Genomic DNA, 71292 nt, shown 5'->3' with positions numbered 1-71292 from the left:
CATTATTGAATGGCCTTGGCACATTTTCCTTTCTGTTTATTTCACTCATTGATATGCTTTAAGATAAAAAGGGATTTAGATTAGTTGTAATTAATGTTCTCTGCTATATCCTGCTCTGTAAACACACTGCACACAAATCTGTACTTTGTACTGTATACACAATTATGATGATTATGATGTTTTATTTAGTCCTTATGATATTGTTGCCTTAAAAGATGAGATGATGGTAAAGGCATGACAAAAGAGGAGAGAGAAGAGGGGTGACCTGCAACAAAGGTGTCCTGTCCTTCACAAATAGATCCAGTGTCTCATTCCCCCCTTCATTCCACCAGAAGGCCCCTGATGGTGATAGTTTTAAAAATCAAAACCCCTTCATTGTACTGCACAGTACTTACAGCTTTGAATGCATTTTCAGGTTTGATGATCTTCGTCCATTCAGGAATTGTTACTTTACATAAATCTGTTGCAATGTTCCTTTAAAATCCAATGCAACTCTATTTTAGACAAACCAAGTTTATGCCTCCTCATAAACTTGAGGGTCCAACACATACAGTACTGATACATTATCTATTCTGTGAAAATGTCTCTTGCATTAAAGAATAAAACTTTAAATGATGCTCGACCTGCTGCCACTGCAACCCGACCCTGAATAAGCAGACGAAAATGGTTGGATGGATGGATGTTTTCCAAGATGTGCTCATGCTCAAAATATAGCAATTTATGTCCAACAAACATCAGTGATGGCATAAACTTTTAAATGACTACTGTGGAGTATAGTAAGAACTAGGCATTAAGATTCAGCCAGCTCCAACTGCATACATGAACATGAATGTGCACATACACACACGTGCTTGTTCAGGTGCAGCACTGCACTCTCACTGCAGGCTGCTCCTTTTTAAAGGGGCCTTGGTAATCACTGTGTTTGCTTTCCCATTAGGCCTCTCTTCAGATGTGAGGGCTACCTCCGCCCGTTCACTCCCTGAGGAGAGCTTTTCACTCGTCTCCAAAATGCATTATGAAGAATTAGCCACATAAACACTTGCAAATTAAGACGGAGACTCAGACACGCAGCAGGAGACACCCTTCAGAGGTCCATCTGTCGCTCACAGCATCTCTGGATCTCTGTGAAGTTGAACATCTCCCGATTACTTCCACCTTTAGGTGCAATAGAGCAAGCCACTGGAAATCGTATCGCTCCAGTACAGCTGCTGAGCAACAGTAATGTTTGTGCTGGAAAGCTTCCAGGTGTGAATGTGGGTAATTTTTCAAAATGTGAAGCAAGGTGCTGCTGAAAAAGAGCATGCATGGTCAGCAACTTTGGGTAGATAAATAAGTGTTAAAAAAGGAGGTGTTTGTCTGAGTCCAAATGGCTTTGGGCTGATTTTATGCAAGTCTGTGTTCAGTTTCAGCACGAAGAGATTTGTGCTGAAACTCATGCAGGTGTGTAGTGATATTTACTGTTGATAATCTTCTTGAGTTCACCTACAGCATCACTGAGGTGAGCACAGACACTTGTGGGAGGTGCAATACAGGTCCGTCCCTGCAGATGTTCACAAGAGGTGGATTAGGGAGATAGAGGCATAAAAGGAGGTGATGGAGCTTTCAGCAGTGAGGTCCCTGAGAATTCACGGCTCGGCTCGCCTCACCGTGAACAGAAGAATAGGCTGCTTCAGAGCAGAGAGCGAGCTTTATGCAATGACGGACGATGAGTCAAGAAGAACCCCGTCCTGAACCCAGCGCGGAATGTTTCATTTACAGTCACCCACATGGACACCGCGGCCTGTGCCTCGTCTGCCAAGACACAAGAGGGATGAGGATTTTAAACAATGTAGATAATTCCGAGAACAAACTTCCCCCTCTGCACAAAAGGTCTTCATGTACTCATATAGGCTGCAAGGCGCTACCCACTCTCTCACTTTGTCTTCCCTTCCCACACTCTCAGTACTACTCTGTTATCTCGCTGTCTGTGACTTGTCATTTTTAGATGATTTTACAAACAAAATACGCGGCACGACACAGTTTTGACTGAAATTATTAAAGCCAACATTTGCAGAGTAAACAAAATAGACTTTTTTTTACACACAAACCGTCACTTGTGAGTGCATGTTGTTTAGATCGTGCACCTCACCGTTTCTCAGCCATTGAGACAATATTTTGACTGTAGTAATTACAGTATATGAAATGTAATCATTGTAGTTGTCAATAAAATCAGGTGTGACACTCACAGTTGCCAGCTGGCACCTAAAGACAGAGTTATGAGGTTGCCACGCTGGGACTGAACCCAGCAGAATGAAGGCTTATCTTTATGAAAACATCATAACGAAGGTTATGTTGCAACTCTGCTGAATATCGGGCGAAAAGCGGCTGAAATCAAAACCATGAAAGAGGCATCAAACCAGGTATGTTTTTCCATGCTCAAGTTCAAACTCTCCACTTAATCCATCCGGTTGAAGATGTAAGGTTTATGTGTCCTTACAGATAGTGTGCTGGGTCGAATCGCACTGTATCAAGGTGTGTGCTTGTTTCGCTTTCAAGAAAATATCAACATTCAAGAAATATGGGGCTGCATTATGGCCATTTTCCCCATGATGTAAGCTGAGTAAAACCCCGCAGTGTTTCAGTGTTGGTCAGTGCTGGGAAGGCTCCTCACTGGGCTAGGTCATGTACCAGCCATGGTCATCAATCACAAACAGTGGGGACGGCGTAGCGACGAGCTGGCGAAAGGAGTTGATGGCTTGACACGACTTGGCCTTCGGTGCCTCCTCAAATTCCAAGCCGTCGCTGACTGAAAGGATTACTTGCATAATCTAATATTTGGTGGCACAAGAAAGCATTCATGCCTCATTTTGCTTAGTTTTTATTGGCTTTTTATATGTGATTTAGTTATGTGTGGCTCCCCATGCCGCTTCCAATCCTTATATTTGTCTTTGCATATCATTAATACTTTTTTTCATTTAACTCTTATAGAGACCAGCCCACTGGAGTCTCTTCATCCTGCAGGCTACACAAACCCCTATTTCCTTTTGCAAAGCCCGTATTGCATGCTCTCGATTGTTGTCGTGAATGTAAACTCATTTAATGTGATGTAACCATGCAGTGCTACATGGCACAGTGTGTGTGGCATGTTGGTTACTTGGACCAGTGAAACAAACCATATCTCAACAACTTAGTAAAAACACATAACTAGAGTTTAAATTGTGGAGCAAATAATTTGAGTTTTGTGACATTGACATTTGTTAGCATGAAATCTCACACAGCTGCAGTTTGTGCTCATTTTAACTTACACAAAAGAAGACAAGTTACAACAAGATAAAGACTTTCCAGTGTTTCTGTTTTGGCATTACCCTAATACTCTAATAATTTGACCTACATTTCACCCACTAAATATTCACCAACCTTTTGTGCATTTTCGTGTACCCTGGCACTCCGGCACTTTCCACTTTTTGTCATCACAGTGATGACACTATCTCTGAGTCATCCTGCAGTCCAGAACTGTGAGAGTAATCTGTCTTTACCTTTGCCATCATCTCCTCGTGTTGATCAGGGGGGCAATGAGTTGTTGCACTATGGCCCACAGCGGTGAGTTTACATAGCTCAGATACCCCGGGGAGATACCCGGGCCTTTCACTGTGCACATCTCCGTCACACAGAGAGCTGATAGGAACTAATCAGTAAATGGTGGTTTTAACTGATGGAGGGATCTGACGCGAGCTGGACCTCACAGGATCTCCACCATGTTGTCTGAACGTGAGACAGATTCTATCACAACAAAACCCGCTTTCTTCCACTGTGCAACAGCTGCCTTTAAAGGTTCAATATGGAGGATTTAAGTTGGTTCCAAAATGCCTCCATAGACTCCAATTCAACTTCTCTCATGAAATACGAAGTCATGATGATATCATTCAATAAAGTCACTCCTTCTTATTAGTTTTCTGGCAGTCTGAAAACAATCCAATCATTAATTAGATATTAGGCCTTAAAATGTTGTATGTCAGGAGGGCGGGTTTGTTTGATTGACAGGCCTGTGATTTAGGCCCAGGTTTCCACTATAGATGGGTGGGTGTAGTTTTCTTGGGTTCCCAATCAGATCCACTTCTGGCTCCTTCTCAGCTCGTCCAAATATGTTCACTTTTGGCTCCAAAATAACAAGATGGCAATGGCTGAAATGCTGCACTTGAGGCTTCAGAGCAGCAGTTCACAAACCAATGGATAATGTCACAGACGAATGCAGCCCAATCAGTTGTGATGAAGCTCTGACTTCCCAGGTAAAGCGAATACGTTACTTCTTCTATGTTGTACTCAGGGAAAATGGACGCAACAGCGACTTACAATCGCTTCTGTTGAGATGCGGTGTGGGATTTAGTGACTGTATGCAAGAATTGATGCTGTTTCTGGGTCTGAAAAGGGGAAGCCAAAGTGCTTTAATGTGTAATACCACTGAGGGCGACAAGTAGCTGGCTCCGAAAAAATCATCTGGTTCCAATGAACTCAACAAATTTATTTTCAGCAGATCACTAATCAATACATGTCGTGTTTGTATGCGAAAACTTGGTGTTTACTTGAACAGTGAATTCCTGTGTGTAACATGGTTTATCATTTTACCTTTTGGTGTTTGTACAGATTAAACATGTGAGATATAAAGCACCCTAACCCTTTATAAATGGTTGAGGTTAGAAAGTTTGATCACCAAGAACAACCCTTTACTTTTATATTCAAAAGGAATACTTAGAAATTTAGGAAATTATTCACTTTCTGAAGATTAACTAGTGAGCTTTAGAGGTACTGGTATATGGATTTTATAACTTTTTGACAGTCAAACCAGCTGTTTCCCTGTTCACAATTTTTAAGCCAAACAAAGCTAACCAGCGTCTGGCTATTACCAGACCAAGATGAAAATAGTATCATTTGAGCTCCCAGCATCTCAAATGAAGTAATCATGTGTCAAACTGTTCCTTTGATGATGTATTGAGATGAAATGATTGATATGCATGTGCTGTTTTGCTCATTTACAAGAAAACCTGTTTTACAGATTTGTTCATTAAATCACTTCTTTAATGACTTTGAGCTAACAGTTTCTTAAATCAGGACCATTTATAGTCTGTAAACATCTTTATGTGCGAAACAAAATGCAGGTGAAGCATCACAAATTAACAGAGTCAACATGTGGCTGTTGTGGGACGCTGTCGCCGACAGCACACAGGGGTTTCCATGCGGCACAGAGAGGTGACGGAGTTTCTGTGGTTGGCTCGCCACACAGACCCGCTCTGTCCCGACCTGCACAGCGTCGGGCTCCCTGCGTCAGACCTGGCCTTGGAGAGAAGGGCTATATTATGGGGCCTTGGCCCCTGCTTCTCCCCTGTAGTTCACAACTTTTTCACCACAAGAAAATGTCAGGGATGGAGTTTTTTCTTTCACCCCAAAGCTTTCCCCGTCTAATCATGTGTTTCAGCTTTTGGCTCAAGCAGCTGGGAAACTAAGCACCCGCTCGCGTCCAGAAACACGTCTGTGCTATCAGCCACTCCATCAAAATCTATTTACCATCCAAACACAGCGATAAATTAATTCAGAGCTGGAGCACTGATTTAAATAGTCGTTTGGCTGGACCTGTTTAAATACTTGCCCTGATATGTGATACCGGTAGTATTTACATAAATGCTTTGTGGGACTGGTCAGGAGAAACACATGACCAATAAAGGCAGTATGGACTTTTACCACTGCTGCACATGACATCTCCAGCATCTCTTCTGTCTCTCTTCCTGCCACACTGGAATGGCCTTGATTTCTTTTTTTGTCTGAAACTTCCATAAACATATTGTGAGCTGAAGCTTCAGAGCAGAGAGGACGAGCAGGGATCAAGGTTTTAAGCCGACCAACAGATAAAGCATTCCCACAGCCTCCACCAACCACTCTTTATAAATGGCTCCATGTGCTCCAAAGCTTGACCTCCAACCTCCTTCTATATAAGGTGTCAAGTCCTGGTCAAAGGAGGATATCATTCAGCATAAAAAGGACTTTAACCGTCTGCTAGTACAGTTCAGAGCCCTCATTCTTCAGATATGTGAGCAGTAATGCAGAGGAATTTGCAAACATTTGCTGCACATTATCTTGTTACAAACACTCCTAATCCTCACTCTTTTCTCTGATAGGAGGGAAAGATAATTGCTCCTCCTCGGGGAGCAGTTCATAGCCATTGTTTCTCTTATTTGGCCGAGCACTCTTTGCCAGATCCATCGTACCTTAAATGACAGACAAACTTGTTGATTTGATGTTTGCACTTTGATAAAAAATACAATAAAATGAAAGTCTTGGGAAACAAAACGCTCCAGTCTTCCCCGTGCAGGCCTCCCGTAAATGTCTGCTCATAATTTTAATGACATGCTACTTGTGACGAAACACCTCAAAAACAAAACCAAAATTTTTCAGTGGACGTTTGCTCCACGATGGCTCTGGGAAAGCAGCGCTGATCCTTTGTTTGTGCAAAATCAAACTTTAATCTAGCGCTTTTGATAGATGTTGCCTTTTATTTCAAATGTTTATGGAAATAGCGAACAACAGTCTTGTGTGGTCCTGTGTCTAATGAAACACACTCACGTACGCCTCTTGTATAGCCATCAGATCACTGGCCTGCACACAATGTTCACTACAGAGTGTGGTTTCTAAAGGGGCGAGCACATGGCGAGCATGGGGCAGGAGCAGCGGGTTCTCCACCTCTTCGGGGATCGTCAGATGTGTGATTGAGTGCGCAAGGCGGGTCCCAATCTCAACAGGCCAGCTGTGTTGGTGCTGTCAGCCTCATCGGCCTCTGGTCCATCTCCTCCGGGCCGCATGGGCTCCCACGGAGGGCTCCGGGAGGATTAGCACACCAGAGGAGGGAACAAGGGGTTGGGGAGCAAGTGTTCAGGGGTCAGCCAGGGGTTTTACATTTGATCTCCTCAATTAATGTCCCCTGATCATGATTGAACCTGCTTGAGCCTCAGTTCGTCAAGCCATCAAGCGTAATTTACTCACATCCCGGCTCACACTGGGGTTCCTGCTTGTCCAAGGAGGCACGAGATCACCTGAGTCTGGTGTTTTCCTGTTGAGTATGACCGAGGAGAGAGCAGCGGGGTGTTTTGGTTAGAGCTGAGGGGTTGGGAGTTGGGGGTGGTGGTCACAAACCAGACAGCACATTGAATTGTCATTATGCTCGGCAGCGACGCTCTCACGTCTTGGAAGGAGACAGCTTAAGCAAGAACCCACCTTTTTAACATGAAATAGACATGCCAGTCCACTGGAGCAATGAGGTTCGAATCCAGGAGGTGACGACGTATTTGTTGAGTTGATTTGTGCTTATTTAGTGACCCCAACCAGGTGTTTTAGCTACAAGTTTCACTTTCCTGTAAATCACATGGCTCTACGCATGCAGTAGATGTCATTTTCATCCACTACAGGAAAACACGTAACTGTCACACCTAGACAGGCCAAAGCGTGGCTATTTCACATTTTTCTGTTGTGGACCAGCTTGTCTATTTCACGTTTTGTCGTCATACCTGGTTGTGTGCATTTGATGAATTTCCTGCTTCTGTGTGGATAGACGTATTGTAATGCCACCCCGAGGGCACGAGGGATTCTGTCGCACTCCACACAGGTGGAAAAGCTTCACGTGATCCTGCAAATAAAGAGGCCTCTTAAAACTGCACACCTGCATGAAGACACAGAGGCCGCAGCGTTTCAGAAGCTGTATAACCTGTGGTTATATTCTTAGGAACCCAACCACAGATCTCAGCACTTACTCATCTCATGAGGACTTGATGCCAGAATCAGATGCTGATCAGACATGAGGGAGGTTTAGACAAGGCAGGTTTGGTTCACCCTGAGTTTGTGTTGCAACCTCATTGTGATTGCTTAGCGAGTGTCTAAAGCCACGTCTGCTGTTGTTCCTGTGTACAAGAAGAAACTTGCTTCGTCAAAATAGCTGCCCCTCTAAAGAGGAGAGGAGATTTAGTTGTTGCAAGCTTCTTCTTTTTTGTCTCTGCCACCATCTTGATAAACATACATAAACAGTGCACAAAGGACACAACAACTGGCATTGTGTTGCAGGTCTCTGTGACAACAGAGCTTCCCTTCACTGCATGATGATCACAGAAGGTGGGTTGGACAACAGACCTCCTCTCTACATGAGCATCTGCTTGTGCGTTACAGAGAGTGGGTGGACAAGGGACTGTTTATTTTGAATTCCTGCCTTCGCACTTTTGCCTTTACACGATTCAGTTCAGCTCTTGAAATGTTGTTGAGGCTGACTAATAGCATATAATTTTGGTTTTCATTTGGCTTTTATTCCGTCATAATTAACACTATCTTGATTCCGCATGTTGCTCATACATTTAACTCAGAATCACAAATGTATGTAATGATGGTGTTACAGGAAAGTCAGGGGATAACCAACATCCTCCTCTGGGCACTATGAATATCTGCACCAAAGTTAATGTAATCCATCAAATTGTTGTTGAGTCTGAAAAAACAGTGGTGGACAGACCAACAGACCTATAATGCCAAAGCCACACCACTAAAGCACGGCTAATAAGAGAAGCGTAAGACATTACTCTGAGTTGCTCCATTGAACCATATTTGTGTTACTCAAAAATGTACTGATTCAACCACTGAAAAATGTCAGTGTCTGTCAGTATGTCCCACTTCGCTGCACATACTGAGACTGTTGCTAAACTCTGTCCAAGTTCCACCTTCAGAGCTGCTGTAATAATAATTAAATAAAAGAACTGCCTGATCTGTTTTGTTATTTGGGCAGAAAAAGAGCAGAGCTGACTGCTGGAAAACCACAAGGGCCTGTGATACTGTGGCCAGTCCAAAACTATTTCATCATTCAAATCTGATTAGCACTGGAGCAACAGTTTCCCTTTTATTAACAGATGTGGAAATCAGTTTATTCCCTTCTCTGCAGAGTCTGTGAAGTAGCGTGGGTACGATGTCCAAATCTTACACTGCTCAGACGCCCGTCTCCCTGCCTATGAAAAGATACGGGCCATTTGAGACGCGCCATGATAAGTCTCTTTTGTATGGACTTTGACGTTTTTACATCCACTGCCTGAAATGTAGCCGTCCCCAGGTAAATGATGTCTTTCAGACGTATGTCTAGTTAACTCTGTTTTTCTCCTTCTGAGCCCAAACAGACATGTGTACTGTACACACATAACTTATCTCAACCTTCTATAAAGTACGAGGGGGTGAAGCAGGTGTAAACATATAAATATGATAAAAACTTCACATCACATTCATGCCGATTGTGCGTGGCACACTGTGCCCCTTGACAAATCTTGTTGAGGTTATTTAGGGGAAAAAAATACATTTTCCAAACAGCTCTCCCAGCTTGTCACACAAGAGGTATGGACCATCGACTGGAACTTGGCTGAAAGGAGCACACTGCATTCATGGCTAAAGCAATACTAAATCAGTTAATTTAGACTGATGTCTTTATGATTTGCAGGAGTACAGCATGGAAGCCAGTCTCCCCCACTTGCTGAATAAACAAAAATTTGTTCGGCTCAAATAAAATTTGATGAGGAGATAATTTTGCGAGCATGCGGCATAAAGGTCCCTCTCATGTGCAGGGTTGCTGCTCTCCGAGGGCAAATCCAATGAGTTAGTTCAACACACGGTGGACAAGATGATGGAGACAGATATGGCTGATCGGGGCCAGCGCTGGGGACATGGTGTTCACAAAACAGTCTACCATCAAACATGTTTTTTGTATCTTTCAAATTTACCCACTGGGTCCTTTTAAAAATCTAGTTAAACTGCATATAATCTCATAATTTGATTAGTATACTCACAGGAACTCATTTTATGACTACTTAAATGAATATCTGCCTTTATAATTCAATCAAATTTTTTCATTGCATCAAGTAAAGCGACCTGAAAGAGAACTCTAACAACATTAGACAAGTCATTCAGTATTTTTTATCATGACCGACGCACAGAAACAAGCCTCTAATCTGGCATTTCATCAAGAGATAAATCCTGTTGCTGCTCCACTGACAATGAATTGGAAACTGATATGGTGGCTTGTGCACCGACTGTCTGGAGAAGGTTTGACAGTAACTTAATGCGCAACCGGTTATGAAGCAGAACATAACTATATATCAAATGCCTTGTAAAACCATGGGAAGTGTTATACGTGAGGTCGATATCAGTGAGCAGTGATGGGTTTGACTGAGGTTTTTCATAAAAGAAAATTGGAATAACAAATCTCAGTTCAGCTTTTTGTTTCTGAACTTTAAGACCCAGGAATTCCCGCACAGCCTGCTGGAATCCCTGACATGTCTCACGGGTGAGATCGAGTTGAATCTATTTAGATTCAATTAAGGCATTAAAAATAAGTCTCAAAACATCCAAAACCACAGAAGATGAATTCACTGCAAGCTTTTCTCTCAAAAGGAAATATCTCTGCCGGAAGTAGCAGATAAAGAACAGATAGATTTCAGTGCCTGTAAACCTCACTTGGAAATAAAATCTAATTCCCTCAGTAACTCATGACTGAAGGAAGACAAGTGGTTAGTGGCTGCATCAAAAAGTAGGTTTGTGTGAGAAGTTTAGAGGTTCTCTGTGCACCATTCATTCAGTGAAATGACGAACACTAATGCAGTGAGCAGAGGTGGCAGAGCGAGAGAGGCTCTGTTGTGAGACACAAGAGGCCACTTTGATCTCTGAAGTTCCCTTTATTCTTCGCCTTTGTTACCTGGAAATGGGATTTTCAATTAGTGATCCTACACGGGAATCCCCAGACAAGATCAGTACAGAAATGATGTGAAAATACACAAGCCGCCGGAAAAATCTGCGACACCCTTCACAGGAATGTTGCTTCTTTTTAAGCAAGCATCTGAGTGTCTCATGTATGATATCAGATTTTACTCCTTTGAAGTCCAAAGCTCAAAATGCCTACACGTCAAAGGCGTTTTTTGTTTTTTTCCATGTGCACAGAGCTGACAACAGATTCACTCTCCTGCTCTACCTCTCACACTCATTCAGTCCCACATATGACAACACCCCGTGTTTACCCCTCTGACTTCCCATCCCACACATCCTGTTTGTGGCAGCATCTTCCATTGTTCCCATCTGTATCTACCTGAGCAGGTATACAAACACACTTTCCTGAGGCTGTTTTCGAGATGTATCACGGAGGGATCCCTGCCCATGTGCTTTTGTTTGGTTATCAACATTTGTCTGGTTTATCATTTCTTTGGTGGATGGAAAAAAGGGGGGAGGATGGAACATAATCTGCTGATAAATGCAGGACACAAAGAAGAAACTGCACAAAGAGAAAGAGAAAACAAATATTTTTGGGTTTTATCCTGACAAAGTGGAAGGTAAAAAGGATTTTTGTTGTTTTTCAGAAGTCAGCTCAAGCAGACACTTGATTCCCTAAAATGAGTTCACGTTTTCCAGCAGCACCCCAGCTGATGTCACCCTGAAGGAAGTGCTTTGAAGGGGATGTGGGCAGAGGGACATCCAGGCATCACAATGCAGTGTTGTATGTCAGCACCCTCGCAAGGACATGACGCTATCCCTGTGAGGAATGGGCTTCACAATGCGCTGTATATTGGCTATAATGTGAGCATCTTGATGAGGGGCCTACCGGAGTGCACCATCAAAGTGATGCGGATGTGTTTGTGCAATCAGGGATACGTAAACAAATGATTTAGCTCTGTATCTCAAAATAAATCTTTATGATCAGCTGCATAGTAAAAGAGTTAAATGGATCTATTTTGCAGAATCACACATTTAGCTGAGACTATCAACTATACAGATGATTCACAAAATGTAAAACAAATCTCACAAGACTGAGAAGAAGTGTAACACTGCCCTCTAGTGGCTAATGGTTAATCATTTTAAATCAATTCTGTCATTGCAAATTCAGTGCTGAAAAGCCGCCCAGCACGTCATCCCCATATTAGTTACCAGGAAGATGATCACGCTCAGATTTACTTTAATCATCTTATCTCTGATCAGACTCTGTGTGTGATTGCATGTGTGAGAGATGCTCACACAGGTGTACATCTCTCCTGGTATTTGGACATTTCCTTTGAAATCTACAGCTTGAAGATAGCAGCAGATATGAGCATGAAAGGATCTCTCCACCTGTGGCACAGTGTGAACAGCAGCACTGTAATGTTGCCCTCCCAAGGTGATGAGGGCTCAGGCGTTCGCTCATTTATTTGTTATGAGATTATTTACAATGACAGCAAGTGCACGATCCGTCTCAGTTAGTTGAACAGCAGCTCAGGTGGAAAGGACACAAATACTTGTCCTGTGAGTCATGATGCTGAAGGGCTGCTAACATTTAGATTTAAACCAAGATAATCATGATTATAACGGGCACGTATTTAATGGCTGAATGAGAAAGTAAAGACCTCGAACAAATTAGTTTCACTGATTATAGTTTACTATAATACTCAGGCTTGTTTTTTGTGTTTGATCTTTTGTCTCAACTTGTGCTTTGGTAGTTTCAGGCCCTGCACACTAATAAATAACTTAATTGATTTTAAAGTAAGGGTACAACTTTTATTTTTTTACTTTGAACACAGGTAACAACTACTTTCCAAAAATAAATCACAGTCTTTTCATTCAGGCCCTTATCGTCGATACAATGTCACTGGACTTAGTCTTTGTAGAAAAGTCTCACGTGCAGTCGTGTTGTCTTATGTTTTCTGTTGTGTGGACTTGTTTCTGTCTTTCAGTCCATTCGGTTGGGTTTAGTGAGAGCACTTTCAAAAAGTTTATAGTTTCTAATTGACCATTAAAAGGAAGCATGCGTTGTGTCTTTAACACTATGAACTGGCCTAAGGTCAATTTGATTTCCTGTCATTCCATCTGCTGAAGAGCCATTATGCTGACACTTTTAACCTAATTTTCAAGTGTGTCAGTTCATTAAGAAATGGCTATTGATATATATTTTTGTTGCTGTATAAAATACTGGGACATTGTGCCTTCACCCCAACCGGTCGAGGCAGATGGCTGCCTACGTCTGAGTCTGTCGAAGGTTTGTTAAAAGTGAGTTTTCCTACTCTGCTGTCACTCGCTGTAATTGTTGAATTGTGGGGTCATAATGTTCTACGTTCTCGACCTTAAAGTGTCCTGAGGAGACTTACGTTGTGATTTGACATTAATATAAATAAAATCACATCACAGGCAAAATACATGTTTCACAAGTGCACAATCACATGTACGTATATGTGGTCACATGAGATTTTGTACATGTGAAATTCATGTAACTTTTAAGGGTGTTGTTTTAATACTCCAACAAAACTACTGTTAACTTCTGTTCTATTATATCATTTCAAAAGATTATAAGTAACTGTGTTTAAGTATCTATTTGGGTCTCTAGATTTTAGGGCAAGTCTATTTTTTCATCTGATGTAGACAGTCCTACATGTTGCTCAAACAAACTGTACTATTATTTACAGCCACAAGGAGGAGATATTTATCTATCATTGGTCCACAGTAACAGGACAGTATAGTTTGTGTGTTTTCACTTGCAAATCTCCATTTCCAAATTGGAAAACTGTTACTTAACGTAGTTATAACTTTGGTGCTTAAGTCAAACAGAAAATGAGTGACTCATATGCAAGAGATAATACCAATATATATGTTTTAAATCTGAATTGTACTCAGAACTGTAGCCACATTATCCAGTCCTTGTGCATAGTGTCTGGACTGTCCACATCAAATCCGACAACATTTATATTTATGAGGTGGTTAAATGCTTTTATTTTATTTGGGAGGAGGCTGTCTCGTGGTGATGAGGAGACATGAGAAGACATGCCCAGTTTAATACATTTACTTTACCTGAAATCACTTCCAGACGTTCCCAACGTTGATCCGAACACCCTGCTCCTGGAGAGAATAATACCAACAAAAGAACGATGGGAAATAGCATAATAATATGCTTATCATGCCATTAGGTATTATGCAGATGAACATAGCGCATGCCTGGGCAGCTTCAGTCAGAGGGCTTGAATGGGGAGGATTAGTACCAGATGTTTATTGGGACTCCGTCGCCAGCCAATAGGGAGGCGGGCCATTTGCTCTGTGGGCGGAGCTTGGTCTCTACTCTCCACTCAAAATGTATTCTAACAGGTAGTTTAAAAAGCAAAGAGGTCAACAACAGCCGCAGCAAGACAGTCGAAGGACCGAGGAGGACATTTCTCTCGTTTTGTTTCCTGGATATTCCCGGACGGCGCTTCGCAGCATGCTGAGCAGGAAGGGCTCCTGTGCGGGGATGATGAGCGCTGCGGCCGGAGCAGTGGACCGCAGCAGGGTCGGGGAGAGGCTGCAGGCTGCTCTGGCCGGGCTGCAGGAGCTGCATCTGCTCAAGGACAGACAGAGCGACATGGTGAGCTGGGCGCTGAGGGCGGACCGAGAGGAGCCAGTCACCTCGATGCACGCGGAGCAAGGGTCCGAGGGGCCGAGGATGATGGGGGCCGAGGAGCAGCGGCTGGAAGCGACGCTGACAGCACTGAAGCAACAGCTGGTAGGAAGAAATTGAAATCAAGAAAAATAATTGATTAACATCTTTCTCGTGACATTATGCGTATGCAGTTTGTAATAATATTTGTACGTTTGTTGTCGTTCTCATTTATTATGATGGAGCAACACTGGATTCACCTTCTTTTTTTTCTGTTTTTTTTCTTAATAAACAGCTTGTTTGTCCTTGTGGGGAAACACATGTCTGTTTGCTATTAGCTGATGCTCATGTGTATTCCGTCTTCAATTATTACCAGACGCACTTTTATGCTCTCAGCTGGGGGTAGGAAGTCGGATAGGTGTCATAAATCAAGGTTCACTGCGGGACCCACGGGGCTTTTAAGTTGTTGTGTGCGCTCGCGCTCTGTGCATGTGGACTGCAGGGGGGAAAACCTAAATCATTAACCACTAATGCCAGGAAATAGAGGGGGGAAAAAGAAGAGGAGATGTGAATTTAGCTGTGAATGAGAATCAGTGAGAGTCTCACTCCTGAGAGGCCCCCGGCTCTCTGGAGTTTTCCATTACAAGCTTTTTCCGCGCAGACTGCTGTTAGATTCATTCAGAGGAAGTGCAGGGATTCAGGTGCTCTGCTTGACATCTCGTCGAAGTTGGCAAATTCATCAGAGGGTACACAGTAAAAGTACTCAGACAGCATCAGGTTTAAATTCAGTTTTATATCAGTGTCAAATAGTGCCACTGCAGATTAAACACAGAAGTTGTTGTTTTTTGCTATTGTTTGAAATAGAAACCAGCTGATCCAACATGATCTTACAAGAAACTGAAGCATTAATTAAATGGTGCATCTTGGAGGAAACAACCCCCAGGTTTAATTTTAGGAACCACTGTGACAGTAAACACCCTGCTTGTGCTGTAAAGCCAGCAGTCTCTCATCCCAACCCCCCAAAGCTTTCTTCCTGTAGTCGTTTACACAATGGCCAGGCCTTCGCTGTGGGGGAGAAATGAGTTACCCACCACTGCTTCTTCCGTGCTCCCCCATGTCCTGCTGGGGTTAATTATCAGCCAGAGCTGAGTCGCTTTTGTTTTTCTGATGGCTGTACATTAGAGCTTCTTTTATCTAAATAACAGACCTGTCTCGATGAAATTAGCATTTCTTTCACGTATCTTCACACCGGCTCAGAGAATTTCTTTGTGCACATGTGTGTGCTTGGAGAGCTTTACTGCATAACTTTAAACTCTTTCACTCCCTCCTTTCTTAGAAAATCTGATAAAGCTTGCCCTGTGGTGTCTTTTGTTCTGCTCTTTATTTTTGTTGTCTGTTTTACAGTCTCGTCTTCGGAAACAGGATGTAGGCTTGAAGACTCACTTGCAGCAGCTGGACCAACAGATCAGTGAGCTAAAGCTGGATGTGAGCAAAGCCTCCACAGAGCAGCTGGAGAGTGACAGCAGACCAAGTTCGGGTAGGCACACACTTACACACAAAAAGCCCTGTGGTTGTTTACTTTATAGCAGGTGCTAAAGCATACAATCCACCCAACCTCCCTCACATGCTGTTAAATACTCGTGTGTACTCGTTGCTGCTCCCTCCAGGTTTCTATGAGCTCAGCGACGGTGGCACCTGCTCGCGTTCCAACTCCTGCACCTCCGTGTACAGCGAGTGTCTGTCATCCTCTCAGACGAGCCTTCTCCTCAGTCCCATGAGCCCTCCTAATTGTCACATCAGCCCTCAACCTCAAGGTGATATATGCCGCCGGCGCTCTGCTGATGAGAGCAGCAGCCAGCCCCACCCTCCGCGGGCCACCGGCCTCCATCTGGGCAGCAGCAGGATCCGTGCAAGCTCTACAGGCACCGAGCAGGCACGGCCCAGACCTGTGTCGACAGGTAATCACACCTCTCTATCTCTTATTTCAGAAAGTCTCATGGCAACCACCAATTGTTGTTACCAAGCAACTCAACGTGTATTTTGCTCCCTAATAACATGTAATTTTTCAGTGGATGAGTGATTTGAAAAGTTAATGACCGCGTTTGTGTTTAATAGGTGATCTTGATAGAATGATGGCTCAAGGACTCGGCTACTACAAATCTGTGGATGCAAAGAAACCCCCCATGTGCCCAAACCTGAAGACCTCCGCAGTGGATCCAAAGTTCCAGCGCAATCTGGAGTCCCGCAGTGGGACTGAGGTGTACCACTACCCCAGCCCCCTGCACGCTGTAGCTCTCCAGAGCCCCATCTTTTTCCATGGGGGAAAAACAGGCACATCTGGACTTCTGGAGGGCCAAAGACCCCTAGTAAACAGCTATGACTCCCTCCAGAGGACACAAATGGGATATGAGACCAAGACCATCGGTTACATTGACAAGGTCCTGCAGCGCAGCTTGAGGAGAATCCAGGATGAACCTGGCACAGAGACTCTGGAGGCACGCAGCGACTATTACAGGAAGCCCGCTGAAGTCGTAACTGGGCTTTCTGAAATGTGTCAAAAAGAGATGTCCGTGCTGCAGCTGGTTCCAGCCAAGACAACAAACATCATCCCACTAGATAGCAACAAGAGGGGGCTCTGCATGACATACTCCAGCCAAGAGCCAGCTGATAACCACAAACAGGCAGTGAGAGCCCCGGAGGTTTCATACCGGTACTCCTATCCTGCTGCTATGAAGGAGTACAGCTCCGATGAGGTCACCTATGCCTCCCTGAAGAAGAGCGATAAACACCAAGGAGAATATACAAGTGTAGTGAGGAGCCACTCTGAGAAAAGATGTGGAGATAATCCGGAGTCAAGGCCACAAGAGAGGAAAGGTCACAGGCATAGACCGGTAATGGCCCACAGCTCCAGCACAGAGGAAAGTCAAGGCTTCGAGCTTCACAGCAGTCATTCCGCTTCACCTGAGTTTGTACATGCCAAATTTGTCCCTGCCGGATCTCAGAGGGTCAAGGTCAGGCAGGCAGACCGCAAAACCAAAGCTGTTAAACTGAAGAGAAGAAGCGGCGAGAAGCCTCGAGCGGTGAAGCAACAGCACGGGTACTCCTCTGGTGAGAGGATCAGAGAGACCTGCGTCGGAGCGAAGGGGGAGCAGAGAAGATCAGGAAAAGGAAAAGTGGCCCAGAAAGTTAGCACCTTCCATACAGAGGAGCACAGACAGGGTTCAGGCTCAGACTCTAGTCTGTATGGACCCATGTGCACCCACAAGGTCCACTCGAAGCCACATGTCATTTCTTTAATTGCAAAGTCCAGCAAAAGCCGAAGACCGCAGTGCCTGAAGTACGAGCAGCCTGTAGACCAGAGGAAGAGGAGGCAGACGACTTCTAAGTGGACGTCCGATGTGGACATGTTCCAGGCCTCGTGTGCTCAGCATCAGAGGTCCAAAGAGCCCTATGCTCAGGCACCAGGGAGCATGCAGATGGTCCGCAGTATGAGTGCCAGGTTGGGCCAGTGGATGGGACCGGCACGCTCTTTCCAATCCTCCATGTCCTCTCATTCCTTCCTCCACAGTCTTAACGCCAGATACCCTCCTGCACCCTTTCATGTGTCCAGTCAATACCCGCCCAGGTGTGAGTCGGAGTACTCAGCTGAGTGCGCCTCACTGTTTCACTCCACCATTGCAGAGAGCAGCGAGGGGGAGATGAGTGACAACACCACCAACCGCTTCGGAGATAGTGAGTCCAGCCAGAGCTTCCAGTCCCTCTCCGACTCCGACAGCAGCCAGTCGCTGGACGAGGCGGACCAGGTGGACTGCCACAATTTGGAGAGAGGTCTGGTGTGGGCTGAGGCTGCGATGGGGCCCACCGCCGCCGGACGGCCCCTCAAGGAGCTCCCACCCCGCCCCGAGCCATCAGCCTGCCGCATCAAAGCTTCCCGAGCCCTGAAGAAAAAGATTAGACGGTTCCAGCCTGCCTCACTGAAGGTCATGACCCTGGTGTAGAAACTTTTCCCCAGGCAGGATGAAAAATAAAAAGAAAGACATGGGAAATACTTTTCAAAGTTGTTTAGAAAGATATAATATGGACACTCCTAATCGAGCTGGACTGCATTTGTGCCCTGATTATTTTGTTTAAAAAGAATGTTGAACTTTTATGATGGTTGAACCTGAAACTGCATTGTATAAAAGCATGTAAAACACAATTATTACACTTCATTTTTAAATAGTTATATTGCTGTAATTAAAGTTTCTCATAGCATGTGGGTGCATTTGACAATTTCATGGACATCTCTGTAATATACGTGTCTGTAACTGATCAATAAAACCAATCTTTACATTTCTAATGGCAAATAATTGTTCATTTAATATTATGGTTTTTTTTAATTATTGATTATCGTCATCTATGTTCATTTTATTAGAATAAACAGATTATTTAGTGTACTTTGTAGTTTTTATGCATCCTTCTTTTCTCAGACACACTGAGTGCAGTCCATTAGCTGATTTAGTTTTAGCTGTAGTATTAATAGTATACAACTGTTCTTCATTAGTGAGTAAACACTGCTTGCAGCATGTCATCTTTCTTCTTCTGTTTATCAGGCATGTTGAAAAAATCTGCACTTAATCCCCACAGACGTCCCACTGAGGCCTACCAGTTTAGCATAGATAGCTCTCACAGCTCCTTATCTGGTTTCCTGACTCTGTCCAGCTGTTGGTTTAATAAGTTGCAGCTTCAACAGTCAAACCAGACAATCATGTTTAATTAGAAAACTTATCAGCCTCCTTTTTTAAACACACGTCAACACTTTAAGCAATTTAAGCACTAAAACACACAGTCACGACTCACCGCAGTTTCACAGACACACATGAAGACGACAGCAGAGGAAATTCAGATTTCTGTGGTTTTAAAACAGTTGGCGTTACATGGCAAAGGGCACGCAGGATTTAGAAGGAATGACAGATGATAAGAGGTTCCTCATTTCTGAGCTGTCATGAGAAGCTTAGACAGTGGGCAGCTGCACAGAGTTGCCCAATAATCTCATTTCTAAAATCTGCCTTGGTATCTTTCCATTAAAATTCTTTCAGAGATGGGGTGAGGAAAAGGGCACCCGTGAAGGTAAGCAGTCTGGTGACTGGCTTTCCAAACGTCAGCCGTCTCTACTGTGGTCATACGCAATAATGTTTTCGCCCATCAGAAAGTAATTGTGACCTTAAAGTTCCCAACTAAGAAGCTTATAGGCCTGACAAACATTTTCAGTATTTCATCTAATTTTACTTTGAAGTTGTGTTCCCTGCAGATCCAATCACTATGGAGACCATTATTTTTAAGACTCATGAATCATTTATTCTGTGAGAGTCTCTCTCATTTAACAAGAAGTCTTCACTTTTCTTTCATGAAGGAAAAGGCATCTTTTAAATTCAAGAGATCACCAAAAAGCTTTCAGCAGCATTTTTTTCCCCTTGCTTCTTCAAACATAAGGCAGGTTCAGAGGCCAAAGCCCACCCTTTCACATCAAAGGTCGCATTTTAAGTTTAGAAAGTAGCAACAATTGAAACAGCTTATTAGGATTTGTACACCCAGCTGACCTCTGTCCTCTGTGTAAAAGCCACGGCGAGTGGTCGCTGGGATTAGTGCTATTGTTTTCCACCCAGCTCAGAGGGAACGTGACATGCACTGGACTTGTCTTTGATGTTGAGTATGGGAGGATCGCGCTGGCTCGGCCTTGCGTGCTTGCTGACCTTTCCAGTTGTAGAGGGAACATCTACTCATAATAGAGAGGTCAGGGGGCCTTGTTGTATGCCTGGTGTCTGTGGGCTTTCTTTTTTGTGTGTGTTTAACACGTCTGTAATTTACTTTCTTTTGATTCATTGTTTGAGTCTATTGTAATAAGACAAGTCCACCTGACTACTGCAGGCCCCCTTCATAATGAAGTGTGAACTTTCAGAATAAATACACTGGATATTTTTTCATTTGAACTGAGACCACAAAACATAATTCATCTTTGGGAATGAAACCTCTGGGGGATTGAATTGAAAGCAGCAGCCTGAGCAGGTGGTATACAGGTGCACACGTGCAAACAGGATTTGATCATGATATTTTATAGGGTTTGAGGTGGAGTGCAGATAAGGGATTACTGCCGCCGCGCTTTATAAAAAGCGGTCATTTTGAAGAACTACAGATGTCGAGTGGGATCTCATTACACAGACCGTGCTCTGACTTTGACATCATGCGAACACATGGCCGGATAATCGCATCTAATCAAGATCATACATTATCTGCTGACACCACACCTGCCAGTAAAAGGTCTGAACTGAGGTCTTCTAACAATTACAACAAGACAGAACCATGATGACTTTTTTACATGAATAAGATCAATGGGTGCACTTGTTCTTAAAATAACTTTTACTTTTTGTCATAGTCTCCACATATATGGTATCTAAGCATTGAATATGCTGAAAGTAACCGGCAAAATAAAAAAAAATACCAGATTAGCTTTCCTCACGAGCACTTTCTAAACCAACATGCTTGTCGATGTCCAGTGGGCTATAAATAGGTGCAACTTTAAAGCCAATCTACTCTCATTAAGACAGGTAAACAGTGAGGTAACGCAGAGAACGCGTGCGGCTCTACAGCTTTGGACAGTGATCTTATTACACCTTAAGTCACTGTGCTTCTTTTTTTCCCCTCTGCTAACACACATCTTAATTCATTAATATCTCCATACCTACTGTAGCCAACAAAAAGCATAATTTCTGTGACACTGTGACATCTGTAAAACAAGACAAAACATTGCAAACACACCTTAGCGGGTGCAGAAAAAGGGAGGCAGAACAACAAAGGGCGTGCATCAGAGAGGTACTAATTAAACTTTGACTTGGTTCACATTGGGTCACAGATGGAGGAGGGGTTCTTTTCTAGTGTGTGCATGAGGTAATCCTAAAACCCAACGCACAGCAGCCCTTCCCAGTCTGTCTCCATACTCAAAACACATAATATCCCATCAAGCTGTCTCATCTCTTCATCACACTGATTTCAGCATGTTTCCTCCAGCATGTAATACTCCTTTTTTTCTTATTTACTCATCATGTAGTTCTCTTATGGTTTCCTGCTGTGTATTTTCAACCACATAGTCTTAAATATTTTTTACATGGGATATTCTTGAGGTCGTCTTGCTTCCCTGATGTGAAAACTGGAGCAAGGGCGCTGGGCTTCAGATATCAGATGTGGATTTACCATGTTGACAAGTGTGAGCTCAGAAACTCATTACCACCCCGATGAGAGGAGCTTTCCACCCCGACCTAAACTGCACACACTGAAGCTCAGGGGGGGACGTCTTGCTTCTTTTGGGGTCCTGCAAAGCAAGAGGGATTATCTTTAGTGTAGCATGTTAAATATCTGCACCAAATCAGTTTTCTTCTTGAAGACATATTACAGTCAGATTTAGTCATCAGTGCATTTAGCTGCATGTTGTTCGTTTCAAAGTCAGACAGAGTCGTGGTCTCAGATGGAAATTATGACACAGATTAGGTTGAATTTCAGTACTGACACAGTGACACACAAGAACAAGGTCAGACGTTGCTGAATATTTGGCAACGGTGCCAAATATTATGACGCAGCAAGTTCCTGTGTAAGTTCCCTGCTTGAATATCAATGAAATACTTTCTGAGTCCTACTGGTTTACCAAATATCTTATGGACACTGTAGATTCTATAAATTGCAAAGTTAATTGGGTTTACACTGTAGTCTCTTTAGCCTTTAGTTAAACCACTGAGATTCACCCAGCTCCTCTGCAACCCTTCACATTGGGGGGATGGGCTCTGTAGTGTGTGTGGGATGGCTTTTGTCCCTTTGCTTACTGTACATATGAATGGGGCTGGACTGGAATGTCCAACCTCATGAATGTCAATTGTCTGAGGCCTGAGTTAAGGAGCCGGCTTCTCTGGATGTGTTGAAAATGGACAATAGAGATAAAGAGACGGAGAGAGGAGGTGATATAAAGCCAGGGCAATAATAAACAGGAAGAGATGAGCAACGGGAGAAGTGTAGAAGATGCAAAGCAGCAGAGACAGAGCATGACGATAAAGAAAGAGGAGAGAAAGAAAAAAAAGGGATATTCCTGATGTTCCACTCCTGTGAGGCTTAGCTGGCCCTTCCTCAACCACCACCTGCTCCTCTTTAAGCACATCCTGTCATTTAATACCTAATCCCTTCATTCACTCCGGTGTGTTTACTAACCATTGTCTCAGCTCACTTCAAGCTGTGGTCAAGAGGTGGTTCAAAAGTTCGCAGTGTATGGAGAGCACGCACTCACAGCAACAGAGGGCATTGTGAGTGTGTTCGCCCCTGCCAAGCAATTGTCTGAGACAGGGAGACTGGACTGTGCGTGTAAAGTGGAGGAGTCCTGGGGTCCTAGCTTTTGAAGCAAACATCAGTTACTTTACTGGACAGATAATTGGATGGACTGCACTGCACTGTAACACACCCTTCATTATTAATACATGTGAAGATAATAGAATATAAATATGTGCAGAATGAGAGATATTTATGAGATTGTGTTTAAGTGTAATATCAGCATCCTAAAAGGTTGCCTACTGCTTAGTAGGTGTAATGTCAGTTTAGTCTGTTGCCATGGTAACATTTTCTAATTAGCAGTAACACAAAGCACAGCTGAGGCTGAAGGGATTATTGATTAGTTTTCCAGGTATTTGGTCATAAATCAATGTATTTAGATGGTGCTAAATTAAAAGTCCGGTGGTCACCAACATTATCGCATTTATTACAATTAGTTATCGGGGGGGAAATAAATGAGCATACTAGCCTGTTCTGTAGTTGTTGAGGCATTTCAGTCAGACTCACAAATGTCAAGTCTTTATATTGTGTTTAATCTGTCCAGAATACTTTAGATAAATCAGAGACACTTCAGACAGATGTTGCCTTCCTTAAAATACAGCTAAGAGTCACTTGATAAAAACACTGTGAGGTAAAATCTTGAGAGGTTGGACTGCAGAAATCAGGAGGCTCATAAACTCTGTCAACTAAAAACAGATGAACCACAAGATTATACAAATGAGTGGGATCTAAAAAAAAAAAAAAGGTGCCGTAATCCTCTAATCCTTAAAATGTGTCAATTTACTTTTATTTGGCTCAAACTTGAACCTCAAACTTTATAAAAACAGTCTAGCTGACTCTCAGAACAAGCTTTCGTGCTTGGGTAGTCAAAAATAATTACTCCACAATCCTCTAACTGGGTCTCAACCCAAAGTGTGCAATTTTGAGAAGAAGTCAAGGGCTCGTGAGAAAAACAGCATGAGCATGAGTGAAGACGTTTCCAGGTGAATAATGTTGTTTTCCTCTTTTATCAGTCCCAGTGTCTTTGTGAGGATGTCCTGGCGGTTTTATGACCAGGATGTCCTGTGTCAGCTCAGAGGACTGCATCTCTTTTGTCAAGCCTTCAGGCTCCAAACTCCTAAATTGAACCAGCCCATATCCTCAGAGAACTATCTTGCCTTATCTTTTTTCTTTTTTCCTACTGTGGGGTTTGTCAACTGGCTCACCAACAAAGCCACCAATTCCCATTATGAACAAAAACAAGCCTCAACTCCTCTGAAGTAGTATGTGTGAGAGCTCTGAAGGAGGACATCAAAAGAGCAGCGAGAGTGACAGCTGGTCCTCCTCTTGGTCAGGCCTCCTGATAAGATCAGAGTGACAGAAGTACATGGGACCCAACAGGTACCTCCCTCCCGCCCCTGCACCCTCCTCGCTGCTCCCATATGGCTCCCTAACAAGGCCCTCACCCACCAACATATCAATTCTTCTCTGACTATTCAGACTCTTTTTTTGCATCAGGCCTCCTGAGCAAATCATATCAGCCTCTACAGCAAATATTTCAGTTTAAAATTATGTATTTTTTCCTACCTGGGCGTTTTATCTTTTTTCTCTAACTATCTGCAGTTATTACCTCCACAGTGTTTATCTGTCCTTCACGTGTGACTGCTCTCCCTCTACAAGATGCCATAAATCCGTTGGGAGTGTTCACAATGACCACTTGAAAGCTGTGGCTTCCTACAGCTCCAAACCTAATGGACTCCAGTCTCATAGCTATAAAAATATTTCCGACTTTGGGCCGAGACTCCGGCTTGTCTCTTTTCGTGAGCTCCAGTTAAAGATGGGCTCAGCTGGCATGTTTTAAAGAGTCAATATTCAGTTAATTTTATGAGCACTAAAGATTTTGTTAAGCTCACGGTTTTATGACCCCTTGTGCTCCTCGTTCATTTCCATGATTTCCCTTTTCAAATAGTTTTTTTTAAATTGCTTTGTCGTGATGAGAGAAAACATGATCAGTGGGGAAATGTAGATTCAAAACACACACACATACACATTATTTTTTTCCAAAGCATGGGAGACCATCCAATTAAATTTGATTCAGCTGGGGGAAACTGCTTGTTATGAGGGAAACTGCAGCATTTCCTTGGGGTCAGTAGTTTGCTCTTTGGTTTGTTTGCCTCTGTCTCCCAGGTATAGTTAGTGGTTAGCTCGTACACCCCCATCGGAGACAGGTCCCAGCTCGCAGGTGCAGTGGAAAGGATCCAACAACGAGAAAAACGGCTCTTTCCTTAACACACCCCAACTCTAAGATACAGTAGAGTACATCTCCTTTCTATCCTCTTTGTTTTAGATTAGTCTCTATTTGACTCTTTTTTTCCTGCTTGTCTCAAGGCAAAAAGCAAACAAACACGACACTGTGGCGCAGACAAATGTAATTTCAGCTGGCTCCACTAACACATTGCAGGACACCCTGAGGTCTCGTCTCTGAGCTGATTTGGACAGGCCGGCCCCTCTCTCATCGCAGGGGTCAGGGGTCGCGCAGGGAACAGACTGATCCTCCATGTGGTATCAAGTCACTGCACCTAAAGGAAACACAATGGCGACAGACTGGTTCACACAGCTTTCACCACCACACTAACCAGGATCGGTCTAGTTTAATCAACTGGTATAAAAAAAAACATACGTGGTCTATAACACGTATATAATTCAACACATAAAAATCTATATTGGCACGCTTGCAAACACTGTTGATCAGGGAGAGATAGTTTACACGATGGTGTAAATAAAAGGAGATATTTCTTGTGAAACTCGATCATTTCAAGCTGAAGAGGGCAAAAGTTTGAAATGTTGTATGGTATTGTCATTTGTGTATGTTATACTGATGAATGGCTCTTTGAAACACGACACAAAAGCAACTGCAGGGGGGGAGGCCGCCCTTAACCCTTTGTACTATCAGGGGTATTAGGGAAAGTTGGAGGGGAAGATTTACAGACAAAAAATAGGGTGAGAGGTATTATGAGAGGATTTAACAGAGGAAGACAATACAAAATGCCTATTATTTAATTAATTATGTTGATTTTAAATGTATTAACAGTGTGTTTTCGCAGTGCTACTTCAAGGCAACATATGGTAAGCCTTCCTTTATCACTCCTGGCTGTTAGCACCATGGCTTCCTGGCATAAATATGTTAAAAGGGTGACAACTGAACTTCCCTTTATGGCTCTTAAGATAAACATTAACACCTGACAGTGAGTGTGTTTCCAGATAAACCCAGATTAGTGTTTTGATTTATGTTCTGGAGGTGAAGATAAAAGGACTTCTGAAGAGAAAGCTCTCTCGCGCTGGCTGTGGCTAATGTCTCATGATGTTAAGGGCAGAGAAGTGGATAAATCTTGGAAATGTGGACCACAGCTTCGTGAAAGTCCCCCCCATCTCCCCCACAGGCCTGCATGATGACATGTGGATGATATGTTTATATGGGGTGTGTACCAAGGCAGTAAATCACCACAGGCCTGCAGAGTAAGGATGGATGACAGTCGATCTGGGGCCCCCATGTGTTTTTAGAGAGAAGGAGTTGAGTTTGGGGGTAAACTCTGTCACTTTGAGGGAGGTTGACCTGGCAGGTTTGACCCCGCAGTTCCTTTGAACAGGACAACCCAGGGTGACACTGTAGGCCAGTTTGTTGAGGGATTTGCACATGAAGGACAGAGGATTTCGAGGGTCTCAAAGGAGGACTGCAACTGAGATCCCTCATCTTTTTTCGTGTCATACATTTTTTTAAAAAGCAGCTGAGGTTCAAACGTTTCAAAACATAATTCCCTTGGAGAGTTAAAAAATATGAATGTTTTCACGTGATGAGGTCAAGTTTTTACCTCAAAGCATCCTTGGAACTTTATCTAGCTTGAGTTAACCACATGCTCAATTGGCCCCTGACTATCTGCACAGATCACAGAAATAAGAGGGAAATTGATCAAATCAGCAGCTGCATGACAGGTTTATCCAGAGAAAATGCACACTATGGTTTACCAGTGGTGGAGATTAACTAAGTACATTCACGCTATGCCTAAAATTTTAGCTACTTGTTCTTTACTTGAGCATTTCCATTTTATGTTACTTTATACTTTAACTCAACAACATCTCCGAGGTAAATATTGTACTTTTTACTCCACTACATTTGTCTTACAACTTTAGTTATTTATTTCATATCCTTCATGTCCCACCAAAACCCTGTATCTCCAAATCTTTTTTTTTTTTTTACTTTAGATCCTTGTGATAAATTGAAGTATTAAATGTTGCTTTATGGGGTAAGTAAACTCTCAGATTCGATCCTATATCTAAATAAACTATTTAAAAACCCTCCTCAGATCAGCTGGAAAAAGTCACAAAGCTGAAAACTGCCAAGCTGAGCTTGTTGACATTTCAGAGATTCTGACAGGACACTGATGTGATATTATACAATATCATGCATTACTGTAGATTAAACTACTTATTAAAGTAGTTAAAATTAGCACTACCTTAAATAACTTCAGCAGTAAATGCAAAATGCACATAAATGCAGTAGGATTTTTAATACAAAAACATATATTTAATTTTAAAACAGTTACAAGAGCACTTACTCCACAGTGTGTACTTTTGCAGTTGATACTTTAAGTACATTTTACTGATGATACTCACATACTTTTACTAAGGTTTCAAAAGGATGACATTTCTGTGAAGTATTTTTAGTGTGGTATTAGTACTTTGACTTCAGTAAAGGACCTGAATACTTCTCATCACAAAATACAGTAAACGAGATGGTGTCAGAGTAACATTCATCAAAGTGAGACTAAAATCTCTTATTTTTCCCAAAAACATGCTGATTTCAGATGATATAGGTTTGTGGTTCTTTTATGCTGTAAGGTGTGAGGCGCACCAGTTCAAAACAACAATTACAGTATTTTCCGTGGGAGTTTTTCATAGTTAGGATTATGTAGTCACGTGAGATATCATGGCGCCACTTAACAAATGCCATAATCATTAAATAAATAAGGCAGAAGATGACAGATAGGGTGACATACAGCCTCAGAGGCTCCTGTCAGGCTGCTCTCCAGCAGGCGACCGACCACACTCAGTTTAATTTGACACTCTCACACCCATGGCTCCCTAGCAGATCTATTGTATTGATCAGTGCCGGGTGTGCTTTAGTTGGATCAATGCCCATCCCTTTTCACTGCCTTTTACAATCTGCACCAAAAGCATAATCCTTCCTCAGTGAGATCGATGGCAGAAAAGACATACTCTTCAGGATGGGTGTAAAGATTTGAATTTCCTCCTCTTTGGTCAGGAAAGCTATTAAACCCCAGAGGACAAAAAAGAGGAAAGAAAAGAAAGGGAAGGATGAGGTCGAGACAGTTTGGGCAGAGAAAGTCCAGCTTTGATGTCGGCTCTGTGTGGATCTGGTGTCCAGCTGACCTGTGCTTACAGAGCAGATTAGCCTTGACAGTTGTTTCTGGAGGAGAGTGAGGGGATAATCTAAAGCAGTCTGGAGATCCTCAGCCATGCAACATAAAGGGCCAGAGCAGGTACGATGTGTCGAAAATCCACAGAGCAGTTCATCTGGCCTTATCTCAAGACTCGAGCATAAAGATTGATGGGCCAGATTAGCATGTTTACATTTAGCTGAGATTTTTATGCTGACATTCCTATAGAATTGGGCATGTGTGAGTGCCAAGGATGGATTCCTGTCTCAAACACTTTATGTGTCCCAGCAGCGAGAGGCTTCTTATTTTGGTGGAGTGACAGAAAGCACATGAGCCACAGCCGCACACCCTCGCACAGAAGGGCATATCTCAGTGTGTATCCACCTAGCAAACACCCCGGCTCTCCGGGAGATCCACTATGTGTTGTCATGGCAGTCCTCCAAACACAGTAGGGATGTATTTAGGGGCTTTGTATTTCCTGTGTTTACCAAGCGTCTTGGGCAATCCCGCACTGAGGCACAGGATGCTGGTCTCCACAATGGCGGCAGTGAAGTCTATGAATCCTGTATGGAGGAGAAACACACAGCAAGGCAGAGAAGGGGAGCTAATCTGATGTGACAATAGTGTGCAGGGACTGAGCTGTTATGTCACTTTTCCATCGTACAGGGTAGAATGCTAATGACACACATCCTCTCTGCTCTTACTCTTCGTCCTCGTCACTTCTTACCATCACGTTGGCAGACCGCAACATTTGAGACATTCTTACGCGGAGGGTAGAATATCTCTGTGCCATAAGTGGATTTGTCAACCAGGAAACCAGGCTGTATTTATAGAAGGATCTAGGGTGTCAGAGGACAGTAATCTGACCCGTTTTAGCCTGACATCAGCCAATATAGCCCTCTGCAATCTGGGTTTGAAGTCTAAGAGGCTTTTCCAGGTGTGAGATCAATTTCAAACATCGTTCTTTCTCCCCAGGCACGCATATGCAACAGTAATCGACAGATACAGGAGATCATTCCTGCCCACTGCCATAAGACTTTACAATAACTCACCTCTGGCAAAATCCATCACAGTACAATAACACTGTTGACTGTGTTTCTTGGTTGATTGTATATTATATGTATATATAGATATATATATAGATATATATATATATATATATATATATATATATATATATATATATATGCGTTGACTGTGTTTATTGGTTTGTTGTATATAATATATATAGATATTTAATGTACTGTATATATACTGTATGTACTGTGCATTTTATATTTTTTTATTTTATTGCTTTTCTATTATATTATTCTATTCTATTATTATTTTATTCTATTGTTTCTATTATTGCTCCTGTATGTATGCTGCTGTGGCGAAAAAATTTCCCCTCGGGGATTAATAAAGTATATACCTACCTACCTACCTACCTACCTACCTACCTAATGGCCTACTGTAAATCCTAACTGTACCATTGGGCCTGCTGGAGTGGTGGCAAGGGAATAACTGTCATCAATCACATATTGTAAACATCAGCTCAATCAAGAAGTGATGTGTGTGGGTGTTGAGCATAATGAAAGAGCAAGCCGTCTACACAGTTGATGAAAAGATCTTTATTGTTTCTTAACGCATGCAGGGGTCAATATGGTGGAGTTGTAAGGGCTCACTGGAGAACACACATCCTTACAAAGAATGATAGTTTTTACCTGAAAGTATTCTGTTCTATTATGAATTGCGTTGCATTTTATTTACCATTTCCCATCCGCATTTTTAGCGTTTCTTTAGCATTTTAAATCAGCATTTAACTCCCAATAAGACAGAGAGGCTCCAACTGGAGAGACCAACGTGACTTTTTGGAACAATTTTAGCCAACTCAGTGGTTTAGCTTGGGAACGTTGTTTGCATGTTTGTTGTTCAATCTCAACAAATATTAAATGGATACGAATGTAATTTTGCACAAACAATTTGGTTTCAAAGAGGATGAATCCTGATGTCTCAGTTGATCCCCTGACTTTTCCTCTGTGCTACCAACTCGTTGACATTTGTAGTTTTCAGTAAGATGTTTCACCAAACAGTGACTGCTGTCAAATTTGGTTCAGACAAATCCCCGCTGGATGAATTGATTGTAATCGGTGATCCCCTGACTTATCGTTCTACTCCATTCGATCAATAGTTTTGTCCAATACTATAATTTGTGACCAAACATTACAAATATAATAACACCCCACCTTTACTAACCTACTTTTTGTTAAATAGGCCTAAATGTTAGCATGCTAACGTGCTAAAATAAGAAAATGAATAACTATATTTCTTCAAACCCTATTTTTTCATTATGCCTTCATTTGAACAGTGCAGGAGAGATAACAGAAAAGGTGGGGAAAGAGAGAAGGGGAATGTCCTGCAGTAAACATCCAGAAAAACTGGAGCCCATGTAGCGTGTGCACTAACCACTTGGCCATTGGGTTTCTCCAACATTGAAAACTTTACTAAAGTTAGAATGCTTGTATGTCATGAAATACTTGTATGAAATTATTCCCAAAAATTATATTTAGTTGAATTGTCTGGTAATTAATTCCAATCATTTATAAAAAAAAATTGAAAAAAATTGAAAACATCTGAGGCTTGTTATGGTCACAGAAGCTAAAAGGCGCATCACTAATCAGATGTAGATAAAAAGCCTTTCCCAATAAATGGAGGCTAATGTGTAAAAATCTCAACACTGCTTTACTGTTTATGTATTTCTGGGCATAACAAAGTCTGAAATTTTTTTATTAAAAGCAATGCTGTTTAGATGTTACATAAAAGCTGAGCCAGAGGAGGGAAATAAAGAGGACAGTGTTAACTGAAGAGAAAGAAAGAAGTCAGTTCAAAGAGCAGTCAGCTGACTTGTACTTCACTACACATTCCCAGGACTCCTCCATTTCTTTATAGCAAATCTGACATTGCAGCCCCCTGCAGTGTCCCATCCTTCATCTCAGGACGGACTCTGGCCTAATGAGGGGCTTAGATTCCGACCCATTACCTCATCACTGTCCAGGCCCTGTCATGTTGTTCAGCCTTTCTGCGCTCGCTGTCTTTCTGCTTTATTGTTCAAAGTGGTCTGAAAAGTGCTGTGTGAATGGAGTGGAGGCTAAACTGCTGTCTTACTGGTGTACACAGATAAAGCAAAGGACATAGCAGGGCACTCAATATAAAGTGTGTGAGAGACCCATCAGTCCTGCACAGTGTTAATCTTTAAAATTGGAGTGATTTTGTTGACCAGGCATTATATGAGCATTGTTAAATAATGACAGCGTGATGCTACAAAGGCCTTATTCAGTTTATTAGCCTGAGGCCGCACCATGATACCGCAGGAGTGGTCAAATTCCTGATTTGACTTGATTTCCTGTCAGTATAAATGTGCATGTGTATAAATTTGTTTCAACACATTATCCTCCAAATAAAATTATAATGTCTATTTATGAGTAAGGTTTGAAACATCCTCAGTAGATAATCAGCAGATCCCAAAACTGAACTGGTAGTCAGCTTGTGTTCACCCACTTTGTAACCAGTTTCTGAAGCAGAGTATCTGATTCATCTGCTGGACTGTCTGAATTTTGCCATATTTCTTGCTTTTCTTTGCAAGTCAAGTTCTAATTTTTTAATCCTACACACTCGTCACTAAGACTTTATGGTGTTTTAGAACATTTTGAGACGACATTTTGAGGAAGAATATTGAGAACTGTGATGATGCATTAAAGCTGTCCCAAAAAATTCACCGAAGAAATCTTTTTCATTTTGCTGAAGCGACCCGACCTGTGTTTATCAACATGGCAGAATTGCCCTCATCATGTGGTCCCACTGAAGTGATTACAGGGTGAGCCGTGCAGTTAACCTGCACTATTCTAATGATAATGCTAAGATAACAGGTCCAAAATACAGGTTATCAACATGTAATTACATCCATTATGTTGTCAAAACAATGCAAAGAAGCAAACAGGTAATGTACTATTCAACCTTTATTTATTTATATAAGAAGAATTCTTTGTGTGCACACTCTGAGTGGAGAGTGGCAAAACAAGTTCCTCTTTACACCTAAACACAACATGTCTGAATGAGTGTTGGTGTGAAGCTTCTACCTCATGGTGTGAGCTGCTTTTTTCATCTAACACCCTTTCACCAAATGTCAATTGGCAAACAAGCCCAGCCCACCCTCAAAGAAGAGCCTGATTAGCCCACCGTTCTCTTTATAAAGGGTTGGAGGCAAGAAGATGCTAAACATGGGCAAATAAAGAATTATAGACCTTTTAACAGATGCCACCTTACACCATTCTAATCACTGAAAATCCCGCGAACACACAGATGCACACAACACACAAATACACAAAGCAAGCAGATGACCAATATCTGCATGACAGTTGTCTTATTTATGGCTGCTTTTTACCCAAAAATGCTGCCTTTGAATGCTGGAAATGTGATCATCCAGCGATCACAATATAAATGGAGAGAAACAAGTAGAGGAAGTACGCTATCATATTATTTGCAGCACAAAAGGTCCTCATCTCTGACAAAATAAAAACAGTGTGGTCAAAGAGCATCTCAATGAGCCTCTGGTAAGTGGACAGCATTCCTTTATTGGCTGTTTAACTTTCCCTGCTGCAGGGCTTTTCGGCTTCTCCAAGACTACCGTTGTTCCAGTGTGGTCATCAACAATGACTTGGGTGTATATGTGGCTTGTCTGCAGCTCCACGCTCCCCTGATTTTTGTTTTGCTATCTGAACAGGCCTGAACGACACACCCCACGTCACTAATGCAGTCTGAGAGAAGCCAGGAGAGTGGATGAGACACAGACATGAGAAAACCAAGACGTCCACAATGCTTCACTGCCAAAGGACAATTCAATACAAATAGAAACCATAAAGCATGTATCATCCGTGACAGCTAACTGAATTATGTTTGTAGTGAATGTGAAAACTTTCAGGGTGTCGAAGTTGCACAAACAAGTTGAACAAGTTGAAAAATGTGGTGGTGAGAGTTTATTAATTCTGTAATTTTTTTTCATGCACAAAGCAATTAAAGCAAATTTTCACCACCTTAAGCATTACCTCAGGCTTTAATTCAGCTTCTTGACGTGTAATGACCCAATTACCTCTGCTCACCATGTTCACATAGGACAGCCAGTCACTGGGTTCAACCCCACAGGTGTCCAGAGCAAGCCCAGAAACATCAAAAGACATCGTTTATGACCACTTTTATGGTCCACTTACTTTGCCCGTTCTGTTTACCAGAGATGTCTTTTCAATGCTAAACCAAGTATCTTCTCAGAATTTCTTGCTTTTCCAGCTATAAAGATAAAAACTCTGCGCTGGCCTTTGTTGTCACAAAATTACAGATGACTGCTCATGCAGTCCCTCAATATTTTGCACAACTGTTTGACATTTAAAATCTCTAAACAATTTAGGCTACTTTGTAGGAAAATAATGGAAGAAATGTGCTAAAGAGAGGGGAACATAACTGCAGGTTGTGTGACTAATTACAAGTTTCAGGGACAAGCAACTATTTCCCATGTGAACTAATTTTGTGCGCTCTTTAAACAGATTATTTGCAAAACTACACTCTACATGTTTACAGTGTAATTATGTGGAATCAGCGTTTTCTTTAAATGTATGTGATTCTTTATATTCCTGTAAGTTAAATATATTTCATATGGGTTTTGTTCACACTGCACCAGATGCATTTAATGGTTCATTCCTCATTACACTGGATGACATTGTACTAATCGGTGCACTAATGAGTTTGGTCGGACTGAAAACCAGCAGGCTCGTGGCTTTCCTCGACATATGGCTGCTCATCATGGCTCCAGACAGTAAAAGCCACTTTAACAGACAGAATGAGCAAACCACCAGAAAAACAATGCACATCCAACTGTTTATAGGATCTAATTTGTGTCTGAGGCCTAGGCCATACTGTCCATCCTGCATCCGTACCTCCGGTCTCTGCGGAGGGAGTATTCCCTCCCCGTGGTGCGTCCACTCCTTGTGCTGTGTTCCTGGAAGACCGCAAAAACGAGTAATCAATGAGTCATGTGTCCTGATTACAACTAGCTCCCTATGGAGCATCTTCAAAGGGCTGCAGGGGAGATGGAGAGCGGGAGAAGCATTGCCCTCCATGGGGTAATTACAAGTTGAGGCTCCATGATTTCTCCTCCTTTTCTGTGGACACTAAGGCTTAAAGACAGACCAGTTAACAATTCAGCCAGGCCTGTTAACGCAGTGGGAGGCTCTTCCAAACACTGATCACCGACTGGTGGTGCATGCCATCCAAAATTATACAAATCCACCCTCACACACACACAAAAGACATGTGCTGGAGCATAGTGTTTACTAGGTGAGAGGAACAGATGAGGGGAACGGTGTCGCAGACAACAGATACTAAAGAGACAGGCAGGGTGACATTCGGATTCGGCGCAGCTGAGTACACGTCGGTCTATCCCAGGAAAACAAGCCAAGTGTTTGAGTGTTTATGAGTTAAAAGGGTAATAAAGCTGGACAAATACACCTAAGCACTGTCTGGCTACCGTCAGGCCTTTTGTTTTCCTCTATTACCTCGGCTCATGCAAAAATATGAACACACACCTTTTACTTTAGAAAGCTGATATCAAACGCCAACATTTTTTTTTTTTTGTCTTGTTACGGTAAAACACAAGTCTGAACAGATCCAGTCGTGGCAGATTTCCAAACCGGAGACTTCATAATGTGGTGATAGAATATTTTTTCATAATGACTCTTTGTTCTCTCAGCACACCAACTTAAAAGACAGAGCGGCAAAACAGGTTGATCATCAACTGAATTAAATGTTATGCATCTGTTTTCTATTTGGTTGTGATTTGTTATCATTACAACCATGAAATATGGTTAATCAGCGCTTATTGTGATGACTACATAGAAAGTTAATCGGGAGTGGCAGTGTGGAGACAGTGTGGCTGATGGTGTCTTTGGGTTAAGACTCCAGTAAACCCTGCCTGCACGGTAGCAAACAGGGGTGATCAGACACTAAACAGTCATTAGCATTAGCTTCCTGTAATGAGGGAGAATAAGACTGTGTATGTATACGTGTGTTTGTGAGTTTGCTTGCTTTCATGTAACTGTGTTATGGGTGTCAGTAAGGAAAATTCCCATGCAGGTCCTGTTGGTCCTTTGAAAGAAACTCTCTTCACAGGTGTCCTCTTGTTCGGCAATTTAAAATATATGAGATGAAGCTGGACTGCTTGAAATGATCATAAGAAGACGTTTTTCCGCTGTGCTGTACTCAGGCAGAAATGCTGACTCATGTGTACGGTCTAAAAACTATTGACTATATTTGATCCTTTCATTATTTTTTACCGAAGTCAAAATCTTTGCAACCATGTCATCAAAGAAAGAACAGTGTAGATTATGAGCCTCGAGCACACACGTGGTGTACCTACCGACAGCATGCTATGTCACACTTGCAAGATAAACTTTTATCCACTGCCGCCCTCGTGTGGATAACATCGATATAGCACAAATAGTTGACTCCAGTGGCTTTTTCCACAATGGTCAAAATAACAGAACTCTGTACAATTGTTTTTTATTCATAACCTAAATATGATACTCAGCGCTATATCATATTTTTGTTTAGTTAATATTATAGGTGATTAGAAGTATTATCATCATATCAACTAGGCCTATTTAGCGACCTATACTACCAAATAATGTATGTGCAGTATAATCTTAAAATGTGTGCTTTTGGGCGAGGGAAGTACCAAAATATCATCACTAATTTTATGTTGACAATAAACGCATTTAATATATATACATGTATATACAGTGGGTACGGAAAGTATTCAGACCCCTTTAAATTTTTCACTCTTTGTTTCATTGCAGCCATTTGCTAAAATCAAAAAAGTTCATTTTATTTCTCATTAATGTACACTCAGCACCCCATCTTGACAGAAAAAAAACAGAAATGTAGAAATTTGTGCAAATTTATTAAAAAAGAAAAGCTGAAATATCACATGGTCATAAGTATTCAGACCCTTTGCTGTGACACTCATTTAACTCACATGCTGTCCATTTCTTCTGATCCTCCTTGAGATGGTTCTACTCCTTCATTGGAGTCCAGCTGTGTTTAATTAAACTGATTGGACTTGATTAGGAAAGGCACACACCTGTCTATATAAGACCTTACAGCTCACAAATGAGAATCATGAGGTGGAAGGAACTGTCCAAGGAGCTCAGAGACAGAATTGTGGCAAGGCACAGATCTGGCCAAGGTTACAAATAATTTCTGCAGCACTCAAGGTTCCTAAGAGCACAGTGGCCTCCATAATCCTTAAATGGAAGAAGTTTGGGACGACCAGAACTCTTCCTAGACCTGGCCGTCCAGCCAAACTGAGCAATCGTGGGAGAAGAGCCTTGGTGAGAGAGGTAAAGAAGAACCCAAAGATCACTGTGGCTGAGCTCCAGCAATGCAGTAGGGAGATGGGAGAAAGTTCCACAAAGTCAACTATCACTGCAGCCCTCCACCAGTCGGGGCTTTATGGCAGAGTGGCCCGACGGAAGCCTCTCCTCAGTGTAAGACATATGAAAGCCCGCATAGAGTTTGCCAAAAAACACATGAAGGACTCCCAGACTATGAGAAATAAGATTCTCTGGTCTGATGAGACCAAGATTGAACTTTTTGGCGTTAATTCTAAGCGGTATGTGTGGAGAAAACCAGGCACTGCTCATCACCTGCTCAATACAATCCCAACAGTGAAACATGGTGGTGGCAGCATCATGCTATGGGGGTGTTTTTCATCTGCAGGGACAGGACGACTGGTTGCAATTGAAGGAAAGATGAATGCGGCCGAGTACAGAGATATCCTGGAAGAAAACCTCTTCCAGAGTGCTCTGGACCTCAGACTGGGCCGAAGGTTCACCTTCCAACAAGACAATGACCCTAAGCACACAGCTAAAATAACAAAGGAGTGGCTTCGGAACAACTCTGTGACCATTCTTGACCGGCCCAGCCAGAGCCCTGACCTAAACCCAACTGAGCATCTCTGGAGAGACCTGAAAATGGCTGTCCACCAACGTTCACCATCCAACCTGGCAGAACTGGAGAGGATCTGCAAGGAAGAATGGCAGAGGATCCCCAAATCCAGGTGTGAAAAGCTTGTTGCATCATTCCCAAGAAGACTCATGGCTGTACTCGCTCAAAAGGGTGCTTCTACTCAATACTGAGCAAAGGGTCTGAATACTTATGACCATGTGATATTTCAGTTTTTCTTTTTTAATAAATTTGCACAAATTTCTACATTTCTGTTTTTTTCTGTCAAGATGGGGTGCTGAGTGTACATTAATGAGAAATAAAATGAACTTTTTTGATTTTAGCAAATGGCTGCAATGAAACAAAGAGTGAAAAATTTAAAGGGGTCTGAATACTTTCCGTACCCACTGTATATATGTATATATATATCGTTTTGTGGTGCTCTTTCAGGTAAAAATAAGGGGCTCAGTTTGAAATACAGTTTAAAATTAGTATACGAGTTAATAATAAGGCCAAAAAAAATGTATTACGTGAAAAGAAATGGACAAATAATGGGACATTTTCGGTCTGATTGACTGAAATGCTTTAACAAAGAGACGTTAAACGACTAACGACTCACCAAAGCAAGAAACTACAGCAAGCTAATTATCAAGTAAAAAAAACAAACTACAACGGAAAACAGTTTGCGTCGTTAATGTTTAAAATAAATTCATGCTGTCAGCCCCTAAAAGTGTGTCGTTACCTCCGGTAGTTAAACAAGGACTATTCTGTATCAGTCAGTGAAGTACACACCGTGTGTCTGACTGGTCCCTGAAGGCAGCATCACACCCTAATATTCCCAACATCCGGGTCCTCTGGAGCTGCCCAGTGTGTGTGGACCGGGCGGAGAGGGCGGAGAGGCGGACTGATGACAGCTGTCAGTGGGGACGAAAACACCGCCGATCTCTGAAGACAAGTCATCCAATGGCTCTCCGCTAAACCTCCAGGAGAGAAGGGACAGCACCTCGGCAATAATCGCGGGTTAAATTGAAGGTGTCGCGCAGGTAACGTTGTATTTTCGGGGTGTGAACCGCGACGGGAGGACCGGGGACCGGGGACCGGGGAGGCTGAGTCCCCGGGAGAGTCGAGGTTAGCCCCGCTGGCTACCCGAGCTAACTGCTCGGCTAAACGGGTCAACCGGGCTCGGCTCCCAGAGGCTATCTCCGGCGCCGGGGGTCGGAAAAGACGTGGCCGGATAGTTCTCCTTTTTAATTAAACGTCGGCTTCAGCGGAAGCCCAATAAAAACCTAACCAGGTAACTTTTGAATGAGAATGTCTGGAGGACGAAATGCTAGTTAGCGCTCACACTTAGCTCGCCGTGGTAAACGTTAGTATATCCAGCGAGCTGGCGGTACGATGGCGTAACTTTAGTTTTAAGATAATAAAGGTCGCTGCTGCACGTTTTATAGTCACTAATGTTAGCTGTGTGTGTGTGTGTGGCAGGAAAATGACCTGAGCAAGCTTTTAATCTCCCACTTACTGATCCCACATGATTGTTAGCTCGTAGAAACTCTTCATCATGATTATCTGAATTCTTCCATTTTCCAGCAGCGTGGGTTTTTTTTGTTTGTTTTTGACTGAATTCATGATCTCCGAGGTTTAGATCATCCGCCGCCTACAAAGGGAGCTCATGTCTCGCCTTGAATCCTCCGACTTCAACCGGGTCCTGAACTAGGCGTGTCCCCCCCCCCCCCCCTGTCCCCCACCGTGTCTGTCCCAGCGGGCTTTTGTTTCGGGGTCTGATAACTTTGTTGTTCAACACATGTCACCCTGTTGAAGATGTGGAGGACTATTATACCAGCTGTCATCAGTGAGCCATCATTGGTTTGGATCTTCGTTGTGGACTTCGTCCAGCTGCCATCTATTTGAATGTAGTTTCCTAAATGCTGATTTATAAGGCTGGCCTTCCTGAGTGCCCCGTTAAAGCTGGTTTACGTCGGCCACAACTGTTTATCCGAAGCCCTTGTAGGTGCCGTACATGAGTGAGTCTGTTTGCAGGAATAGAAGTAAGCACTAGGGAGTGTACGGGTTGTCGGTGAGATTAGACTGCATTAAAGAGCACACAAAAAAACGATGTACCTCCGATCGGTCCCTGGGCTTTGTTTATGGACCTGTTGAAATATGTTTTTGTTGTGTATGCTTTTTTTTTTTTTTCCCCTCTAGGTATTTACATACAGTCGTTTTCCGGCCCTACACAACACTGGTGGAGCTACAGTTGCAGTGGCAGCATGGGGACACAAGGCTCTGGCAGAAAGCGTGCTCCTCTGAAAGATCGGTTCTCCGCAGAGGACGAGGCTTTGAGTAGCATTGCTCGGGAGGTAAGTTCACACTCCCATCGTGCACACACAGTTGATGAACCTGGGTTATCTTCTCCCTAGACTGCTCCATTTATGCAACCCCGAATCAATACAAATATGATTTGATCCAGCTCAGATGTTCTTGTTTAGCCTCATCCTGATAATGGCCTTTAAAGTTCAGGTAGGGGATTGATTTGTCTATTTTAGATGTTGTTCATTTGGGCAGCAGCCCCATCACATTTTTAAAAGAAAGGCAACATAAGTGGACCGTTGAAACCATTATCAGCACTCGTATGACCGGTCTGCACTGCACTACGGTTGAAATAGAGAACTTTTAAAGTAGACGTGTCGATAAAATGTGTTGCGAAAGCAAGAAAGCATTAATGTGCCTGTGGACTTGGTTCAGTTCTATGTTTAACGCTTTTGGTATCACTGCCATTACTGAGAAAATACATCTTCCTACTGTTCAGTTGTGTCTATCATTTATCAGGTGACATCAAAAGTTATTGTGAGAATCAAACATGTAAGTTCATGAAAATCTTCTTGTACCAACAGATTAAAATTTTGTTTTAAATTGAACAAACAGAAGTTTAGAGCTGGAGACTAGAATGAAGTCAGTAAACGTCAAAACAGACACACAGATGAACACTAATGGATCGTAAGGATATTTTAATATTGACCTGGTTACAGATGTGTAAAGTTAATTAGTTCTGATGTCTGTCAACCATAGTTTGCACGTTATGTGTCAAACTTTAGGCATGCTGACAAAGTACTCGGTTTAACAGGACGTCGCTGAGCGACAGAAAGGTGTGTTAAATCTGTTAGGCGGGTTTTGCTGATTGGTGGTCAGAGTTGTATTAACAAACAGGCCTCTGAAGCACATTTGTGGATATTCAGGTTTTGCTAGTTAATTTGTGTTTGAGCCGAGGCGAGTAGAGACAGCTGGTTTGGGCCACAGAGAGGCTGACTTGACTTGTAGTGTTTTTGTTTGGGAGGGGAAACACGGGCAGAGGAGAGAAGCTGCCCGGCCTGTAACGACATGCCCTGAGATTATTCCATTTCGTTCCACAAGCAGCTCTTCCATTCCTTTGCTTTTTCTTTTTTTTCCCCCACAATAGGGTGTCTTAAAAACGTGAAAGGCAAAGATCATTTTTCAGAGTTTTAAGGTGGTTTTATACGTTTGGTGAGCGTATTAAAAAAAAAAAATAGACACACTGCAGATTTTCTGTAAAAGTTTTGGACTAAAATCACAATCTAACTCTGGTTTAATGTGCTTTTTGGAAATATTTGTCTTGGCCCTTTTGAAGAACAGAAACTGCTCTGTTTGAAAGCTGTGCGGTGCTTCATTCTTGGGCACTAAGCGCGAGGCTCCATTTGCTCTCTTTATAGTCATGCAGGCTGATCATAGAAACATGAGTCATCTGACCCTCCCAGTCAGGTCCTAAATCTGAATCTCTTTGTGCAGCAAAGCAGAGATTAGACCAAATGTGCAGGGAGTTCAAGGGGTTAACCTTTAACTTGTTGCACATCAGCTCCCTCCCAAACAAATGTACAAAACCCTGCAGCTTCTACCTCGAGGTTAAGAGTACGTCCAGGCTGCCTGCGCCTGGCACCGATCGCTGCTGTGAATTTGAGCCTGCACCGTCACCAGCCTGCCTCTGAGGCACTTTACATTTCTGGGAAGTCAGGATTTTGAATACTAGCAGCTTGCTTTCATATCCGACAGTGGCCAAGTGTTGGAATTAGACGATCACCTCATACCTGTTGTCTCAGATTAGGATCTAAGGGAGCTGATGGTACTTGACAGTGATTGACTTTGCCCAGTATACAGAGGGAGTGCCTTTGTCTGGAAGCTATAGTTCATAGTCCATTCGATTTAATCTAGGGCGAAATAAATAATTCCTAAAGCACTCAGAATTACCAACGTACATTAATTATGCTATATAAATAAACTGCTTTTTCCTTAGCTTCTGATATCAACAAGTCATTTTTGCAATGAAAAGTTTTGCACTTTTCACTTTCCTTATGTGGTTAAAAGAGTTTTCAGGCTACAGGGAACAAAGCACATGTCTGCCAATAAAGTGTTACTTGGTTGGCTGCTGGGTTGTAAAGAAGCATCGGCAGGTTGTTTCAGCCCAACATAAAGAAAATTGTTTTTTAGCAGCTATTATTTGTCTTAAAACATCACGCAATTAAAATGTTCAAGGACTAATCTGGTATCGATAATGAGGGTCCGGTGGTTTCTGTTATGTAACATAGACTAGTTTAGTGCACCTAGAGTCCAGGCCTTTTGTTTACAACTGACTATCTGCGATTTTAAACAAATCTAGCAATGATTATTTTGAATGGAGTTGTAGAGTTGACCAAATAACAAGCTGGATACGCCTTGTTTCATAACAGCTGCCAACACCGAACATAATGTCGGATCAAATTCAGCTTTCACACGTTAAATTATTATTCACGATGTTAGGACAATTTTCCAGAGTCAAGAACTTTCCATTTGATACGCCTACATGTAGCTTTATTCTTTTCAAATTTGATTAAAGTGCAGAAACCTCGACTACAGAAATGAAACTGTTCTTCTTTACATTATAGTTCATTATGTGTTTGTACGACGCAAGTTTCGGTTCAGTTTTTATCGTGGAATGTTGTGGATTATTTACATTATTGATTCATCCGCTAATTCGTTTTTTGATGAAGTGTGCAGTTTGTCGCATTTCCCCACAGTACTAATAATCAACGCGCTGTTGTCACTACGTAGTGACGGCCCCAGGTGATCATGTGGGGGATTGCGGGTCTCTTGTTGCTCAGAGTGTAGGAGGTGTGTTTAATGTTGAACTTCTGCTGCTCAGGTTACCTTCTCAGGCCCACGATGTGGCTTTCGGAGAGCCGGGCCTGGATGGGCCGGTCTATAGATAGGACGGAGACAGAGAGCTCAGCTGTGCTGCTGTGCAGAGCAGGTCACACTGTCAGACAGCTCAACAGGTGCACAGCTCGCAGCCAGCCGCCTCCCTCGCTTTCTCATTTGGTCTTTCTCCTCACGCACTTTCAACATTACTTCCCTTTTCACCTTGTGCAAAGTACATTGCATTAACGCGAGTTACATTGTAGGTCGAAGGCTTGTTGTTGTGACAAAGTATGACCATCAACTAGATCCCAAAATGACACAAGAGCCCACAAGGGCACATGGAAAGTACTGATTTTCTTTTCTTTTTGAAAAATACAAATGATATTTAAATGTATTCAAATTATTCAGACAGTAAAACAACTACTGTGTGAATCATTCACATTTATCAAAGATGCTGAAATCAGCGATTCCGTGTATAATCTTTACAGTAATGCGTGTTTGTACGTAGTATTGTGTCTCACTCATCACCTGTTCTTTCACCAAGCTGTCATCCTCGGTTAGTGTTTTCAGAGGGATGGCCTTTAATATTCGGCACCTCTGACAGAGTCGGAGTCTGTATTTAAATGCTTGATTAAATATGTATCCGACAAACTGAAATAACAGCTAACGCATATTATACTTCCAAAGAAATTGAAGTCAGAAAACTCCAATCAAAGTCTGATTTGGAAAATGTGAGTCTTGAAACTCTGAAGTTGTAGAAATGACAGAAACCCTCGGTGTGCCTGCAGTTGTTGCAGCAGTGTTACAGAGCGATGCTTCTTTGACTTTTATCAGACTGTAAAAGATCACTCAGACCCAACAATAACAGTTTTATTTTAGCCCAACAACAGCTAGCGATGGCTGTAATTTAAAGAGTGAAACTGAGAGTCGGCGAGAAGCTTAACCTTAATGTTTTGTTTGCTGATCTTTGCTAATGAGGAAAGAGAGAGGAGAAAAAATTGATTTGTTTCTGTGGATAATTTTTCCAACTCGGGTGTGAAAGCAAGAGAGTAAATCACTGCTGTGACCAATTACATTGTTTGAGTTTGAGTGGCTTTATCGTAGCTGATAGTGAAGCATTAAGATATGTCTGGATCGGCCCCGATTCCTCAGGATCAGCTCAAAGTCTCTACTTTCCTCTGACTGTCAGGATTAAGACGTCTCGTCTCTGTAAAACAAGATGCTTGTGTTGTTTGTTCACTCTGGGCTATTATTGAAACAGGACCAGCCTCTTGCCCACAGGGCCTCTGTTCTGGCGGTGCAGATAAGAAATTACTGGAATGCTGACAGTGTTTGTCTGCAGTGAGATACTGTACACGCAGCCGCCGGTATTTATGGACTGTCTTTGAGTTAGAGATAAAGGGCCGCACTCCGCGACCAAGTGTGCCCCTCTTTGTTGGTAGGATGTTTAGTTCCAGAGCCTGTCGGTATGTAATTAGTACTAAAGATGTAATAGAGGGATAAGCTACACCGTCACCTGTGGGACGCCTCAACGCTGCGTAGCGGCTGCTTCATTTAGTCCCCTCTGCTGAGCTATTCTGTAAAATTAGCTCCTGCTCGTACTCTGACTCAGTCGGGGCAAATTGTGTAATGACTCCACCCACTTTTTCCACAGAAGAGAGTTTATTGGATTTAATTCAGCTTTTTACTTATTTGTGCTACAGTGTCAGCTATTTAGATATTGTGAAATGGCCTCTATGTGTACAGGCTGAGCAGAACCAGGCTGTTGTGACTCACATAGTTTTTTTCTTGATACTTTTCTTCTCAGTCAGTTTGTTTGCACACTACTGGCATCTCCCCCGTGGGGGCTTTAAATGATCCCTCCTGCAGCTGATGGGTAGCACATGTTGGTGGTGATGAGGCATCACAGGCACTCAGAGGACCTCAGAGCAGCGGCTCACCGTTGAAACTGGCCACTGAGGGTCCAGCATGTGAGCAGAGACTTGATGCCGTGTCGTGTCCAGAGTGCAGCACCACTGGATTGTTATACCAATATTTGAAAGTTCAAACTATTATTGTTTTAGTATTTTTACATAAGATCAAAGAATAAGCACACTTGGACCGAGACCAAGTATGTGCGTGCGGCTTACAGTTAAAAAAAAATAAATGAGTCAGCGCTCTCTGATGGGTGAACTATGTGAAGTAGTCACTGTTTCTGAAATATCTGAAATCCATCTTTAGCATTTCTGTGCTGCAGTTTATTGTTACTTGTCAGTGAAAACATGCCGTGACAGCGGTATAACTCCTGACATAGATCAACATATCAGACAGGCAGAGGCTGGATTGTTTATGAACTGTGCCGTTACCTCCCAAGTCGACAAAACTATGTGGTCTGTTGTAAGAAGATGTAAATTTAATTAAATAATTTAAATGGCAGTATTTAAAAATTGCAAGTGAATCTACTTTTAACTGCAGACCAGGTATTATGGACACGACACATTATTCAGATGCAACACTCGTGTACTGCGTGATACACAGTCCTGAAAACTAGACGGTACAGTTGAGAAAGTAATGCAGTTTTTTTTTTTCCTACTTATTTATTCTTGGCGAGTTGGATGTATCTTCACAGCAAACCACAAAACTATGCAGCGCTGCCAAAAACTCTACTTCTTCATCAAAAAGGTCGGGTAATAAAATTCAAGGGAAGGAAACTCAATGCCTCTTACAAGCCAGGAAGTGTGAAATGTGAACGAATGAAATACATCTTCCAGTGTCTCTCTTCTCTAACGGGCAGCAGATACATTGAATATATACTCTTGTAAATTCTACTGTGTGATTATGTTTAGATTGAAGCTTTGCCCTCTGCCCTCACTGGGTGTGCCTTTTGGGGAAAAGCACCTTCAAGAGTTTCCATTCATCGCTGACGGGTTTGTTCATGTTGCGTTTCACAGGCGGAGGCGAGGCTGGCAGCAAAGAGGGCAGCTCGGGCAGAGGCCAGGGATATTCGAATGAGGGAACTCGAACGGCAGCAGAAAGAGGTACGTAACTCAAAATGGACCAGATGGGCAAAAAAAATGCACCGTCAATTCATCAAGGAAGAAACTAATGTCCCATAACTGCTGCTCTCAACACAGATCAGCTGCAGATTAAATATGGGAAATGGCCTGGTTTTCTCCTCTATTTTTTTTTTCTTTTATTTGTTAAGCGCCTCAATGTGTGCAAGCAGCTCATCTGCAGCCGTCGTCCCGGGTGCAGATGAGCTCTTAGGCTTTATGCCATAAAGGCCAGTTTTTTTTGGATTAGTCTGCTGTGGAAACACCAAAAAATTTACCCGCAGAAAGAGAAAAGAAAGTGCTGCATGTCCACAGATCAAACCAAAACTTCTATTCCTGACGCAAATGTCACCCAGTTTTTTTTTTTTAATGTTTCAGCCGTTTTGAGCAAAGTATGATTGTATGTTTTTCCTGGCACTTCCTCCCTCTGTCCAGCTTTCTCACCACTCATCCAGCAGTAGCAACAGAAAATGGGGTCAGATCCACCAGTGGATGGTAGGCGAGCGGTGTTGTTGCCTCCTGTTTCCACTAACACTGCCTGTTGTGTGGGATTGAGCCCCAGTCAACCCTGACCGTTTAGCTACACTTGACTCGCAGACTACTTCGTGCCTCACTGTGGAAATATGCCCCGGCAGTGTATTTGCTTTGGAGACACTGTAATCTGTGACCGTGTGTTTGGAGAGCAGGCTTTGGCCTTTGACTTTATTTAGAGGAGGGTGAGTCTGCATGTGAGGAGGTGGTTTGGACATGTAGCTGTCACCTCCCGCTGCTTCAGAAATACTTATATTATTAGATATAGATAGTTTTGATTGTTTATGAACCACTTTTGCATGGAACTTATCTGTGTGTGCGTGTTGAAGGGAGAACAGGAGCTTTTCACTGTGTGCTATTAGATGAGACAAATTGTGTAATAGATTAGCTGTTCTTGTGTATCATTAATCTTGCTGCAGTGCTTAAAGAGGATAAACATTTGCAAATGTTTATGACATCAATTTGGTGATAAACATGCCAAAGTTGTTTTGCATGGTTTGGGCTTTGCATAGCAACTGTTGAGTATTACAGTTCCCACTCTGCTTTCACTCTATAACTCTGACCAACTCTCCTTCCTGACTCCAGGCTGACTCAGAAAAAGCCAGAACCTCTAGTAGTAGTAGATCCAGCAGCCGTCAACACCGGGTCTGTATCTCCCCCACACACTTCCTCTTTGTCTGCCTCTATTTCCTTTCTTCTTTCCTCTTTAATCCTGCAGTTAATCTCTCATCGACTCTGTTCTTCTCTGTCTATTTTTCTGCTGTGACTCCGTGTTTCCACATTAACAGGGGCTGGATGATGATGTCATGTCAGTCCGCAGCTACAGGGTACGTACATAATACATCCCTGCCCGTTTTATTAAGTCTGCGCTCTCATAAGGGCACACTGATGTGTGAGAGCCCTTGTTCTTGTTCTTGTTATGAAGGCAGTGTTGCTTTACTCTTTTAGAAGAGTTCTCCTAATGTTGTTCTTTGTTTTTTTTTTATGTTTGAAGTCAACCTCATCAGCAGTGCGTGACCTGGGCTCTAGCAAGAGCCGATCCACTTCCCGTAGAAAAGACGGCTTGGTGCGTTGTGTGTGCATTTGTGTGGGAGCGTGTTGTGGGCTGAATACGTGGATCGTCAGCACATAACTAGAGCTCAGCTAACTTCATTGTGCTCAGAAGAACTAACTCGTATTTTAAAAGCTTCATAGAAAGGGACAGTTTTGGCCTATTTAATGTTTTTGTTGCGTCGTATTGCCTGAATGCGGCGTCGTCTACTGATCTGTTAGTTGTACCTTCTACACATGAGAGATCGGGGGGACACAGAGGGACACGGGGGGACACATACAGTTGGACTCATCTGTATTTCATTCTTTTCCATGTTGGATATCTTCTTGTATCAGTGATCACTGAACTTTTAGATTGAGATGAACTGATTCCAAACTACTAATGTCCCGTGTCATTTTGTTTTAAATGCATGTGCACTTTACCAATAGCTGTTTTTCAAGAGTATTATAAGTGTTCATACAATATGTATATACATGTTAGTTAGTTAGTTTTTTAGCACTCCTATTAGCCACATCATTGACACAACTCCTTTCCCAGCGGCCCACAAGAAACTTTACAACGTGACAATACAGCCATAACGACTGACACTATGACATAACATTACAAAATACACAGGACAAAGATTACAACTCACACACAGACAAGACAAGCTCCTACTGACATAATAATGAAAATACAACAACATACCAATCACATTTGGAAAACATGAAAAATAACTTTACACAATTTTGCTAAGTTATTATATTTTATTATACGGTCTTCAGTCCAGTGTCTTCATGCTGCCAGACCCTCCACAGCCACAGGACACATACACACGTATGTATATCATGGAGCTGCTGGCCTGTCCACACGTGGAGCCCTTTCACCTCCAAACATTTCATTAGTGTCTTCATCGTTTCAAATCCTCTCATCCAAATATGCTATTTTGATTTGAAATTGACCGTTTTCTTGTATATGTCCAGTAAATAACATTCATGCACAGCTCGGTTCATAACCGTTTGCTTGATTGTGTGTAGAAGTTGATCTAACGGCAACCTCACAGCGTCTGTGATGTTTTCACGATCGTAATTCTTCTATTCCTGGTCTCTCTTCAGTCTGATGGCCTCTCCACTAGCTCCACCCTCAAGAGTTCCCGCTCCACTGTATGTAACCATGTTGATCATCCATTTATCCCCATATGTTTCTCTTTTAGTTCTTTTGTCTCATTATAGCCTCTTTTTTACGTTGTCTCTGTGCTGAGCAGAGTTCAGTGTACAGTGACCTGCATGGCCATAAAAAGGCTTCATCCAGCTCCTCGAAGAAGGACCTGCTGGTCAGTGTACTCCCTAAGTCTCGTCTGCGCTGCCACTTCCGGCATGAAGGCAGCGGAGACTGATGATGGTGGCTTGCAGTGGTGATTTACTGTTGATCGACTGTACCCTTGATGAGAATGACTAATCATATCTTTGTGACGTGGCACTTAGATCAAGCAGTGGTCATAACATATGGAAAACTAATTGTAGTCCCACTCTTGAGGAAAACATCTGTATTGTCACTGCTTATTTGAGGTCGTATTATGTTACTACCCTTCCAGACGGGACTGTACCACGATCAAAGGAACTACACCAGCCTAACGAAGACCAAACTGCCCTCCACCTCCACCTCCACCTATCAGCCACGGGTTGGTCCTCCCGTCACCGCTGTCCAACGTTTAGCTGAAGGACAGTGAAAGTAGAGCCAGTTGAAGCTGTATATCCGTGTCTGCATGGTGTAGTTTATTGGATATTTATCAGCCTAACATTGGTGTTATATGAGTGCAATAAGGGATATTGTTAATGTGTCATAAAATCATCACAGCAGAGAGAGTAGCAGGCCAGAAGTGCCTGATGTTGCTTAGTTGTTTCATTGAAAGCCAAAACTTTTACATTCAGATTTCTGTCCACTGAAAGCTGTTCACATAATAATTTGAATTCTTGTAAATCACCTGCTGACAGACAATAGTGTTGCTTAAAACCGTGAACAGGAACGGTGTTCATTCTGTTCACTACTGCAGCTCTTTAGTCTCTCACCACCTGAGCCTCCCTCCACTCTGACGTCTCCCTGCTCCCCTTCCTCTCCAACAGGCCACCGCTTCCTCATCCTCCACCACCGGCACCGGGCTGCCTCGCAGCTACAGCATGGTCAGTTTCTGTCCGCCCCGCCCCGCCCCGCCCCACTCCACCCAAACCCTCCCCCCCCACCGTGGCCACATGCATGTGATAGGATGTCCGGGGTGGCTGGGGCTGCTTATATTTAGCTCCTGGACACGCTGAGCACTCGGCTCGGGCCAGAGATCTGTACTTCAGTGAGATAAGACAGGAGTTTGTGTGAAGCCAAGGCTTTTGTTAAAGAGCACTGAAACAAATGGCTTATTTAAAGTTGGAAATAATACACAGCTTTTCTGTTTATTGCTTGGCCCAGAGAAAGTCATTCTACTCGGCCTACTTAGAAAGTGAAAGATTTATGTTCCCTCTCGTGTTTTGCTGAGTCCTGCACTGTCTCCCACGTGTGCCCTCAGGCCTCTATTTGCGACGACACCGGTCTTTACAGCTCAGGCCACAGTTCAAGAGCTGTAAGTCTTCTGAATGTTTGACAAACGGCACTTATTTTTATTTATTATTTTATATTAATTTTGGCATTGTCACCCTGCGGCCTGATGTCTGGCTTCATGTTGATCCTGTTTCCTGTCCTCCTTCCTCCCATCCCTCCGCAGCCCTCTGAATACAGCTGGTACTCCTCTGGAGCCAGCTCCACTCGCAGCAGCCCTGCGGTGAGCACCTTAAAACCCACCGCCACCGTGCATGACCACAAACACACACTGCTAACAGGCCCCCGCTCGTCCCCCTCGTCCCCTCTCACCAGCAGACCTCTCGGCTAGTGATTAATGATGCATCAAACAGCTTGTTTCAGGAAACGGCGTCGTTGAGAGACATTGTCTGGCAAGTGTGTGAATTAGGAGTTTCTTCTGCGCAGGCGATGATGTTGTAGAAAGATTGTCCTACTTGACTTTGGCTCCTAATGGCATGAAATGGTATTACGTAGTGTTCCCGTCTTTAGTGTTATCCATTTATCTGTTTAATGCAAAGACTTGGATGTCTTGAGGATTGAGAGGTGTGTGTGTGTGTGTGTGTGTGTGTGTGTGTGTGTGTGTGTGTGTGTGTGTGTGTGTGTGTGTGTGTGTGTGTGTGTGTGTGTGTGTGTGTGTGTGTGTGTGTGTGTGTGTGTGTGTGTGTGTGTGTGTGTCTTGGGCATGCAGCCATCCTACATGACTTTATCTCCTCATGTGTGTGTGTGTGTGTGTGTGTGTGTGTGTGTGTGCGTACTCCTCTCAGTCTTCCTCAGATGATGACACGGTCAGCAGTGTGTCCCAGGAACGCTTCAACAGAGGCCGGAGGGACAGTGTGGTGAGCTGTAGAAACAGAGACACTGATGCTGCTCTGTCACGGTAGCGACCGTAGATGAAGAGCTAGATTTCAGCTTTTTCTTTTATTGTATTTTTCTGGGTTAAGAGTATTCGCTCAATACATATCCCACATTGAAATGCCTTGACCTTGAAGAGTGGTCTCTGTTTCCTTCTGTCCTTCTCCTGTCTGACGAGTTTGTCCTCTTTGTTCTGTCTGTCTGTCTGTCTGTGTGTGTGTGTGTGTGTGTGTGTGTGTGTGTGTGTGTGTGTGTGTGTGTGTGTGTGTGTGTGTGTGTGTGTGTGTGTGTGTGTGTGTGTGTGTGTGTGTGTGTCTGTGTGTTTGTGTAAATAGTCGTCTGACTTCTCGGACATTAGTGAGTCAGCTGCTGATTATTTCAGCCGCTCCAACCGAAGGGGCAGTATTGTGTCCGACCTCGATGATTTGAGTATTCCAGATCTGGACGCTGTAAGTGACCGAATCGGGCTCACGACAGCGTGCTTGGAAATGCAGTGCAACACCGGTGATGGATGAAATAACTGATGCATGATTACGAATAACATTTGGTATTCAAAACTCATCCCACAGCCTTTGTTTTAATGAGAACGTCATGATCTATTATTTATATATATATATATATATATATATATATATATATATATATATATGTATAGAGTGCTAAAAGGGTAGTTGAGATGTGTGACTGCAGTGCGTAGCAGCATGAACTCAGAGAAAGTATCTTCTCTAATACAGTTATGAAATCCACTTATTGTTTCATTTGCTTGTTTGGTTTCAACTCGGTACCATTTGTGAACATGCAGCACTTAATCCAGGACTCGTATTAACCTGTGAACTAACTCCCTGGTTTACAGACGAGGAAACGGCTCCAAGCATGACCACGACAGGATGCGTGTTCTTACAATCATTTAGACCTCATTTTTGTAATATTTATTCTTTTTCTTACAGCTGGATGAAAAATGTGACAAGCAGTATACAGATTTTAGTCGGGTAAGTGCGTGATTATTCTGTATTTTAACAACCAGGCCTAATCAAAGAGTTTCGGCGCCTTTGGTTTAAAACTCGGCCACATTAACAGAGATCCTCCTCCATGTACTGCGGTAGGAATCACCAGAGGCCGTGAGACAATACTTAAGTCACCGTAGCATTTTCCTGTAATTATCCGAGTGTTGTGATAACAGATATTGCACTTTTTTTCAGCTGTAAATTATGTCCCCAAACATAAACTTTGTAAACTTCTGTTTTATCTAATGAAATATAGTCTGTTAGTCTCATTTCAATCTATTTTACCGCAGAAAAATGGGATTGTCAGGCACTCGGATTGACAGGACACATGTCACATCCAGTTCTAAAGACTGTTCATAAACATTCGACACACCTGACAATAAAGTCTCATTAAATGGCGTCTGTGTAAAGACGCAAAATTACCACACACAGTGTGGTGATGCGATGCTGTTTGGATTTTCTTTCTCCATTCGTGGGTTAACTACAGACAAAGCCTGGAGATCACAACAACACCACACTCATTTCTGTTTTGTGATCTAGCGGTGTTATTTCCTGTAGAAACCTGGCATGGCTCATCTGTCAATATAATCGTTTACCAGTTAAATCCCACATTGAGCTGTAAATGGATTTCTGTGCGATGTTAGGCAGCAGCATGTAACCACAACACATGAACAAAGAAGCGTCATCTTTCTTTTATACACACACGCAGCCTGTGGAGATTGTGAGCTAGTTTTCCAAGTATAACATGTTCTCCAACACATGAGGGTGACAAAGCCTCCCTCAGGAGGATCTGTATCCCCGAAGAGCCGTGCCGTATCAGATGTTGGTGTTGAATGACATGTTGGAGTTGTGTTGCGCTGCGCTGCGTTTTCACGTGTGCTTTTCTTACCGGGGTTTTGTGGCTCTTTGCGTCCTCAGCCATCTTCCCGATGTGCCACCCCCGGCCTCTCTGCCGCCACCCTGGCTTCCCTGGGTGGCACCTCGTCACGACGGGGCAGCACCGACACGGGTAGCGTCTACGACCCCGACACCAGTCTGAGTGAACTAAGGGTAAGACCTTCAAACGCTTTACATAATCTAAACTCATTACAAATGCTAGCGTTGAGATTTCTCATCGAGATGAACTGCTAATTCATGTGTGTTTGAGGGCTTCGTGTAGACGTGCGTTCCCACAGCGTTGCCTCTGCTGTTCCCTCCCTGCTCCTCTTAGTGTCTGCTTGAGTCATGTTTCTACATGTGTGCACGGGAGGACTGGATGTGACATGTGTCCTGTCAAGCTGATCCTTATATTCTGGGTGGTCATGTGTATGTGAGCTGGACTGTCTCTGAGATGGCAGCACGGGTGCTCTGTTATCTCTCCTCTACCCCCCTCCCTCCCCCCTCCTCCCCACCAACCCCCACCCTCTCTGACGCCCCGGTTCACCCCAACCATTCCCTCCGTGTGCTCTACAGGATATCTATGAACTAAAGGACCAGATTCAGGATGTAGAAGGGCGGTACATGCAAGGGCTTAAAGAGCTGAAGGTAGAGGGGCTTGAGCTCACAGCATGCCTTCTCTTGTCCTCTGGGAGCAGTATGGCATCACTAACCCCTCCCACCGCCTCCCCACTCACACCCCTCTGCACCCCCCTCCCTCCCCTCCCATCTCCCCCCGTAGCTCCCTAACACCACAGTCGTGTCTTTGCGTGCTCCCAGTCTGAGTGACCCCTTTCCTTCTGCATGGTGTTCCCTCACTTCCTGTTTTGATCTGAAATGAAGACACTCCCACAACGCTGCTGGGTTCAAAGTTGTAAGAAGAAGAGCAACAAGCTCCACCTGCTGACGGAGAACAGTCGTGCTGTCAGTTTAGACTTTCGTTGGCACAGTGTTGGAGGCCCGTCTGGCTGACAGTGACCTTCAGCAACTTCCTGTTCTCTCAGAAAGGACACTGTATGTTTTTAATGATTCGAGTAGTCTACTAACCAACCTGACTGGAGCCCGGCTCCATCTCTGTAGTTTCATACAACTGGTGCACTTTTACTGGATTTCTCGTTTCCTGATTCACTTGTAGTTCTCTCTTTCAGATCCCCTTTATCACACCATCGCCTTGTTTCACTCCTGAAAGTGATTCAACGCATTCTGATTATTGCGTGATCAGTGTCACCATTTGTACTGCACATATTTGTCCCAAATGACCCGTTTAAAAAGGAAAAATACAACAAAAGATGCTCAGAATTAGGCTCATGTTTCAAGACTTGTGCAGTATGTTTGGCCCATTTGTGTTAAACGTGTTCCAAAAACATTATTTTATGACAGAAAGGAGCCCACCTGATGCATGTAGGTGAGCTGTGCTTGAAATCGGTTTACTCTGTTAGTAACACGTGTCCAACCTGATCAGGAGTCACTTGCAGAGGTGGAGGAGAAGTATAAGAAAGCCATGGTATCGAACGCACAGCTGGACAACGACAAAGGCAACCTCATCTATCAAGTGGACACGCTCAAGGACGTCATCGAGGAGATGGAGGAACAGACGGCCGAGATGAGGAGGGAGCTGGAGGACAAGTCAAAGGTGAAATACCGCTCAATCGTAGAAGAGCTGCGTCATGTTTAAAGTGAAGGCTCGTGGCTAAAACGTTCCGTCTGTGGTTTCAGGAACTAGAAAGACAAAAGCACACGTGTACGGTTCTCCAGCATAAACAAGAAGAACTGAAAGAGGGAATCCGCCAGAGGGATGAGCTTATAGAGGTACGGCTGCGCTTGAACAGAAAAACCAGCCGCATCGGGCTGCTGTTCTGTCGGCACCTTCAGAGGTGTTGGTGTCTGTGTGCCGGCTGCAGAAGAGGTTCTGCTCTGCAGCAACATGATCAGGATTGATTGGCTCTGGCCGGCCTCTCCCAGTCTACTGCTCCGTCCCTGACAGTTTCCGTTTCACTCTTTTTCATTGTCCTGTCAAACACTGTCATTCATTCCTCTTTCAACAGAATCTGCTCCAGTTCGTCTCCTCTCGCATCTCAGATCTTTGTGTCTGCTTGTATTTATGTGCATTTTCACTTCTTTCGCTTTCTGTTCCATTGATTTTCTTTCCTCTTTTGTTTTTTGTCCTGTACCCTTGTCATCTTGTCACTGTTCATTACCTCTCCAGGAGAGCCAGCGAATGCAGACTAAGTTAGATGCCCTCACCAGAGAGGTGTTTGACCTGCAGGAAACGATAAACTGGAAGGACAAAAAGATCGGGGTAGGAGGTCCCACGCTGGTGCTCTGACAGGCTATGAGAGGCGATAGGTGGTTGCGTGTTCGCCAGCCTTCTGATATAATGTCCATCCAGCTCTATTGCCTCCCATGCTGTCTCTGCACGATGGAGACCCTTTAGGCGTTAGCACATAACTGAACCCGTTCACGTACACAGTTTGGATTTTTGCATGTCAGAATAACGGTTTGGATCCTGAGCTAACAATGAAAGTTCACCGTCACCGTGTTAAAGCCTGCAGTGGTCAGCCTGTGAAATCAAAATAACTCTGTCAGGATTGTCAAACTGCAAGAGAATTTCAATATTTTTCAGCATGACATGCATGTTCAACCTGTGGATCAGCTGTTAGATCATGAAGTCAGTCTCGTACTTATTGGGTGTGTAGTTTTGTTTTTTGTTTTTTAACAAAGTCCAAAACCCGAAGAAGTGATCTCCCTCCTTACGAACTCGTCAGTCCCTGTGCTCGACCTCCTCGTAACGTTTCCCTTCAACATGATGCACCGGCACGTCACCTCGGTGACTGCATGTCTGTGTTGCTGCTGCATGTCGTGTCGCATGTCGTGTCGCATGTCTGTCCAGAGTCTCTCCAACTTCTCTGCCTCTTCTCCTCTCTTTGTCTTCTCTCTGGTGTGGCCAGGCCCTAGAGAGGCAGAAAGAGTACTTTGATTGCATTAGGAATGAGAGAGACGAGCTCAGAGATGAGCTCGCGGACATCAAGGGGAAGTCCAAAGCAGGAGAGGTATGTCCACTGAGTCCCCGAGGGGAAAAAAAAAAAAAAAAGAGTTGCTGCTCAGAAAACTACTTTTTATACATTTGCTTTGGTTTGGAACTAAAACAAGTCAATCTGCCGTTGTTGTTTTTACTTTTTACTACTGACACCGTTTTCTGTTGTGTGTAACTCAGGCTAACGGCAACCTCTGCTTCACCAGCGCAGTATATCAAATTACTGGTGGATGTGTGGCTTTTAGAGGGCACGCAAATAGTCTCACTACTGTACATAGACGTCACCGTGGCAACTGACCACAATGATAAACACATGCTTGGCCAGGTCTCTTTCGATAAAGAGATACTTTATCTTGAAGGGACTTTCTTGATTCAATGAAAGTTAAATACAAAAATAAATAACAGCCTCAGTTATTACGCATTTAGGTGGTGAAAATACATCGGGAAAAAAAAACCCTGCTAAAATGGTGAACAGCTCTTCAGACTTCGATGGAATTACATTTTTTACAAATTGTTTTCTTATGTAAAAAAAGCAACATAATACCATCTCAGGGTTTTCTGAAGACTAAACTTATATAATATACATGTATTTTTGCAGAGCTGTCTGAACACAACCACAATATTGTTTGTTGCCGTGGTTATTTTCATCCTGCTTCAGTCCAAAGTTTGTTTTTTCAGGCTTTGACTTGTAAACCGGTTGCTCCGAAGTGTCAGGCTGCAGATAAATATTATCTTTTCTGGCCACATTTCAACATCCACAAACCACCGATTGTTCCGTCCCGTCTGTTGCTCAGTAAACATCACTGTCATTTACTTTTTTTCTTTTTCTTTCTTTTCTTTTTTTTTTTTTTTTCCTCCGTGTGTTTTGGTGTCACGGCTCTATTCATTCACAGAGCCGCTCTGTTCATCCTGAGTGGACGGTATCATATTTAAAAAAAAAAAAAAGAGAGATTAGTGAAAATCCTCTGTGCCGTGCAGTTTCACGAACGGGACGACAGGAACTAATCGGTGTCGTTTTGACCGCAGAAACACGGGCTGGTCATCATCCCAGACGGCACTCCAAACGGAGACGTCAACCACGAGCCTGCGTCCGCAGGGATCACTTTGGTGTCCCAGGAGGCCGCCCAGGTGCTGGAGTCTGCAGGGGAGGGCCCGCTGGGTGAGTGTGTCCTTCACGTGGACGAGAAAGACGCGGAACCTTTTGACGTCGCGTCTCACTGATCCCTCTGCCTGTTCGTCCAACCAGCGAGCAGAATGCTGCATATTTGTGCCGCGCCTAGAAACCACTTGATTTCGAATAAACGGCATCAGTCAAATGTGTCATCGCTGTGTCACGCAGACGTCAGGCTACGGAAGCTGGCCGAGGAGAAGGACGAACTGTTGGCTCAGATCAGGAAGCTGAAGAATCAGCTGGAGGAGGAGAGGCAGAAACACTCGAAGGTGGACAGTGCTTACACCGACGGGGAGAGGATGGAGAATGGTACAGACCTACACTTTATTGAGATGCAGAGTAAGTTTTTCTTTTCTTTATAATTATCTACACGCACGTTCAACGATCCTGTGAACGTGTCATTGAACTCACCGCTGTGTTTCTGTGCGCAGGAGATGCCAACAGACAGATTAGTGAATACAAATTCAAGCTTTCTAAAGCAGAGCAGGAAATAGGTACAATGGAACAAAACGTAAGTTCAAACATGAAATGAGAGAAACGCGGTATCCAGAGAAATGAAAAGGTTTTAGGGCTCCATGTCAACACTTTGTTTTCTGTTTGTGTCCAGATTAACAGACTTGAAGGGCAGGTGTCCAGGTACAAGGCATCAGCAGACAACTCTGAGAAAATAGAAGACGAACTCAAAGCAGAGAAGCGGAAACTTCAAAGAGAGGTGAGGACACCGAAACAAAGCTTTTACACACCAGGGGAGGTTTCGATATACGTTTTGAAACTGTTGTTTTGTCCTGAGTACTTTCACACGGAGTGCAAATATTACAGAAGTAGTTTGTTTTCTTGTTTAGTTTCTGATCCGTCACACCGCATATAAAGACATCAACCAATCAGATTGCTGTTGAAATCCCAAGTTTTCATGTCGAAGAAGATTCATTCACATCCGTCCCGTCACCGGTGTGGAATGAACTTCACTTTCATTTTATGGCGCTAAACATCAGCAGGCTGAATGTACAACATCTCTCCTCGGCTCCCCCCACAGGTGCGCACCGCTCTGGATAAGATCGAGGAGATGGAGATGACCAACAGCCACCTCGTGAAGCGCCTCGACAAGATGAAGGCCAACAGGAACGCCCTTCTGTCGCAGCAGTGAGGCAAGGCAGCGTCACCACAGAAGCCCTTAAACTCGCACCTCAGACCTCTGACTGCCATACTGCGTCTGGAGAACATTTCCATTTTCAGCTGTAACACTTTTGTAGCTAACCAAAAACACTTACAAACTCGTAGCACAGGCAAACGGAACCGTGTCCCTTCGGGTTTTTGTTTTCTGGCGAGCCGTTGCTATTTTTCGAGGAACGACTCAGAAACTAATAAAACTATAAAAGTTGCTGGGAGATACATCTGAGGACATTTCTCTAGTCACTACTTCATTTTTCAGAGCTTTGTACTACATCATGTTATCCACAAGATCTCATTTCCCTCTGGCTGGGTGCTTGGCTGTATTTTATTTTGTTGTTGTTGTTGTTTTTGATAAGTTGCATGAATGAGTATAATGATGCTTTTTAAACGATTGAACCCCCGTGGCTGCTCCGGCCCGCTCCCTCCCAGCTTCCCCTCACACAGTGAAGTGCCTTTTCACACTAGGAGACTGGGGGTCCGCACCGCTCAATGAGACAGTAATTGTTTTAACAGGTACAGTACGATGTATTTAAAAAAAAAAAAAAAAAAAAAAGGTGCAGTCATTGTTTGAAACTTATATAGAACCAACTGTGTCTGCTGCGGTTTCAATGAAATTTTTCAAATATTTAAAAGATTTCTTGAAAATAAATGTGTAATTTACAGAAGTGTGTATAAAAATTAAATCTTTTCTTCTTTTTTCATGTGGCAGTTTGCAAACTCAAGCCGTGGACTACTTCACCGCTACTTCTGCGCCTTTAAAATGGCGGCTAAATGAAATAAAACTCGTCAACCTCGGCGGACTCCTCTCGCTATTAAGAGTTTGATCCGTTTGGTCTGATAACATTTGGAGAGTCTAGGAAAGCTGCAGAAAACATCTCGCCACTAGCTTTTCATTCGGTTTATGATGGTAGCGTTTGATTTATGTATCCAAAATGCTTAATCCAGATTACCAGCTCACTGCAACCATCTCTTTCAGTGCCTCGAAAGTAGACGAGAAATTGTGAGGCCATCTTCCAGTCAATGTTTTGCTGGAAGATGTTAAATCTTCCGTTATTTGAAGTCCAAAATTTCAATTGTCACTTTTTCTTTCACACCCGTAAAAACCCACGTGAGCATTTTAACACGTGAAGAACTCGCTAAAATACCGTCGCTTCACATGAACAACTTTTCAACTGTGAAGAGACCAGCTAGCATCTTTTTTCTCTCTCTCTCTTTATTCTAATGGTTTTTTCTTCTATCAGAACAAGCCAGTGACTTAAAACTTAAGTTTTAATTTTCCTGGGTAGTTTTCAAATGCACTCTTGATTTTTATCCCACATGCTTCTTGCACTTTGAAATAACTTGCAGTTCCCTTTAATTCTAAACTATTTGGTTTCCAGATCATTTCTCCAGTGATTTCAATAAAGAAAGATGTAGGTTGGAGCTTTGTTACAGCATAGATCATGTAAAAACCATCCTGCAGGTTTCCGTTACTCTTTCAGTTTTCCAGTGTTACGCAGGTGTTAAAGACGTGTTACTGTGTGTAAAGTATTTGGGAACGTGAGTGGAAACATGAGTGAAGCTGATCCCTCCGCGCTGCCCTCGTGTCTCACCGACAGGGGAAATGTAACGGTCATAAAAGTCAAGCTCATGTGCTGGCACATTTTGGCTATGGGACTCATGACCCAATTAAATTTTTCCTGGCTGCATATCTCTAGTCTTACTTTTAGAAAACCACATGGCACTTTTAAATAGGCCATTCAGCACAAGGGTTTCCTGTGACAGAGACCCTTTTGTACAGAACGGAAAAGAGTTTTTCCCTCAAAGACGAACATCTGACGTCTTTGTCTAAAAAAAAAAACCAATTTATTTTTTTTAATTTACAGTACAAATATTACATCAAACGTAAAGGAGCAGCATACATGGCGAGTGTTTCAGTAAGATTTGATCGTCACATTCAGCACCTCTCGAAGACTTTATAGAGATCAGGCAGGTTGGCGATCTGCAGCACCGTGCCGTCCTCACTGAAGCTCTTCGGAGGACTGAAGAGGGTCCGCAAACCTTTGAAGATGACGTGCTCGACTTTCCAACGCCAGGAGTTCCCCTCGGCTTCCTGAAACGTCACAAGAATTACACGTCACACTTGTCGATTTGGAGATTTTTTTTTTTCCATCGTTGAACCAAACGGTAGAAAAAGCTCGGCGTCCCCACCTGCTCCTCTCCAGGCTCCGCCTCCAGGATGTACTGCTTCCTGATGGAGTAGAACTGGCTGCACTCCTTGCTGAACCCTCTGAAGCAGTCCGTCTCATTGTCCCAGTTCACCTGCACAACAGCAGCACCCAGAGGCCTTCAGATACAACCCGTGTTTCCAGAGTCTTTGTCATAAAGGAGGACCGACTGTGGAAGACTTTACCTCGGTGGCCAGGCGCAGGATGAACATCGGGAGACCCTCCATGACGGGGGTGTATTTGTCAAGAAGAAGCGGCAGCCCGGTGAGATTTCCTTCCTGTGACGGACACACGTATACAACGTCAGCAGTGATAAAGGACTGAAAGGTTCGAAGACGGTGTCATCAGAGTAGGACGTTTGTGACCTGGTCTATCTCCACGGAGAAGTAGTCCTCCAGCATCTCGGCTTTTTTCTTCAAGAAGTCCACGATGTACTGAGCCAGGCCTTCCTTTGGACCATCCTCTTCACTCCAGCCGCTCTCCTCCGAGTCCAAAGCCAACATGGCCAGGTCATAAAGTGGAGCCGGTGTCTGAATACACACAAACAGCCGTTATCACCCGCGCAGAACATTCAAATCATTCACAACGTAAACTTTACTTACAGACAGTCTGAGTATGCCGAAGTTCCCAAAGTCGTAGATGAGGATCTGGAAGAAAAGTTCCTCGCTGGAACACAAAGAAAAAGCGAAATGAGGCCGTGAAGCGGCCGGTTGAGAAGATGTGAGCTGACCGGTGTTTCCTGCAGCTCTGACCTGAGCTTGGTGGTGTTGACCAGGTACAGTTTGGTGTGATGTTGGATCAGAGTCCACTGGGGATTGACGCAGCCCACAAACGAGTGGCTGTGCAGCATGTCTTGAAGACCTGAAGGGAAAAATCAGGCTGCGTTCGACTGCGTGTTCTGCTTTTCAAAATGCCCAAAGGACGAGGTGCGATCAAAAAGTTCAAACTGTTCCTGTTGCGCACGACCGGCGCGCAGCCCCAACGCGTACAGAGCAGCGGGAACTTTCATTAACACGTAGTCCGAGTTACGTCGGTCGGTCAACATCAGCGCCCGAGTTACACGTGTTTTTGCGACCACGGGGATGTTTGCATTCCCGGCATGCACCTGAAACTTGAGCAGAGAGGGCTCGTCTAATTTTGTGTAAACTTTTTGGGGGAACAGAAGTAAGTTGCAGGGAGTAAAATCCTGCAAGTAGGTGCGGTGGGGAGACACGATCGTGTCGTTGTGGACGGGAAACTTGCATTTTCAACACTATGTGAGCGTTGAACTTCCATCTCGCCACAGTTCAGGTTGTTTGCAAAACAAATGGGTTGGTCCTGGAGCTGACGCGCCCTCTGCTGTCCGGGACGGTGAAGTTCTGCCCGTCTTGAGAGGTGAACGTCGTTCAGAACAGCTCGCTGCTCCATTGCTTGTTGGCTTTCTGAAACGTTTGGATGTTTCTCTGCTCAAGTTTCAGTCCGTGGTGAAATCACAACGATGCACCAACCAGTGGTCACAAACCCACAACAGCAGCAGTCTCTCAACTTTTCGATCACACCTCGCGGTTCTCACGATGATGACCTGACAGATGCAATCTGAATGTTTTAAAGGGCCGTCGCACCTTTGTGCGTGTCCTCCGTGATCTCGGCTCTCAGCTCCTTGATGCTGCTCAGTTTGATGACTCGTCTCTTGGGCGTGGCCGCGGCCGTCCGGTCCTCGTCTTCCTCCTCCTGCTGCTGCTCCTTCCTCGGTCGCTTCCTGCCTCGCCGTGAGTAAACACAACACTGCTGTCACTCTGCGTGTCTACAGACAGTAACTCACAGGATTTAATGGGCTGTAAAGATGTTTGCACACTTTATCGCACACTTGAAGAGCAGCAGATACTTCAAGTCTTGCCGTGATAAAAGCAGCATGTACTTGATAAGTTGAGGACTACTCTGTTGGCCACTAGGGGGCAGAGGAAATCCACAAGTTAGTGACTAAATTACACATTAAACCGTTTGTTCGTCTGGTGGGTGTTTCTGGCCATCTGACAAGTGAACTTGTCTGTTTTCTGTCTGCTGTTTGGTGCTGGGCAGGCAGGTGCTGGACAAATTATATCAGAAGCTTTAGCAGAAAACTGGATCAAATCTGGAAGAAATCTGTGGGTTCTCCAGTGTAACAAATTTAAAGTGACAACCACAGAAATCCCTCGACAGTACTCGCTGTCATACTGAACTCTGATAACATGCAAATACATGAACCGTTAGTAGCAGGTAAACACAGAGGCATTTGTTGCTGATTGGCCTCCGGGCAGATGACGTCATTCATCGGGAATGACACATGTTTACTTTCACACTCTTCTTCCTGCTCTCTTACTCAACTCACTGCTGCAGGTCAATGTTCAGATTTATTCACCGTGCCGTCAGTCAGTGTCTTGATCTCACTTGTGTCAGGATTACTCACCACGGCAGTGACTGAACTTCTGCTGACAACTCATACTGACTCACAGGAAATAAATCAATCACCTTTGATCACTGCGTTCTTCCTCGCCTTTTGCCACCGCTGCTTCCTGCTCCACCAGAGCCTCCAGCATGTCTGCATCATCGGCATCGTTCATCTCAGCGCAGTCCGGCTCGGTGGTTTGAGTCTCCCCGCTGCTGCTGCTGCGACCGGCCGGCTCGGACTCGGACTCGGACTCGGGAGGAGGCTTCTCTTTGGGCTGGAGGAACGCATCCAGCTTCTGCGCCCGACAGTCGGTCCTCACCATCTGGTGTGCGTAGACTCGCTCACTGGACTCGGCTGAGGAGTTGGAGGCTTTGACCTCAGTGCCGCCGGAGACAGAGAGTCCTGGAAGCAACGTCTGCACGGAGACAGTTTGGACAAATACTGAAGAAGTGACTGATGACGTGTTGCCGTAATAATATATAATATATAATATATAGAGATCTGCCGTGACTGTGGATCCAGTCACATCATACCTGAGTGAAATATGTGCGTGAGGAGTTGGAGCCCAGCAGTTTGCTCTCGATGTGTTTCTGGACGCTCTCGATGACGCTGTCCTCATGCAGGAAGTGCACCTCGTGTTTCGTAGGATGAACATTCACGTCTACGTTGTGCGGAGCGATTTCTAGGCTGCAACGATTAAAGAGCACCGGTGAAGATAAGATGAGTTATAACAGAATCAGTTATCGGTTAACAGCTAATCAAGTGGAACAGCTACCTGAGGTACAGAAAGGGGTGCGTGTTCTTGGGGAGGTACGCCGCATAAACCGTCTCGATCGCTTTCTTCAAAGCGCTCGACTCCACCAGACGATCTGAGACGGATCACAGCCTTCATTTAACACGGTGCCAACAAGCTTACGTTCTCTCGGCCGTGTTATCCGGGAAGTTTGATCTGCGCCACGTACGGTTGATGAACAGGATCAGGATGCACTTCTTGACTGAGTAGTTTGCGTTCGAGACGTAGCCTTTCATCTTGTAGGCGAGCTTCTGATCTTCACAGCCAACTTCGATCAGCTCCCTGAGAACGTAGCGCAGAGGCAGTCGTGCGGTCAGCGCCGAGGGGATACGAGGTCACATGACAGCAGAGCTCATCAAAGCATATCTGCAGGAATACCTGCTGACTGCGTTGCCAAAAACTCCTCTGATATTATCCACCACAGACGCGCTGGGTAGAGTCCTCACGTCTGCCACCGTCTCGCCTTGCTGGAAAAGGAAACAGAAGTCACTGAACAGACAGCAGGAGAAATAATGACGTTCGTCGAGCCAAGGAAATTCTGTGTGGACTTAAAATGTAGTAAATAGATTTTTATATCATACGACAGAGAAACATTTTATTTAAATATTTTTTTTAGTCCCACAAACCACCTCTATAGTTTTACATCTCGTGTCTTAAGCTTCTCTCTGGAGCCACCAAGAGCAGGCTGTTTTGTATCTGTGATGTCAATGACCCTCTCTTCTGATTGGATGACTCTTTTCTGAGTGACGCATGCCGAAGCCAATCACTGGTTTTCTCTGGTCTCCTAGCGTCCCTCGTAAACTGGGCTGTGTTGACGGAGGACATGCGACCCGAGCGTGAGTTTGTGACATCACAAACTTAACTAAGTCCAAACATTACAGTTGCTGAATACAGACTGTGTACATTTCTCTGTGGATGAAGCATTTGTCCTTTTCACACAGAACCAAGACACTGCTTTATAGTCAAAAAAGAAATGGAAATCTGAATCTATACAATAACAGAGACCTTTAAAAAGGGTTGCAATGGGTAGCAAAGATGCTATTTGCAATGACTGACTCAGGGAGGGAATCAACCAAGCCTGATGAAGTACAAGGAATGAAATAAAAATGGCATGTTTTACATGATCTAAGTTAGTTTCTTATTGAGCCCAGTGAATGTGTACATTTTGAAAAGCTTCATATTTCATGTCTGCATCTCATCATATCAGATATTGGCAAAAAAAAAAGTTGAATATGGTACATCCCTAAAAATAGTGATACCTTTATGGCGAGTGAAAATGTGGAGCCAATCACGGTCAACTTCCCATTTCAAAATATTGATGCCCGAGTCAGATGAAAGAAAAAAAGAAGCAGCACATCTCACCTTTTTGACGGAGAAACTTTTTCCTGAGTTGTGTATGGCGTACCTTCAGAGGAACATGACAACATTCACATCAGACAAGAACTTATCCAAACAAATCATGTGAGGAGCAGAAGTCCTGCGACACGAGAGGTGAAGCCCCGACCTGCTGATGACCTCTACGATCCTGGAGTACTCGTCACTGGGGCTCTTTAAAGCTTTCCTCCTGGTGGACACGTTGTAGAAAAGGTCCTCCACCTGCAGCCGATAACAAGACACGTTTCTCAGCATTCGCAAACGTCTTTCTTTAAAAGCTGATGCGTCCCAAGAACTTACAAGAATCTGCGTCCCCTGGTTGCCGGCACACGGTTTTGGAGGACCTTTAAGTTTGCTGTCGCTGTAGCTCGCTCTGCACAATGAGAGAATGAGCACATTAGAGACACCGTGGTTCCTTTCGGTCTGTTATCCTGCGCATGCAATCCTCAGTGCAACAGTAGAGGAGATGAGTGAACCACAGTTTAAAATGTGATGATACCTGTAAGCACACTTGGCATCAGCTGTCTTCGTGGTTAGGGTCACATGGGCGACGTGGCTGATACTAGCGAGGGCCTGCAGACACACACGTCACACGTGATGCACAACAAGGTTTGTCTTCGTTTAATACTCTGAAGGCTGAAGCCGCCGCACGGCTCGGTGAGCAGCGACGCTCACCTCGCCTCTGAATCCGTAGGTTGCGATAGCTGAGAGGTCCTCGAACGTCTGGAGTTTGCTGGTGGTGAACCTTTCGCAAACGATTTCCATGTCCTCCTTCTGTGTTTGAGAAAGACAGTTCGGTCAGAAAACAGCAGAGAACACAAACTCTCCCGAACTTAAACCGGATCCCAACGGGGCACCGAGGAGCTGTTTTACGCTGGAGATATATTTTATTTTTAACCACACGTTTGCGTGGACAACCAGGTATGTCCTGAACATTATTGTTAGCATACTCGCCTGTGTACATTGTGTGTTGTTGGAGGATTACAACAACACACTAGAGGGCACAGCAGAGCACCAAAAACACCGACAGATCATCCCGATTTGCGTCATGTAAACAATAAACACGGTGACGTAACTGTATTTTTTTGTGGGAATCAGCCGGCTCAGACATCTGACTTTCCAACTTTTTCTGCCCTGACTGTGTAAGATTTCTTTCCATTTATATTTCCTCATTAGCTTCTACGATGGTACTGATGCTATTCTGAAAAGCATAAATTGTCACTGCAGCATCAATCACACATCATACAGTGCGGGTAATTGCAGATTTCATCTGTTAGCTCGGCCTCCAAACTTTCAGCCCTTGTGTCTCTGGTTTTGTGCCCAGTGATCCCGTCACATCCCCAAACTCTCCATGGGTCTTTAGACTCTGAGGATATGCTTTGGTGGTTATTAATCGTATGCGTTAATTCTAATCAACTAGAAGATAAAAACACACGGTACAGCCACCCAAACAAAGGGGGCAGGCCCCCCCCCCGCCCCACCCACCCCTGTGGGCGCCCCTGTCACCCACCCTGATGCCAGTCCCGTTGTCCTGAATCTGAAGGAGCTTCAGTCCGCCGTCTTTCACGGTCACCTGAATGTTGGTGGACTTTGCATCCAAACTGGAACATGTTAAGACACAAACAGTCATGTTACATGTTAACTTGAATTATCACAGGACAGCTGCTGCGTTGAACGTGTCGACATGACGTAAACACCGGTGGCTCCTCCACTACATCACCACGTTATTCCTCCCACTGCTGATGTTGAATTGCTAACATCAGTTCACTCTCTTATGAAGATTGGATTTAACACGTCGAGAGTCAGATACCAGTTTTCAATCATTTCTTTGACGGCGTTGGCAGGACGCTGGATAACTTCTCCTGCAGCGATACGGTTGACGACAGTCTCGTCGAGCCTCCGGATAACTCCCGCCATGTTTACAGAGCTGCTGACTTCGTGTCAGGGTAGTTTAACAGCAGCTAATAACCGTGAATACACGTACGTGCAGATTAAAGATGTATAATCAGGCTAAAATACAACTTTACTTCTTGTACAAGAATCAGAATCTGACAGAAAAACGCATGCGACCAAAGAGCAGAAAAATAACAGACGTCTCACTCTCCCTCCAAACGTCAAAGCATAGCGGAAGTCAACATATCAAGCTCTCAAATTCTCCCAGTAACCGTTATAATAAAGCTTGATTAAAAAAAACATATTCCTAGAAGATGCTAAAAGTAAGTAAGTTTTGTTGTTATTGTTTTTGTTTTTTTAATCTTATTGTTGATAAAAAAAATAATAATGCTGTTTCAAGTATGAGCTGCCCTTTCTCGCGATGAAGTGAGGCGTCTTTCCGGTAATACACAACCTTTGATGACAGCGCGGGGAGACGCTGCGGAGGCGGGGCTGCGTCGTTGCCGTAGGTGAACGTCTGACGTCATCCGCTGAAAGTCTTCTTCACTGGTAAATATTTTTGAAACAACGCAGCACAGCGCCGCCAAACAATGGAGTAATTGTGCTTTTTCTATCAAAAACATTTTTTAGCACTCCACATTACACGTCACATTTTGCCAATAAGCAAAATTAATCAAAGCTATTTTTCATCGATATTATTTTGGACATAATACAGCGTGCTATCGTCATAAGATGGCAGATTTTTTTTGTTTGAGAAATAATGAAATTAATTCTGTTATCACTCATATCAATGTATATTCTTTTCTTTAGGATGTCTTGGCATCATATATATGCCTGATGGTGAGGGAACTGTCACCCCCTGGCGAAAGTATATTTTCCTTGATCTAAAAGAAAAGTCAGAGTTTAAAAATCTCTTTCAGAGAACAGCACGTGTCCCAACAACCATGTTTTTCAAAAGTTACAGAATGGTTGTGAAGCTTATGTTAATATACAATAGACTACAGTGCAAAACTTAAGCTTTTCAGATTTTGTTTTATTCTTATCCATCATACAAAACCATCAGTGATGCATCTCATTGGCTGTAAATTCACTCTGCAGCTTCACAATGACTTCAGTTAATCTTCCAGTGAAGAATTTAGTGTAAAACAGTCAGAAGTCCACGTTCCAGTTCCTTTAATTTATATTCACAGCATTCCAACAATAACCCTAAGTGGGTTCAGTCTCACCAGAAGATATAACCCATAAAGGCAGGATCTGTAGTGTTTACTATGTAATGTGAGATAAATAAACTTCGTAATAAGGAGAATTCAATATTTCAACATATTTTAAAATGTACAACTATCTTAACAAGTGTTAACAGTTTTTTTTGTCTTTCCTTTTTCTGCATGTCCACTTATAAAAGCTTCTCTGTAATCTTCAACTGTGCACAAAGTTGGCCAGACCACATATGAGTCTGCATTCCTCAGAGCCACATGTTTTCTTGTGGGGAGGTTTTTATATGCAGAACTGTGGCCGTCCATCATCTGGAAAAAGTACAAATGTTCCCAGAGATATTTTACTAGGATGTGTCATTAAATGAAAAGTAATCTTACATTAATCCTCTGTGAATATTGCAGAATATTCCAAAGCTATATTGCCAGGTTGCTAAACTATGGCCTCAGGGAGGATGACCTCAACCGAATAAAATGCTGCCAGTGTAGGCTGTCCAAGGAGTGGCGCTGTTTGAATTTTATGACCGGGCAGATTATGCAGTCCAACCTGAAATACAGTTTTGGCTTAATAGACTCGTCAGAGGAACAAACTATCCTCAAACACCTGCAGGTAACTATTCGCATTTCAAATGACTATTTTTATTTAATGTTTTAGTTTATCATATTCAGCAGTCTCCTACTATATATATATATATATATATATATATATATATATATATATATATATATACAATAGTAAATATGAGTGCAGGGAAAGAAAAAGTAAAGGTCCACATCAGTAAGTCTCTACAGTAGAACTCGACTGATACTGGATATTTGGGGCCAATTCCAATACAGATATAGGCATCTGTTGTCTGTTATTTATATATATATATATATATATATATATACAGTATACACACTCTATGCAGAGTCAATATAACACACATGAAAAGTTCCGCCACAAGATCATGTACAGTCAAATATGGATCTTTAGAAAGCTTTTATTAATGTTCCATTCAAGGTGAGAAACAGGCTGAGCCTACACTCTGATGCAGCAACATAATACTTCTCACCTGTCATCCTTCTCCATATTGTAAATCCCATCACATTCAGGGCCAGCGTCTGAACCACGCTGTGTTTGGAACCTATTCCACATTTTATTCAAACTGATAAGCCCATACAGGCAGCCCTGAGAGCTGACTTAGCACAACGGAGAAGTTTGGCTGCCTGTTGTGCTGCTTTTTCAGCCTTTGCCAACACGACTTCAGGGCCATGAACCAACTAAGCACAGGCAGGCACAAAAGAACACTGCACAACCTGAAAGGTCACTGGAAGTGTGAAAGCAAGCCACTCACAAAGAAATGCCAGACATGTAACTCTGTGCCAATCTGCAGCTGAAACCTCAGGACTCACCCAGAAAGAGAGCAGTGACATCACTATGATGTCAGGCACATTTTCCTACATTAACTGTAGGAAAATCATTGAGTCCAGATGTTTGCTGTACTTCACTCAAGTGACTCCACCTCTCCCTTCAGGCCCGAGGAAAAGCTATTGTTGTGTCTTTGCATCTAAGATGTATGGGGCGGGAAATGATGTCTGTCCTGGGTCATGTGTCGCTGACTCGATGCGGGACATTCCAGTATAACACTGCAGGATGTGTCACAGGATACAATACAATGGAGCTGGAAATAACTCAGGAATTAAGGAAAAGTTAATGTAAGCGAGACACCATTACAAAATGCACAGTGTACTGTCAGGAAGCACTAGTTATGACATCACTGTCTCCATCCAGCTTGTGTAAATTTACTTTTTGAAGGCTGTCTTATGGCTGGGTGGGGTCAGAACTGGTTGTATACCTCTCAGGTCAATTAAAGCTTTGTTTGTTTTTTTCTTCCACTCCTCATAGAGTGTATCTACTTCCTTTTACTGTAACGTGGAGTCACTGACTGATTACATCTGCTTCAAGCAGCTGCCACTCCTGTGGCGATCCGCCACACGTAAAGACAGGCACACAAAAGAACACACAAACACACACTTGACGTAAAAATACATGCACAAGGTTTCTAGAAATAAAGTTTTAGTGCAAATCTCTTGCATTGACCCACAGATCCACAGAGCAGATCCACTTTAAATACTGTACAGTCAACAAGCAAAATGAGAGTCAAATTAGATGCACACCTGCTGCTGAGCAGTGCGTTAACTGTGTGAAACAAGGTCAGCATTCAGTTGCAGCAATGGGCCCAGCAGAAACACCAATACAACTTGCAACCATTCCACACCTTCACGCTGCTGTGTCTCCACATTCCTCACTGACAAGAGCCTGTTGTTTCCACTGCTGTGGTTTTGTCTCACCTGTGTGTTTACGTCTGCTCCTTTCTCCACCAGGGAGGTGATGATCTCCTGCCGGACACCCGCAGAGCTGCAGAGTGATCGCAGAGCTGCAGAGTGATCAGACTTGGTGACAGAGGGCTGAAAGTATCTGTGCAGCATGTCTTGGAGACACAAAACGTTGTGGCAATGCAATCATCTGTGGTATTTGTTATGGCCTCCCCAAGTGACAAATATAGAGGAGCTTGTCTTTCCTCTGATGATAAGGGCGGCTGCTCACACATTGACTTCTGAAATCAAATTAGATGAGTTCTCTTCTACTTTTTAAAATCATATCCAACAATCTAATTAACTCAATCGCTGGCAGATTGAATAGTTTTGGACTATGAGGAACTGCCAGTCATCACCAAACAGCAAGTTCAAGTGCTATGACTTGTGCCCATATGCAACTGTGTTAATTGATTTCAACCCTCATTATCTAGACAAGCATTATCTCACCTCCTTGAGAACTGCTAAGACTTCCTGCGCCCCTCCATCAAATGATGCATCCAGAAAATGGATTCAGCAGCTGCTCTTTGTCCCTTTTTTCTTTTGTTTTCCCATCCTCTTCCTTCTCCGGTGGCAACCTTCCTCCTCCAACTCTCTCCTTATCAGCAGGACAACAGCTTCGAGATGTGTTAACAAAACAAAACATGAACACATATTTTCCTGCAGAAACATAAAAGCAGTGGAGATGTACTGAACGTATAACGATAGGGGATCAATAAGGCTATTACTTTTTTATCCCGTGGGGGACATTGTCACCAGATTACATGAAAATCCATCCAGTGATTGAATTTATTCCAGTCAACATCGTGGTGGCACCAGAGGACAAATCAAGGCATCACCACAGTCAGTAGAATCCATCCTCTGTGGCTCATCAATCTACATACAAAATTTCATTGTAATCCATTAAATAAACCAACTAGTGTTCCCATATCTAGAACCATGTTGCTCGTGTGGCTAAAAAACATCCCTAGTTTAGGCATGTGCCCACATTAAAAAGAAGACCTGTCAACACTTGCTCAGCCCAACCCTCCAATTTAAGGAAAGCTTTTAGGTTCACCATTAAAGTATTTTGTGGACATGTATTGCTTTAAAGTCACACAGAACTGTCTCCAGCTCTGCTTGGAACATTTCAATTTGAGGATTCTTTGAATATTATTTAGGCAGACCACCTATCCTTCATGTTAAACTACTTTTTATGAACCATGTGCTCACCATTGTGCTACTGACTGACCTATTGGGAGCTCAATGGTTCTGTTTTGCTGTCACGCTGAATGGTCATTGAATCCCAATCCTCTTAGACTGACCTCTGTTAAATT

The 71292-nt window shown here is 43.4% G+C and overlaps 3 protein-coding genes across 13 annotated transcripts; 2 read left to right on the top strand and 1 right to left on the bottom strand.

Annotated features, from left to right (window-relative positions):
• The first annotated feature begins 14156 nt into the window (after positions 1–14156).
• On the top strand, positions 14157–18748 carry dact2 (dishevelled-binding antagonist of beta-catenin 2). The gene is made up of 4 exons (XM_069690012.1): positions 14157–14524; positions 15803–15935; positions 16066–16356; positions 16514–18748. Exons 1-4 carry the CDS (start codon positions 14243–14245, stop codon positions 18394–18396), a joined length of 2589 nt encoding a protein of 862 aa, XP_069546113.1. The 5' UTR covers positions 14157–14242; the 3' UTR covers positions 18397–18748.
• Positions 18749–38079: 19331 nt separating this feature from the next.
• Positions 38080–58398, top strand: lrrfip2 (leucine rich repeat (in FLII) interacting protein 2). 11 transcript variants are annotated; one of them, XM_069689999.1, is made up of 27 exons: positions 38080–38246; positions 39406–39560; positions 45318–45404; positions 45855–45914; positions 46536–46595; positions 46739–46777; positions 46945–47016; positions 48096–48143; positions 48245–48313; positions 48575–48661; positions 49104–49160; positions 49538–49591; positions 49733–49789; positions 50352–50423; positions 50775–50888; positions 51387–51428; positions 52362–52493; positions 52896–52967; positions 53821–53991; positions 54075–54167; positions 54565–54657; positions 55307–55408; positions 56419–56551; positions 56732–56902; positions 56995–57074; positions 57171–57275; positions 57597–58398. In XM_069689999.1, the coding sequence occupies exons 2-27, from the start codon at positions 39471–39473 to the stop codon at positions 57705–57707; spliced, it is 2271 nt and encodes a 756-aa protein (XP_069546100.1). In that variant the 5' UTR covers positions 38080–38246; positions 39406–39470; the 3' UTR covers positions 57708–58398. The 11 variants fall into 11 exon arrangements, with proteins under 11 accessions (XP_069546100.1, XP_069546101.1, XP_069546102.1 ...); XM_069690000.1 differs by lacking the exon at positions 52896–52967; XM_069690001.1 differs by lacking the exon at positions 54565–54657.
• A 1189-nt stretch (positions 58399–59587) lies between these two features.
• mlh1 (mutL homolog 1, colon cancer, nonpolyposis type 2 (E. coli)) lies at positions 59588–66571 on the bottom strand. Its single transcript, XM_069690011.1, has 19 exons — positions 66325–66571; positions 66025–66115; positions 65190–65288; positions 65014–65087; positions 64815–64887; positions 64645–64736; positions 64503–64545; positions 63519–63607; positions 63310–63422; positions 63123–63216; positions 62881–63034; positions 62428–62762; positions 61542–61678; positions 60693–60801; positions 60543–60606; positions 60306–60470; positions 60126–60218; positions 59924–60034; positions 59588–59825 (listed from the first exon to the last, which is right to left on the bottom strand). Exons 1-19 carry the CDS (start codon positions 66429–66431, stop codon positions 59670–59672), a joined length of 2199 nt encoding a protein of 732 aa, XP_069546112.1. The 5' UTR covers positions 66432–66571; the 3' UTR covers positions 59588–59669.
• Between the last annotated feature and the right edge of the window lie 4721 nt (positions 66572–71292).

Source organism: Brachyistius frenatus, unplaced genomic scaffold (genome assembly GCF_029030835.1).
Source record: "Brachyistius frenatus isolate BFR_SWC_R1_liver_20210118 unplaced genomic scaffold, ASM2903083v1 Contig_8, whole genome shotgun sequence".
In the NCBI taxonomy this organism is placed as follows: domain Eukaryota; kingdom Metazoa; phylum Chordata; class Actinopteri; family Embiotocidae; genus Brachyistius; species Brachyistius frenatus.
Note: the sequence above shows the minus strand (reverse complement) of the source record. Positions and strands in the feature narration are given on the sequence as shown.

What these genes read in the sequence shown, in the direction of transcription:
- dact2 (XM_069690012.1), top strand. Translation starts at nt 14,243, where the DNA reads ATGCTGAGCAGGAAGGGCTCCTGTGCGGGGATGATGAGCGCTGCGGCC. An exon ending in TGACAGCAGACCAAGTTCGG is followed by an intron (nt 15,936 to 16,065) that starts GTAGGCACACAC and finishes TGCTCCCTCCAG; the next exon opens with GTTTCTATGAGCTCAGCGAC. An exon ending in GCCCAGACCTGTGTCGACAG is followed by an intron (nt 16,357 to 16,513) that starts GTAATCACACCT and finishes TGTGTTTAATAG; the next exon opens with GTGATCTTGATAGAATGATG.
- lrrfip2 (XM_069689999.1), top strand. Translation starts at nt 39,471, where the DNA reads ATGGGGACACAAGGCTCTGGCAGAAAGCGTGCTCCTCTGAAAGATCGG. An exon ending in CCAGCAGCCGTCAACACCGG is followed by an intron (nt 46,596 to 46,738) that starts GTCTGTATCTCC and finishes CCACATTAACAG; the next exon opens with GGGCTGGATGATGATGTCAT. An exon ending in AAGGGCTTAAAGAGCTGAAG is followed by an intron (nt 52,968 to 53,820) that starts GTAGAGGGGCTT and finishes CAACCTGATCAG; the next exon opens with GAGTCACTTGCAGAGGTGGA.
- mlh1 (XM_069690011.1), bottom strand. Translation starts at nt 66,431, where the DNA reads ATGGCGGGAGTTATCCGGAGGCTCGACGAGACTGTCGTCAACCGTATC. An exon ending in AAAGAAATGATTGAAAACTG is followed by an intron (nt 66,116 to 66,324) that starts GTATCTGACTCT and finishes AACATGTTCCAG; the next exon opens with TTTGGATGCAAAGTCCACCA. An exon ending in GTCAACACCACCAAGCTCAG is followed by an intron (nt 60,607 to 60,692) that starts GTCAGAGCTGCA and finishes TTTGTGTTCCAG; the next exon opens with CGAGGAACTTTTCTTCCAGA.